Here is a 72,089-nt window from a genome sequence, read left to right on the forward strand (position 1 = left end):
AGATTTCTGCCTCTCTCTCTGCCCCCATCTTCCTCTCCACACATTATACTCTAATTATTTAATGTGGTTTTATTTACGGAATATTCAGCATGTGCAGGAAGACAGTGTTAACAAATATTTAAAGAGGTGGAGGATAGAAGGACATTATAGTTGCTTGATACTCTGCATATCCTGTGTACTGTGGTCATCACAATTGCAAAAAAACCCCACCATCCTGTTAATTTTAAATTTCAGTCTCAGTGGTCATGAGATATCTATGTGAACATGCAAAAATCCAAAGCTGGAAGGCTGCAGAATCTGAAAAATAATCGGCATCACTTTAGCAAGACCTGAAAATCGCTAAATATGTGAACAAGTTTCTCTGAGGATTTTAATTATATTTAAAGAGCAATTCTTCTTTTGCACATGAAAACAAGAATGGTGTCTTCTGTGTCAGTAAATTTGCATCTAGGCTATATTTGCACTCAGTGCCATGGTTTAGTTGAGGTGTGAGAGCATGGGTTGGACTTGTTGATATTGAAGTTCTCTTCCAACCTAGTAATTCTTTGATTATATTTGAAATCAATTATGCATATTTTAAAAATTAAAATAAATTATTTTTGTTTTTTAGAGTTGCTATCATCCCAATACTGATGTAAAAAAACCCATCTATAATTAGATCTTTTACCTTCCCTCTAATGAGTTCACGTCTCCAAAAGTTAATTTTGTATATATTGCAAATACAAAATTTAAGGGCATCTATCTTTTTTTCAGCAGCACATTAACTATGTATCTTTTCAGTTTTATTTGCAGTGACTAGGCATCTTCGTCTTAAAAAATCCCTACTATGGGCAAGACCCATAAACTAACGTGCTCACAGCAAATTATTTTTCCACTACAAGTGCACTTGGGATGAGAATCAGTGTTATTTTTAATCAGGAAGCCAGTCAAAAACCTTCAAGCCACTTCACAGTTTTCAGTATAGTTTAAATGGCTTAAAAAGAATAGGATACAATTGTTGGTGCTGAAAAATGGAAACCTTTGCTCCTGTGGGAACTTAATTAATGAAGATTAAAAAAAAATAAAACAAAACAACAAAACCCTCCTAATTTGACAGCTCTCTGGCAGGCTTTGCAGGGCTGACTATGTAAAAACTCTTTGACCTCGTAAACTCATCAGATTCAAAACACATCTGAGAGACAGGGTAGGTACCAAGCTTCATTCTCACACTTGCTTAAAACCTATCTGTTCAAACTTACATCTCCAAGTACATAGAAACCTTTATTAAAAAAAAAAAATTGAAGTAGATTTTGGCCAAATTAACTTTTTTACTGAATGGTATCCAAAATACCCATTTTGTGTCAGTATCTTTCTGTAACTACATCTATGTAGTTTAGTTTTCATTTAGATGAAATCATCTATGCATGATTTCAGTTCCTTTAAGGCAAGAATTGTTCTCCTATAGACATTTTGACTTAAGGCATGCAGTAGCCTTCCTTAAACCAGGAAAGTAGGATCAACTCCTAAGTACTTTGTAGCTTTACATTTCAGCAGTGAGATGTCAAAGCAGCTTTGCTTGGCACATCGATTAACTCCTGTGTCAGGGAACAACAAGAACAGACCACAAAAGCTTTAGATAAATACAAGAAGAAAGCTGTTTAATGTGTTCAGTGGATATTTATTTACCTGTGTCAGGGTACTACAAGGCAAGACATACACAACTGTTAAGATCAGCAGCTCTGATAGATAAGTAGCGTGTCACTGCATGTCACAGAATCAGAGATGTTTTGGAGAAGGGTGAACACATCTCATTTATTTTGGAGGAGAGTCTAAAACTGAAATGCTGAAATGTCCCAAAAGCATTAATCATCAGCAAAGGTTTAGGATCCAAAGTGCTTCTCATCTAAACTCATTCTTGCTAATTAAGCTAAGAAAGGGGGCAGAATCCATGAGGCAAGCACCTAATGCTCTTGTGGCAAAAGAAAGGAGTTATTAATTTTCTGCTAGTAATACACAAAGGAATATGTTTCTGTGCTCCAAACTATCAAATCAATCATGTACAAAAAGAGGCCAACAATTCTTTTTCTTTGGGATTTATTCTCTTCTGAGGCTGTCATCCAGGCCTTGGCAGGAACTCAGAGTGAACTAGGACAACCCATCACCTCCCAGGGACATAGATGAGAAAAATACCATCCAACTTTCTTTCCAGTATGGCAGCAGATACTGCAGCAGTTCAGTCACACAAATGGCCCATTTGTAAGCTGCTGATCAATATGAGTTAATGGCAATTATGGGAGAGTGTTTCCTCTAAAACCCAGGGGGAGAACAGTCTGTACCTGCAGATGAAAAATATTTATAGTAAGAGCAATAAAAATACATGGGTTTTGTAGGAAGAATGAGTTGCCCTTATACAGATACCTAATTTTCATACACATAAAGAATTTTTGTATACATTTTTTACCATATCAGAAGTTGACACTGTACATGAAACCAAGCAGTGAGGTTGCTGACATTTGCAGAAGACAGTTTTTTTATGTTTGTTCCACATTATATATGTCCTAGAGAAGGTACAGCGTCACCCCTGCATTTCTTGCTTTCAAGTGTTTGAGTCTTTGCAGCAGCTTCTAATGCTGCTTCATGTAAACAATATGTATTCTTAGAATTTATCTGTATGTTTTGCATTCTTGTTCTCTGAGAGAGAACTTGACTGATGGTCATATTGACCAATGGAGTCAGGAGATTGTAGCTTCTTTGGGCCAATCTTGGCTCTCTGTACAAAATGTATATAAGCCTTTGGAGTCAGATAATAAAGAGCCTTCCATGTTTCACCCTGCTACTGCCTGCTGTCCTCTGTGAGGGTCCACACCACGTCGCAACGTGTTGCCCCTCTAAGGGCAGGGGTAACAGTACAGAACAGCACCATTGTGCAGTTTCCTTCAGGTTTCTGCAGAAAATCTCTCTTGCAGCTTCGGAAAGTACTTATTTTACAACATTGCTGTGGCCTTTGCTATTGCAGCTGACGATCTACTGATTAATTTTAAATTAGTAGAATTTTAAAGCAAGAAGTTCTTCTCCTGTTAAACATGGCAGTTAATAATATGGTATGTGATGACAAATATGTAAGGGTAATTTTGGGTGAAAGATAACAACTTTCCCTCTGATGATAAAAATTATTTTTTCTTTGCATTCTAATTGAATAATTTCCAGTGGTATCTTGTGCATAAGAATCCTCCAGTGTTTCTCTGCCCTTGTTTACTAGTTTCTTCAGGAAAAAGACGATCCTGTTTTGCATCTCTGGGAAGTCCCTAACTGTTCCTTATAAACAGTCTGCAAATATTTCACTTACAACACACTTCCCTTTCATTTATTTCCATTTACCATTTGTTGGATATTGGCAGTGCTGGATGTGGGTGTGGGATGTGTTAGCTTCAGACTACTTTCATAAGAGTAGTCTGTCTCTCCCATGACTTCTCAGGTCCAAAAGCAGTTTGCAATATCAAGATACAGTGGAAGCTGAAAGGGTGGGTGTGCATGCATTGGCTTCCTCTAACAAACACTCTGTTGTGCAAGTATAGCAAAAGGTCTCTGGGTTTAAAATTCTTGGCAACCTGTGCAGCTAAATACACACTGAGAACAGCTGTTCAGGAGAGACTGACTAATTGTTGTGGCTGGTGCCTGCAAAGCAGAGGAGAAATGGGATATGGAGATGGGTATGATAACCTGAGCTCTGTGTGGGCAAGTCCCACTCATTTCCAGGTTTTGTTGTGGGGCTGTGTATCCCGGTGAGTGCAAAGATGTGCTGGGTAGTTTTCCATATGTTTCTCTGACACAGTTCTCTTGCACTGACCTTGTGCTCTCCTGTGGGTGCTTTACCTGTAAATATGAGTTAAGAAAATGGGAGTCTAGACACTGAGGTCAAAGGTAGCATGAACAAGAGAGAAAAGTCAGCAGTGAAACTATGACAGGTTGTAGCAGTGGCGATTTGAGTCACAGACATTCAGGTTGTCCAGCCCACAGATTTAGGAAAGACTGTAGATTGTCCTCCCTGCACTGTGCAAAAGTGACAGGTCTCACACAGGGTCAGCACGGGCTTTTGGGCAAAGCTGGAGCAAAGCTTGCAAAGAAGCAAGAGTATGGAGCTGTACCCAGAGTGGTAGCCTCCAAGGATCCTGGAGCCAGGGGCAGCATGAACAGAAGCAAGAGACCAAACACTTCACTTTCCTGCACACTCCCTTTTCCCTCTGCCTCCTTTATCACAGATAAAGGCAAGTGGCTGCTGGCTGCATAGCTTCATTGTGGAAACCAATAGTAGTAAAAGTTGGGGGTGAAAAAAATGTGTTTGTGAAAATACTCCAATTAGTAAATACTTTAGGAAAGTATTTACTAATTTAAAAGATGGATGATCGTATTTCAGGAAATTAGCAGGGGAGTCTACAAGACCTAAAAGCTACTATGATTTCCTTTAATAGTCTTAACATTTTCTCCTTGCTGGCTAAGAATTGCATTAAGAACTATTGCAGAGCTTGTATATTCAGTATACGGTAATTTAAACTAGTATACACTTTCTTTTGAATTTTGTGATGATACACTACAATATTTTGCAGCTACACTAGAAAAAAGGTGCATTTTTTGAACTAATAGGCTACTTCTGCAGTACCAGCAAAATGGAGAAAGATTAAAAGTTGTTAACTCTCAATAGTTACTATGGTTTCATGCGTATGTTCTTTATGGTTATTGTGCAATGTAACACAATTTTATTATTATGCTTGCAGTACACAACATGTAGTCGATATAGCTATCACAAATTCCTCCGTGTTATTCAGGATCAGTGCCTGCAGGCTGACCTGTCAGGATGAACTCTGGGCAAGTCAGCAGTTAAATATCTGGGAACATCTATCCAGTCAGCAGTAGTTCAATCAAATCAGTAGGACTTTTGCCATGTCCTGCTGATTCTTTGGTAATACCCATAGGCTCTGAAAGACATTTCATCAGTTCTGAGAAACCATGAGGCATATCCAACCCAACGGCTCATTCCTCTGCCTGCTGTAGCCCCTTCATTGCTATGTTAATCTAACAAAAAATTGTGTTGAATCTGTTTCCTGGTCACACACAAAGACTTTGAGTTATTTGGCTTCAGCCAGAGTTAATATTATCCTCTTAGGGGCTGTGTGAATTTGGTATGAGTCATAGTTTGCTGACATATGGCATTGGAAAGAAAATCACTAAGCATCTAGCCAGATTTGCTGGTTATCAGGGAAAGTTTGTAAACCTGTGAGCATTGTTTGGAAGTTATCTTCCCATTTTATACTATGTCACTGTAGCTATGTAAAAAGAGATGCATGATGTACACAAAGTACTATGAAATCCTATACCTGCTCTTTGTAAAGATCAGCTGAACAAGTTAAGTTATGAATAGAGAAAAGAATTTTGATATTGTTCAGGAAAAAAACTCAAGAAACTGCATTTCCAGCTACCTTTCATCTATTTTTCATTCAGGGTAAAATGCCTGTCACTGCAACACTGCAATGTAGTGGGAAGCACAAAACATTTTTGAAGCAAAGACATAATTCACAGGACTGTTTTTTATGTGGTGATCAATCCCCCTCAAAATGGAGGATCAGCAGATCTGAGGCAGCAGACATCACTGTGTAGGGTTGATGTGATCCCTTCTGCTGTCATTAAACTCAAGCCTTCTTCTGAATGTCATAAATCCTAAAAAAACAACCAAAGGGAAGAGGTTTTCCCATTTCCAGAGAAGTGAGCTTAGGCTTTCTGTACTTCTATATGAAGTAAGAAGCCTTGCTTTACTTTTTTAGGAATTGTCATTTGTTTTGCCAAATTTTCATTGTCCTATGTGCCCTCCAAGACACTCATGTTCCATGGCCAACACATGTGACTAGGAACTCTCAGTGGAACCACAACAGTGAAGATTAAACAATTAAATTATACTTTCAGTTATAAATAATCCTCATCTTGTCTACCAAGAGTTCTTATGGAAAAAAGAAATACTTGAATTACCTAATCTAGTTTTCCTACTTCGTCTTCTTGTCCTTCAATTTGATTAGAAATAGGTTATAAACTTCTCTTTCCCTTTAGTTTATAGGCTTTTACTTGCAACACTGCATTTTAAAAACAGATCCACATAAATCTTCAATTTCTAGAGTCAAGTGATTTATCCAAGATTCTCAGTTTATGAGTTTGTAGGCTTTGTGACTGTGATGAAAATCAGAGCACATTGACATGTAATTCAAAGCCTAAAGAGATATATAAGTAAAACAAAAGGATTAGAAATGTTTTTCAAGAGCCCTGATCCATGATTAGTGAATAGGCAGTGTTTGGTTGCGATACAACAAAACAATCACATCATAAAAACTGTGGTTGATAAAGCTCCATTTTCCTAAAAGTGTAATGTTTTTTCAAAGTCTTAAATTCTGGGGTTGTTAAATCTAGAAATGTCCTTTGAAATGTAACATTTATTCCTTATGAAGAATCTTCTTTTTTGGAGTTTTCATTGAAACATCTGAAGACAAGAAGAGTTCTTTTATGCATCACGTCTCTAAGAGTCATCAGGGACCCAAGGATGACAGAAAGACATATAGGGACACAAAGATTGTTGGAATAGGTAAGGTTGGACCTAAGAATTCTACTGACACTTTCAAAGTCTCAGGAGAGCAGATAATGAGAGATCCATTTACATTTATTAAAAATATTACTGAATTACTGGTCTTCTAGAGTAGATAGAAAATAGAAACACTTAGTTTTTATATTTCACAGTTCTTCAGTAAGTTCTGAAGTGCTAATCAGAGGTAATAACTTTAGAAGTAATAATGTAAATATTAATCATTTTAATACCTACCAAGAATATTATTTACAGAAGCCTGAAACTAAGTTGTCACAGGCCACAGAAGTTCAGGTAGTAGCAGAAAGACAAATAGTTGTATCACTGAAATAATTAAAAAGCATTTATTTTTATATATGAGTGAGCATGTCAGGTCCTGAGTATTGCCACTGGTCACCCAGGCAAGGAATGCTGGCACTTAGCAGTTCTGCATGGAAGTAATAACAGGGCAAGTCAGAGCAGATGACAGAGAAAAGTGGGGAAAACAGTTACTCAGGGTGTGTGTTAGTCTGTTTCAAATTTTACACTGAAAATGTTCACAGCCTTCAGCATCCATCTTCATCTAATGGATGAAGACTTCATTAACACATACATCATACATACTGCTGCTGCTCATGAAGGATAATAAATGCTGAATATGGCAGGACCTGTTTCCAGTAAAGCAATAAATTGTATTTTTTGTTGATCACTCTATTGCAGACTGGCACCAGGAAGACCAAAAAGACAGAAGCTGGCAGAATAGGATAAAAATTTTATGAGATAAAACCTCTAATTCTTTACTTTCAAGTCCCTCTAACACCTGTATTTGTACATCTTGACCTAGCTTGAGTGGGGACCTTGGACATGGTGACCTCCAGAGGTCCCTTCCAACCTCAACTGTCATCTCAGAGCTTTTTACTTCAGGGACAAGGGTCAGGCACTTCTACCTCCAGTGAAGCCCTTGGAAGAGCTAAGTTGGGGTGCTCCTTCCATTGGCTCACCAGGGCTCCCCCACTGTAGTGTGGGGTGCCTATTTTCTGGGTCTCCATCTTTAGTACACTGGACCCACATGACACATAGACCCCGAGGTTCAAACCCACTTCCAGCACTTCTTGCTCCTCTATTCAGCTGTGTAGGCCTGTGTAGAATCCTTGTTGCCTGCCCTGGGACCAGACATACCACGAGAGCACCAGGGATTTCAGCCATGCCAAACATTGCCCAGATTTTCTGACCACCTCCTGAAGGCACACGCCCTGTGCTAATCCAGCTGGTGTCTGGTGAAGAGCACGGTGCTCTGGGGGCTTGGAGGCTCCAGCTCTCCCCTCATGTCCCCCCAACAGCTCTCCACAGTTTGCCCCAGGCATCTTGCCTGAGGGGGCTTGAAAGCTGAGGAATTGCTGAGGAGATCCATCTGGGTGTCCTCCACAGCTCTCTGGGCTTTTATCTGCTCCTCTTTTCTCAGCACCAGAAAAGCTCCAGCACTTTGCATGTCTCTCTTGGCAGGACATGACATTGGGCACCATTGAGCCAGACCTGCAGGAGCAAAGAACAGCAGCATGAGGCAGGTGCCACAGGCAGGCCTGGAGGAGCCCATCAATGCCCCCTCTCCCTGGAAGATGTCAAGGACTCGGCCTGTGTGCCCTTCTGCCTCCACGGGCTCTGCTCTGCCTGCATCCAGCACTGGGCCAGACAGAGTGCGATGTGCTCGCTCTGCAGGCAGCTGTTCCAGCTGCTCGTGTGCTCGGTGCCAGCAGATGGCCACTCTAAAGAGTACACGGTCCCCTCACATGACCTCTGCCACAGCACCAGGCCCAGAGGGGAGCCCCAGTGCCCAGCTGGAAGCTGCACTGGCAGAGCACATTGGCAGAGTGCTGCAGCCAGCTTGGCGTTTTGCTGGCTCCCGCCCTCAATAAACACTCAAATGCCTTCCAAGAGTTGTTTTTTGTTTTATTTTCAACACCAGAGACCTACCTATTCTAGGCAATGCTTTCCAACACAGTGAGCTGCCCCAGGGTGTGTATTTTGCAAATGGAGAGCAAGCATTAGGAGCAGAAAGGTTGCACTCCTCCCTGCCACCAGTAGACACATATTAGGGCAGAGCACAGTACATAGGTCTGACTAAACTTATCTGGCTCCTTGAATTCCTGGAAGATGTCATCCCCATAACTGTGGGTGCTCTGGGGCCCTCTGCATCCAAAAAGATATAGCATTCCATTGGGTTCTTCACTTCTTAGCTTAGCTCCACTTTGGGGAATGGACTATTCTTGCAATATTTTTATATTGTGTCTAAATAGCTGTGGACACAGAAAGCCATGGAGCTAAAACTGCCACTAAGACAAGAATCAGATTTATTCAGATATTGTAGAAATACTATGGCATTTTAATTCTATCCTTAGAATCACTCTGAAATGAATGTGTAGTCCAAAGCAGCCACAGTACAACCTCTCTTTCTGCCACCACTCACCATAAGTCAGAAGATGACTATAATGCTTTTTACAGCTTGAAGGAATGACCCAAAGCCACATTTAGATTTTGTTGTGACAGACCAGGAGAGACAAAGAGCATGTCTCCAGCATCTTACTGCAACTGGCTCTTTTCTGATGTCGTTTTCTGACACTTGTTTTATAGCTGTTCAGCACTTTTGTTGCCCTCCAGTTCACAGAAAGGCTATTCCCTGTTGCTTGCTCTAAATGCTGTAGGAAAGGGTGAGATGCTGGAGAAAGGCTATTTACAAAGCTCCAGGGGATCTTCTGCTGCCCAGCAGGACATCTACATGGATATGACCCAGCAGCATGGGGCATGGTCACCCAGAGGTGCTTGGGTGCCCCAAGGCATTTGGTCTGTGCAAAGCAGACAAGTGCAATCATCACTTTTTTATTTATTGGAAAAGTTTACCTGGATTTTCATGAGAATAAAAGGGCAGATTTCTGCTGCACAAACTGTCTGCAGGCAAGTCCAAATCCCTACTTCAAATCTGAGGTTGCTGGAGCTGATAGAAGGTCTTGGTACTTTACATCAGGCAGAGGAAAAGCAGTGACATATTTTTTCCTCAGCCTTGGCCCCAAAAATGGGCAAACTATCTTGACTGAAGCTTTTGGAGTACGGGGGAAAATCAACTGATAACAGATGCTCATTGTGTAAAATTTAATTCCAAGTTGTTAAGCAACTGTAAGCACAACTTTTTCAGCTTTTATAGCTGGCGCTATTACTTTGTATTCATCAAACAATAATTGCTAATTCTGTTTGCCTTCTGTTCTCTCTGTATGCTTTTTGTTCTATTCCAATTTCTAACAACACACAATGCCATCAAATTTGAAGTGCAGCAGCTGGAGACAAAGAGAGTGTCGTTAATGGAACGATTTTCATACAAATACCATGCTCAGGAGCTAATTGGGAAGTTCACTTACCTGAAAGATGGAAAACTGCTTGGCAAACAAATGTCTTCACCAGACATATCTCCCTGCTCACAATAGTTTGACTTCCTCATCTGTCACTTACAAGAAGAGATAGACTATACTGAAGAAAAGCATTAAATCAAAGTGACTGAGGTCCATAACTCCTGCTCATGGGCAACCCACAGATCCTTCTCCAGGCTCCTTTTTCACAATACCTCAGAGTCCCCAGGTGCTGCTGGCCTCTGGCACTGCCAGCAATGCTACATGTGAAGGAAGATGGGGAGGAAGAAGAAGCGCTATCGGCCCAGGGCGACTGCCTACTTGGCTGGCTGTGCTTGTGACTTTTGTTGGACCACAGCTGTAAAGGGCTTTTTTGTCCAGTGCTAATACTTCTGAGACACCTGCTGACTCACTTACAGAGCTAATGTTTTACAAAGAGAAGCCAGAGCCTACCAAAATCAGCTTCATGAACAGGAGATATAAATATTGTGACTGGAAAATGCCATGATGCCCTGAGTCCACCCCACGGCTTTTCTGACTAAACTACCTGTCCTACACTGTGGCTGGGCTGCATCTGATACTGGAGAATCTCAGAGAGGTTTTAGAGATAATGATTGGTGTCTGAGAAGGTCTGGACAGCCAGGGAATTACAGACAACTAAAACCAGTTTCCCTGCTGAATAGGAGCTAATCTGTTTACACTTGGCAAGTTTGCATAAAAATGAGTAGCTCCTGTGAAGGTAAATATCATATATGATATTTATATCATATATGATATATGTGTTATATAAGAATACTCTTATATAACACATTTTTCTATGCAAACTCCAGGCACAATTATAGTAAAATTCAAATTTTAACAGAAGCATAAAAAATATGTGCCATATGAACATACAGTTGCATGTGCTCATGCAGTTGCCTCTGTTGAGTAGCAGTGTATGTGGAAATATTTGTAGAATCCATTAAATAGGACAAAAATTAATATATATTTGTTTAGCATTGCACACTATCGTGACACTCTTCCCAGTAATGTATTTGTTATTTGGCTTCTCAGGGCTGCACTGGAAATGCAGCCCCAGGAAATTAAAGATGTGAATTGAAAAGTCAAGAATTAAACCTCATTTAAAAACATAACACAGACGCTCCTACCCAGAATTTCAGTTTCCTTAATACAATCTGCTTTAGTTCTCCTTGGAAATTAAATAAATTAAATTAGGGCCGCTTTAGGATTTTTTTTTTAAATTCTGAATGAGCATATCCAGATAAAAGTGTAAAGAAATTAAACTAATACACCTTAAAAGACTCATTCACATGCATTTTCTTGAGGTTGCTTGAAGCAACCTTACCTGATTCACATGTGGAACTCAGGGAAGATTTTAAAGACTGACACCTACAGCTCCTTTCTTATCATTTATTTTTCTCTGTGTGTTTTTGCCCACAGTCAGCAGATGTTAAATGAGTGCCCATTTCTCAACTCACTGACTTAATTAAAACTGCAATAATTTGCCACTGAGGTACTGATTTTGGGAAAGTGTGATATAAGGCTGGATACCTAGCAGGGAAAATGTTGCTTAATATGTAATATCATGGGGTTTTTTCTTCCCTCAAAGACACAAAAATGAGGTGTTGTTTTATATTCACAGTGTATATATACTCGTGTATATATACACTTGAGTAATTTCACAGGCAAAGAAATGAAGGAACAAAATGCCAAAAAGGTCTCCCCAACAACAGAAGTGTTTTCTAGTTGGTGAATAAAGTAGAGGGAAGCAAAGGCTTAAGAGGGGATGGAGCTTCAGTGTCCAACATGGCAGTGAGCGGCTTAGCCACTGGACTGTCCAGAGAATCATAGGGAGGATTGCTGGAGTCCAGGGCATCCCCTTGGATGACCTGGGATCCGAGGAAAGGAGCTTGAACCCTGGACAGGAGGGTGTGGAGCCAGTCCAGAGGGGTTGGAGACCTTGGCACAGAGCCCAGGAAGACACTGGCTTTGATTTTAGTCCATGGGAGAGGCTTCCAACACTGAGAGAGGAATTACAAACCACAAAAGTGTGAAAACAATAATTTAGCACATCACAAGATGAAAAATTTAGTAGTTTTGGGGTTCTTAGAATAGAGGTAAGTGGAGGGACAAAATGGAGGAATTAGGGTGGTTCCTTGAGTTCCTCTCCTTCTTCCTCTTCCTCCATCTTCTGAGGTGATGATGACAAAAAGTAGTCTGAGACGATTGGGTCAAAGTAGAAATGACCCTTCTAGTATAGGCACTAGGCATTGGTATGAAATTGTAAATAACCAACATGTAGTTATCTGTATAAAAGCAAAGCGACACTCCATCAGCAGTCAGTCGCCTGGTGTCCCAGTCACTGTTCAGATCTTGGCTGGTGTGGAGAAAAATTTTGAGATATCAAATAATAAACAACACGAGAAACCTGAAAACGAGACCTTGAAGACTCCGCTTTTTTCCTTGTGACGCGACTCGGGGCTTTTAGAGGGCCAAGGACTTTTAATCATTTAATCACCTGAATCACCCAAACTGAGAGAGGATGGTGATGTGCCACCCAGAATTTTGTGACAACGTACTAGGGAGCACCTTCTGGGACTTCCTCATACAGTGCTGATGGGAAGCACCAAGCCAATTACCAAGCACACAGACCTCTAGCTTGTTTTCAGGGATCAATATGTGAGAATTTTGCAAAACAGGTCATGTCATGGTGGGTATTTGCAGCTTCTGGGTCACAAGATAAGGAGCTCAGTGTAGAAGGAGGTTTTGCAGGGGGTGACTGTAAGGTAATTTTGTGATTAAGCTTATTCTTGGGTAGCTGATCCTGGTCATACCCCATGCAAGTGAGGACATGCTGGGGAAACACACAGAAAGGGAAAATTGAATAATGAATTTTTAAAAAAATCTACATGCTTTGCATGAATGTTCTTTGAGGTATGGGTTTGTCTTTGACACCACAGCAGGTCAGTTACCCATGTGTCTGTCACCTTTACCATTTTTCTTACCAACTCCTCGGATTATGGAAGAAAATATTTATATTTTGTACTATGAGGCTACAGACTACCATTGTCAATCCTGTTTTTCAATGAGACATCAAAACTCTCTCCTTAACAGCTATTTATCATGAACTGCAGAAAAGAAGTTGAAATTTGTTGTCTGTGAATGTTGAGTGAAAATACCATGTTCACATCAAGCATTCACAAGCTCATTTTTAAACGTTAAAACACACTATATTCAGCATAAAATACAGTTTACATTAGAAACTTCAGTTTTCATTACTTGGAAACAAAAGCGATGGGCCCTGAAATTATGACAGCATAGAGCCGCAGCTATAGGGCCATAAATGAAGTGCTACAGGGAGCACTGGTCTGTGGGATGGTTTCTGAAAACTGATGAACTGCAAAAGTTGATGAGGACAGAGGATGCTATCTTGTTAAAAAGGTCTAATAATTAAAACAGATATGGAAATAACCACTGTGGGTTTGCCTCACACTCTGAGGGTCCAGCCTGGCAGAAAAGTGCCTGTAATTAATTTCAGTGAGACTGCTTCTCGAAGGTGTTTTGTAAACCAAAAGGTTTAATAAAGAAAAAATAACAAAATAACAAACTTTGCAGAAAACAAATAATAAGTTGTGCATAGGCACCTGAGAAACCTCAGACACCCTGCTAACACACCTTGAAAAGCCTAGAGTTCCCTTTTGTGCTCTTTCTTAAATTCTTAATATTTTAGGAGGGATAACCTGGCTTAGAGCCAATAGAGAGGGATAGAGGGTTTGAAGAACAGTGACAAGATCCAATAGATGCTTCTTTCTTGGCCCTCAGCCAACCCTTGTCAGAAGGGTAGGGAACAATCTGGGCTCTTTACCTTAAGGGGTGAGCCTTAAACTTTCCCTGTATGGAAAACACTTGCTGGGTGTGAGAAATGCTTTACTACAAACTACCTTTCTTTGCACTTTCCTTTTTGTTCTAAGGCTTTCAAGCCAAATGTTCTGGCAGTGCAAAGCTGCAATTCTTTGGTGTCTAGGAAGGTGGTGCTAAACTACAAATTATGGAAAAAGCTGAGGGAGCTGCATACCCTGCAGCTAAAGGACTTAGTGATGGTTGTTGCCGTTTCTTAAAATCCAGAAAGATTGCAGAAGGAATGCTGTAGGAAGTAAAAAAAAAAAAAAAAAAAAAAGGAGAAGGTGAATAAGCTTAGGATACTATTATTTATTATCTCCTGATAAGTTCCCAGTCCAGTGTCAGGAAAGCTCAATCCTTCCTGCAGCATCTCTTACTTTTATTATGTGAGAATCAAGATCTGCTTTCAACTTTGTGGCTTTTAGGCTGTTTATAATGTAGAGTGATGTATGTGCACATAGGACTGTGCCTGCTGTTTGCATCATAAGCAAGCTGCATCCAGCTCAGGATAAAATATATTTTATTCTTCATATGCATAAAGAATTTCATTCTGTCCTCAAGTGATGAGTTTTGTTCTGCTATGCATAAAATTCTTCTGTTTGCTGTTTTTAACCTGAGTTTAAAACTGAGCTTCTGCTTCTGGTCACGTTCTTTTTCAAGTCTGAAGATGTTTTCACTAAAACCAGAGATTAATTGCAGTGCAGGCATGTGGGATGTCCAGGAATACCAGGCTTGGGCTACTGGACACTTCCACCCTTCATCATCAGTGCTAATATTCTCAGTTTACTATGAAACTTCCTACATAACAATGGATTTTTTGGAGGAATGGCTTGAGATAAAGGTCAATAGTGTTTGTTTCCCTAATGTTGTGACACGTTATCAAACAATTTCTTTACTCATCATTTTGATAGACAGAAGTGATGAAATCTTCTTCCTGGAAAAATGGTTTCAGGTACTGACTTGAAATGTGTTTAGAAATCAAGGGTTTCTGAAAATTGATCCTTCTGGGGTCCTCAGACTCATTGTTTTCTCCTGCTTACCTGACCAGGCTGTCTGCAGCTTCAGTTCCTTACCTGATTCTCACAACATTTGCAAGAAGTGATTATTATAGCAGAGAAAAAGACAACAATACTCACTCCTGGTCCACAGAAGAGAAGGGTGATAGAATTTATCATACAATCAGTATTTTCTGAGTGCCATCTGTGCTCACTACCTATCTGTGTGACGAAAAAAAAATAAATCTGTATCATTACTAATATGTCCTTATTTCTACTAAGTAAATTATTTCAGTGTGAAAGTGTGATTTGCACATAACCCTGTATGAAGCAGTGGTAATGTACAGGCTGTTCCAAAAATACCCATGTTATTTCTGGTCTTTAAAATCCAGTGACATCTGCATGGAATTGCTTCAGAAAGCATGGCCTGAGGGACATGTGTGGTATGCAGAGGTCTGAAAGACCTGCCTGCAGTTGGTCGCTTAATAAGAGGCCAACCAGCAAACGGCTTCTTATGCCTTAAGAAGAGATGAATTAGAGAAGAATTAGACAAGAACCATTCCTGGGGCTCCAAGGGTGAGGAGAATGTATTTTTAGAAAGCATCAGATGTCTGCCATTTGAAAGCTGGAGACTCCCATGAGCAGGACACCAGCTGGCACAGCAGCAAAACCCTTTATAAAAACCATCACAATCACCTCAACATGGATATGTATGTGCTGGTTGCTCCTGAACTCTGTGACAAGGGACAGCAATGTAACCACATCCAAATGGGCACATAGCAGAGTATTTAATCCTCTCACAGAGCAAGATTGCTCACTGATTACAGCATTACCTGGTAATGTTCACAGAAGTGTGCTAAATGTAAAAACATTGATTTCAGTCCATGGAATCCATATTGTTTTCTTCATGTTTCATTTTTTAAAGCATTAGTTTTCCCTTGATTTTGTGTATGCATTGGTATTTATGTTGAGGTGTACAGTTATTTTAGAGGCATTATGCAGGAACACTGTTTAGGATGCACAGAGCTTGTCCTCTGGGAAAAGGAAGTCCCTATGTCACATCCCTTGTGGGAGCAGTACAGCATGACAGCTATAGCCTGTGGATAAATGGGGCTGACTGTGACATTGATGGTTGCTTTAGGATACTTCCCACACGAAAAATGCATGTTTTTACAAAAGCACAAAAGCCATGTTCACATACTTCCACTTCTAATCCCATCCCAAAGGCTGACAAGCTGACAACTACCAGCAAGGCAGGACAACTTTACTGGCCTTTACCATTATAATGCAGGATGGCTTATCAAGAAGGAATTGCCATCATGATTCACTCAGTACAGAAGAGATTAGAATTGACTGGCTCTAATCTTAGCACAACTCACATCCTTTTGCTTATCTAATTTCTTCATAACTCACCTTGAAGTATTTGCCACTGAGAGATACCTGGAGCTTTTGTAGCTGTCAGTCATCCAACGCTTGGATGGGGTGCGGGATATCGGCTAAAAATGAAGGTGTCAATCGGACCCACCACCCAGAATTCAAGAGTTGTTTGTTCCATTCCTATGAGGATCACAGTGCTCTCAGGACCATCTCTGGAGACCAGCTCTGCAACATGACTTGGTCAGTAATGGGAAGTGTCTGTTTTGGAATGGCCCTAGAAGCTGGTTTATTTTGATGTTACCTGAAAAGCTTTCAAGATGAAGTCAGGAACATAAATATATACATATATGGAGATATGTATTTTTTTAAATCTGTGTAATATATATTATGCAACATATATGCTCTACATTATATATTTATAATGTTTTTATGCATGGGTCTATATATGTATAAGGGCAATGAAGCTGACAAAGGGTCTAGAAAATATCTTACGATGAGAAGTTGAGGGAGATTAGCTTTTATTCTGCTAAATTAAATATAGGTAAAGGAGAGACATGCAGACACACAAGTTAAACACAGTAATTTGAAGGAAAAGAGAAATACATGCAGATGCTGGAAGGAGTCCCCACAAAAAAAGGTGTTAAAAGAGAAATTCAAGGAAAATAAGTGTGAAAAATACAAAAAAGTTAGCACAGCAGGACACTTTGCATAGATGTTTTCAGGGAAAAATAGTTGTAGATTATGAGGCTTTTATGCTCAAGGCAGTTGATAGAAAGCTGCTGTTTTAAATCTTGAGATGTCTCAGTTATTTCTCCCCAACACTATTATCCTAACTCCAGTGTCAGACCCCTGAATGTGGTTCTTTGCAGCCACACAGAGGAGACAAGGGCATCTGTACCTCACCAGGTATCACACCAAAAAGCAACTGGTGGCATTTTGCAAATCTGCACTCCGACACTGGGATTTGTCTCTGTTTTATTAAAACACAGGAAAATGCATGGTCCCAGACAGCATACAAGATAGCAATTCACTTCCAGCTCCTCTACAGAGGTTGTAGCACTAATGAAGCAAATCACATCTCAGGGAATATAGCCATGATTTAGTACGTGTATAACTGTAATAAAATGTTGTTATGGCTGAGATTGTTATGTTTTTAATGGAAAAAAAGAAGAATTAGGATTGAAATTGAAAAACAACCCAGTTCCCATAAAGGGTAAAAATGTGCTTGGATAAAAGGTTAATAGAGTTAATTGTGGGGAGTAATACAAGACAGCAACTCGTGCTAGAGAAGATAATTGTGATTCTGATAAAGGGGAATTGTAATTAAATAGAGGTTGGATAAACACGATTATCCTGAAAAGGTTTCTCAGCACAGTACGGGAAGGTTTTAAGATGTGGAGGCAGACGCCTGTACGTGATCTGGAAGTCGAGACACCACTGCTGCCAGCCCTGCTAAGTGCTCACCACTGCGGCACACTGCCCACGCTGCTGCTCTGGCCAGCAAAAGGCAATAAATTGAGCTCATTTTGAAGTTTAGTTCACCTGCAACACTTAACTGGCAAGTGATGTCCCTGTCTTGCTCACAACCCCCAAGATTTCTCATTTCTGCTGGTCCCCATTTCCACCCCCATCCTGCTGTGGGGGGAGCAGCTCTGGGTGCTGGCCAAGGTTGATCTGCTGCAGGGTGGCTGCGGGCTGGAGCAGGTGAGGGCATCCCTCCCATACTACGCTTTTTCCAGAACTGACAGAATTTTTTTACATGGATATTAAAACGAAATGCAGTAGTTTGATACTGAACCCTGAGAGGCAAACAGAAGCTTTCCACACTGATTTCTTTTACTGAAATGGGTATTTGTGATAAATATTTTTGATTAGCTGAGTTACAAATGTTCTACAATAACCTATATAGAGGAAGGGAATCAAATACAGCATATTTCTCCCAAGAAGAACAAAATTCCAAAAAGCTTTTTTGTTTCCTTTGTTTCCTTTAAATTGCAAAACATTTTCGCTACATTTTCAACTTTTAAGTATATATCATTAAAAAATATAAATAGACTGAATTTGAATACAGGATGGTATTAATTCACATTTTTCTAGAATTCCTATACATTATTTTACAGAACACATACACAATAAAAAACCCTGAGAATTTACTAAGAAAAACTATCAAATACTTCTGCTGTTCAATTATTTATTGTACTGTTTGGAATCACTGTATACCATAACAACATACATTCCCAGATGCCTAAGGAAAATTTCTACTGGAGTTCTATTATTTCCTATTTGGAGCAAGTGAACATCTCTCTAGGGACTCTCTAGGGCCTTTTTTCCCCCTCCCAAAAAAAGAGGGTGAAGATCTTTTTGCTTTCAAATTTTTTGGCTTTGCTTTCAAACTTTTGTTTTTCCAGTGCCAACTGTACCCCAGATCTTCAGACAGACTTCACAACCCCATATGCAGAGACCAGTTGTGAGCCCTGTCACCTTTAAGCTTGACTTCTGTCAGTTTACAAGCTGGAGTGAATCATAAAAGTGGGCTTGGGTTCAAAATGTGTCCTTGATGATTTTTGGGCATAATCTGCAATGTTTGGTTGCTGACAATATACACAGTGGAATAATCCTGTAAGTATTAGGGTGGATAGCATCTGTTGTGATAGTGAATGAGACTGAGAGCAAAGTGAAAGCTGAAAGCAAACTCCCAGCACATTTTCTTTGGCTTTTTATCTCTGCATCTGGCACGTGATACAGTAATTGTCTTACTCACATTCCTGTCTTGTTTGTTTCTTCGCTTGTTAAATGAGTTTGTTGAAGTTTCTTGTATCAGATATGCATTTATTCACAACCATTTCTAAGATCATGACTCCATTGCCTAAATCAGTTGCTGAAACTTGAATTCTGTGCAAGAAATATTTAGGTAACAAGGTTATTTTTAAACTCAGTCATGCACAACAACACCTTTGCTTCCCAATCTACATTCATTTTTTTTTACAAGAGCTTCTGTTTATCAAAGCTTATTGAGTGGTTTTTTTTGTTATTGGTTTTTTGAATTCATTTATTTATTTAATTTTCTTATTTATTTATTTATTTATTTATTTTTTGTTTGCTGCTGTTGTTGCTGTTTGGATTTTTTTTAATATAGATATTTTAAAGTTTCCACTCAGTTCATTTCCTAGAGGGATTTTCTTTTTGTTGCTATACAGCAAGTATACACAGGATCTAGAATCAAACACAGGTCATAGAGATGACACAGTAACATTATTCCCATAAACCACCTCTAAGGATATTGGCTGCCTATGAAGCATATATAGGGTTTGGCATCCACAAAAATGAATGTAGAGATGGGAAACTTAAGACCAAGTTGTACACCTACTTAAAACACATTTTGAATAGTCTGCCACACAGTAGTTTCTGGAAAAACAACCTTTCACTGGTGAGTAACATATTTCCGATTCCTAAAGGAGGGGTTTTAAGAATACTACTTTTATTTATTCTGCAACAATCAAAACTGAACTCTGAAAAATGTGTTTAATTTCTATGAAAACTTAATTTCTTTGGCTCTGACTTGCTAGCAGTGATTTTTTCCCCAATACTTGAGTAACAATAACATGACACATTTACTTCAGAAAGTAACTGGCAGATGCTGTAATTTTGTCTTCCCAAGGGAAAAAGAAGTGAGAGCTTTAAAAAGGAAATAGTGAAATGGTTACTGCTTGTGTTTACTGACAACTGAAGGTGAATCTTTCAGTTATTTTGCTGTCTCCCCAGCCTAACAGCCTCCAGTGAGAGGATGGAACACTGAGCTCTGCCATGGAGAAGGATCTCTGCACGACTTTCTGGTAGTACAATGATCCAGTGAAGCAGGGGCAGCTCCATATGGAAAACTGAGGCTAACACTCTTTGGAATTACCAAAGCGGTGTTCTAAAACATTGTTTAAACTCAGTGAACACAGCTATTCCCCTCCAGTGCAAACTACCACCAGGAAAGATGATACTGCACAAGAGATCAATGTTCAGTATTCCAAATGTCTTGTTCAACTAATCTTCACCTAATTTTGATTACAGTGTCTCCATAGATGCATTTGTATGAAACAGAATTTAAGAAAGCTTTGTAAGCATGGGTGCCAGCCAAGTCCACAAAGAGAACTTCAGCCTCAGGAGAAATATGGAAAGAAGTAATCAGTTCACATAAGACTTCTGTTAGCAAAAAATGTTTGACTTTTATTTCTGCAGACAATCTATATTTCTAAAAAGCTTTAACACTCCTGAAGTTTCAAGAGGCTTAAATAATCTTGCTGGTGATAGGTATCCAGCTAGTAGAAAGTTGACAAACAAAGCTATGAAGTGTTTTTTTTTTTTTTCTTCACTGATGAGATGTTCCTAGAAAAAAGATTACAAAAAGCTTCCTGCAATGAGATTGGAAAGCATTTGAGCCTTGTATTTGTAATTCATTCAAATTAAGAACATTAAGGTCAGATAAAGGTGGATTTCTTCTGCTACTTTTTCTGTCTTAATTTTATCAAGAATATTCTCAGCTTTTTCACAACACAGGAGAAATTATGTCCTTCACAGCTGTGTCCCTCATTCATGAAATATAAAGAAGCATCCTGGTAAATCTCAGCTAGCAAGGTGATGCAGGCAGTAAAAGAAAATAATGTGGAACATTTTACGGATCAAAGATGCCATGATAAACACCACAGGTGTTTATCAGATGTAGATACAGACAAGGTGGCAAAGAGAAGTTTAAATTAAATATTGTGGTTTTCAAAACATTTTGAAGGTGATGTCCAACCCAAATCTCCCCTGACAGAGGTTGAGGCCATGTCCTCTTGTCCTGTCACTAGTTGCCTGGGAGAAAAGGCCAATCCCCACCTTGCTACAACCATGCAGAGCAGCATGGCAAACACCGGAAAGAGCAGATGGTAGTGATGTTCTGCTTGCTGGTAATTTATTTAGAAGACACCAATATTAAAGTGTTTATCTTCAGTTGTTTGCCATGGGTGTGTGTGCCTCCACCATTCCTACCCTTACATGCCTAGATCTCTTTTGCATCACTAACATTCTTACTTTACCTTTTTACTACAAAGGTATCCAAAATGAAAACAGTAGAGTTCTGTCTACAGTTAAACTACCTCTTTCTTTATTGCAGTGGTAGTGGGAAATCCAAGCCAAGGAAGACAAAAAACTCCCCATCCAAACCTAAATCCTTGAAAAACTCAGGTTTTGGGTGTGCAGAAGTATTATCGATCATTAGACTGTTCATTAGGAGGCATTATTTTCCTATGTCAAGAATATCTTCCATGATAGTTCTGCTATATTTCATTGGTTTCACTTTAAATCCCTTATCTGTTATTATCAAAAGTCCTTAGTGGAGGTCCTGAGAGGCTACTTCCCATAACACAGCCCTGAAGCTGTGAGACACAATTGGCAACACCACACAATTCATGTGTAGCCTGGCTACAACATCATTATCCAATGTGAGATAAGGCAGCAGCTTTGACCGTTGGCTATCTGTTGTCTTCTATAACAATGGTTCTTCTTGGATAGGTCTCAACGTCCACAATAATATAGTGAACCTTGAATTTTCCTGTTTCAAGATTCTGCAAAGAAAAAAATTCAGAGTGTTTTTTTCTCTTTGGTAGTTTAAATTCATGACTTGTCAGGTTGTCAGGTGTATCAAGCAATTGTACATACCTCTTTGACTTCCACATGGACCGTTCCCTGTTTCCCTGATTCAATGCCCTCAATATAGAACTTCAAACGCATATGTTTCAGTCCGTCCTTTACGTATTCAATGTGACTAAAAACAGCAACAGAAAACAAAAACCCAACCACCCAGCAAGAATACAGATTATATGCTAGTTAAGACTTCAAATTTAAACTTACTTAGAGGAGTTGCTTACTTATTTTGTAAGAAAGTGTATTCCAGTGGTGTCCTTACTCTACCTTGGGTTCCTTCTCTACTGCTCCTCTCAAGCTTTACTGTCAGTGCCTAAGGACTAGTGGAGTTAGAAGAGCTAATTAGCTGCTGAGGATTAAGAGATGAAATGCTTAAATGTCCTCACCCCAGTCCTCCCCTCAAAACTGAAAAGCAATCCAGTGCTGAAGACTATGGAAATGCCTTGTATTAATTCTAAAAAAACCCAGATTTGAAGCCTGACATCTAGAAAGGGACCTCACATCACCAAGAATTCCAGAGTTATTTTAGGCACCTAAACTAAGTTATCAAACCGAAACACACAGAGCATATTTTTTCAAATTAATTATTAGGTTGGTTAAACCACATCAAAACAAACAGTTTACTATGTGCAAAGTTACTTTGGCAATAATTTTGTTCTGCTGAAATTGTGTAACTTTGGCACTGATATGAGATCTCCAACCTAAATGCTGGTATTCAGACTGGAGTTGGGTTGCGCTCAAGTATTAAATAAATAGCACATCACTTTCAAAGTGACCACTTTGGGAAACTAATGACCCCATTAGAGTTCTGGTTTATGTTTCCTACTGAAAATATTAACTGCTGCTTAGCACCAATCTCTTATTTCCATCAGTCATGCCCAGGTACACACTGTGAAATAAACTTCCAATATAGTTTAAAGTGACATGATGGTAGAGAGAACAAATATGAAAGAAGAGCCTTACTGCAGTAAATTTACATTCAGGGTATTCATACACAAAAAAAACCTGTAGATTTTTGAGACATTTAAGATCATTCTTATACTGCAGATGCAAACTCTACAATCTTACACAGTTCTCATCTCAAAAATTTATTTAAGATACTAGTCATTCAAAATAATGGAAATTAAATACTAGGAAAGCTGATTCATAGTACATTTACTTATTTACAGACAGGTGCTCAAGATGTTTGTGCACGTTGATTTCATTTAGCAGCTTTACTTTAAACATTTTTTCACTGAGTCTGGTGAAGAGATAGAGCTTCAATGATTAAAAGCCACTTTCCTCAGACCTAACAAGGAATCTCAATTTCATGGTTCAACCTCTGTCTGGGCTTATGTGTCTCATCCTATATGAAACCTCATTGAATATATTCCTGCCAAATAACCCAATAAAGGCAAAGCAGGGAGGACTTACGTTTTGTAAGAAATAGTTTTCTTGTTTCTTTTAAAAGGAAAGTAATAAAAAGACACACTCATGAGAGGTTAAGGTGATAGACGTTCTGTTAAATATGCAGTAGAGATGCTGCTTCAAGTACCAAAAAGCATCCTGTGTATCAGCTCAGTATAGTTTCAGACTGTAAACTTCTGTCAGATTACTGCTCTCCTCATGCAAGCCTAGGCCTCTGCACTACTGTTTTCAGGCTCATCCCATTTTCTGGAGAGCTCTATGTTTACCATGATGACCATTGCTTGTTCTGAGGCATTCAGAATTGGCATTTTATATTATATGTACACTGTACTTAGTGATATATGGCACACAAGAGGCACTGCAAAAAAACTTCTATGTTTGATCAAAAGTGACAGGATATGTTACATACAGTTCATCACTCTAGAACTAACTTGTGATCCAAAAATATCTTTGCTGTGCAGAAACTGATGTCTTTATGGGGCAAACACCAAGGGGTATCTGACATGCTGTCGTCTTCCTCTTCTTGTTGCCTCTCCGTAACCTTTGATAGATTCACCAAAAACACCAATTATCTACAAGAGAAAAGAGGTTTGAGCTGTCAGAAGGGATAACATACAAACAGGTATTCCAGTATCAGCTCACGCCTCTGCTGTGAATACACCCTCTTTTAACAAAATGCCCCTGGAGAATCTAACATGTCAAGAATAGGAGTGTTTATGAAAAAAAAAGAGTTTAAGAAAAATGCCTCTGTATTCCAGTCTTTTTTTTACAGTTCTGTATTAAATGCCTAAAATAAATCCTATTGATATCTTCTATTTGTACTGTTCTCTGAGATGAAGATGTGGAAATTGACATTTTGTGTAAAAAGAAAAAAAAAAAAAGCACAAAATATTTGCCTATGTCTCCTCCAAGAGAATGTTTCAAAGTTTAAAATGCAAATGCATTCCCCTTCCTATTATCTAAAAACCACGACTGAATAAGAAATTCAGTAATTTTTTTTTTCAGATCTATAAAATCAGAGTAGATCAACATAGTCTTAAACTTACTTTAAATTTGGTTAGAAGAAGAGAAGTTTTACTGTGCAAGTACTGGAAAGAAGTATTAATTCTACAAACTTGTTCCAAAGCAGTCTTTTTATTGTTACTAGAGCAACGACTTGTCACTTCATTTCTAGGTTACCTTCAAAGGCATCTGCTACAATCTTTTCTGAAGGATGTTTTGTCTGAAGTAGTGTTTTTTAAAATCTAGTTTCACACTGATTTTTTTGTTTACACCTAGCTATGATGACTGTGTGATCCCATGACTGTTCTCTGCCTGTTTTCCTGTTAGCCAAAGGAATGCTAACTGTGCTTCAAATGAAGAATTTCAATTCCTGGGTATCAGTGCAGTGCTTCACAGAATGACAGAACCATAGGGAAGTGTCACAATAGACTAAGAGTGTTGAGAAAAGGCAGCAGGTTAGATCTACACAACTTAGTGGGACTAGTTGCCTCTCTGACATGGAGAATTCAAGTTCTATATTTAGCAGGCACTTAGGTAAGTCCCTAAGAGTTTCTGTATGGTGACACAAGCCCAGGCTCTGAAAGACAGACTGTATTTCCATCAGTTTTTATGCTGTGGCACACTCACTTGGCTTCTAGCAGGCTAGTTCAATGCTTGCACTGACATGTCCTGATGAAGGCTCTGCTCTGGAGCTGACCCACCCCATCCCAGCTAAAAGCACTGGCAGAACTGCTAAAGCACCACACGGGTCTCCAAGTAGCTTGTGAGATTCCTAGTGTGAAGTTTTGACTTGAAGAAAGGCAGTAACTACTGAGAAACACAAACTGATGACTGAAGTTCAAAAACCAACCTCGGGGTGAGATCTGCATTTCTCCAAGGCATCTCCATAGATCTTATTTGGACTAGAAGAAGAGAATAGCTCTTTAAAAATCACATAGAACAAGCCACCTGTAACAGAGACAACAGCAGATGAAATGAAAACTTATGAAACCAGATGGAATTAACGAGAAGTGTCTTCTGATAAAGAATGTAATTTAAAAAAAATAACCTGTAACACCAATTCCAACAAGCACCACAATAAAATAGGTAAAGTCTCTTCCAGCTTCTTTCACTGAAATAAAAAAGATAATAACACATAAGTTGCAGCCTTGGATAACACTTGTATGCCTTTCTTACATAAATGCTCTTCTGTTAGTCTGTAGTTCAAACAACGTTTTACCAGAAGAAAAAATTCCAGTAACAGTTTCCATAATGCCACATTGCTGTAAAACAGGCCAAGGAACATCTCTTACATTGTACAGGTCATGTTTACATGTCAGTGTTAAGCCTTATTACTTTCGGTTTGCCAGATGTTTGCAAGATCCAAAGTAGCAATTACTGCTACTTCTTGGGTACATGAGAGCTAGATTTTTTAGGAACTAATGAGGCATTTAGCACTGCAGTATTCACACTACCACCTAAACGCACAATCACTGCAATCCTTATGCAAAGAAAAGAAGTAAAAATAAAAAAGTGAAAGCTTAAAAGTCACACACACTGAAAATAACCGGTTTTATGAATTAGCAATCAATAGAACAGTAAAAGGGGCAATATTAGCCCCAAAACAATATTTTATTTATTAACAAAACTAACTGCTGTTTGATTAGTTTTTATCTTTCAATTTTGATCTAAAGTACAAGTGTCAGTATATACTTCAAAGTAAGTCATATGAGAGTCTCTCTTTCAAAATATTTGAGTATTTGGAAAGAGACTACTATCTTTTAGTGGCAGTGTGCATTTTAGTGGAGTACAAGTTAAGGAGGAAACGTTAGTAACTATTTCTCCTGCAGTCTTCTAATTAGTTGAAGGCGTTTTTTGTAAATCATTTCAAAGTACTTAAACTTTCTGAGGCTAATTATGCAGTAATCACTTTTCACTGAAGTGAATGAGTGAAGGCAATCCATCACGTGTAGTGACGATTTGGTTGGAGGTGAATTTATCCCAACAGCCCTACAGTCAGGCTGCATGTGATAGGTTTTCCTTCTGAAAAGGAAAATGAGAGTCTGCTACACCTTGTGCCTGATAATTACTTAAATCCACAGATTATTTAGAAGAAATGACATAATTTGTTCTGATTGTGCAACGCATACATAGAAATGTAATAGCTGCTCCAAACAATATGATGCGAAAAGAAACCGGCTCGGTGTGCTGAGATTTTTTTTTTTTTTTTCCTAGATACTTGATGTTTGGAACTACAAAACTTTAGCTGAGCAGCGTACAGCATCCTGCGCCTTACCTTTCTGAGCCGCCGACACCAGCGTCTCCTCGTTCAGTGCCCTTTGCACGGACACATCTTTGCTATCGCCGCCAGGCTTTGCAGCTTTCAGCCCTCCTGCCTGGGTCCCGATTCCCCGACGGGCGGCCCTGAGCAGCAGCGGGGGCTGGTGCCGCCGCCCCAGGCAGGAGCAGGAGCAGGAGCAGGCCCCGGTGCCGGTACCAGTCCCCAGGATCGCCCACCCGCGGGTGGCGAGCAGCCAGCGGCCCAGGCAGCGCCGCCCGAGGGAGGCCCGGGGCAGCATCCCGGGCACGGCTCCGCCGCCTCACAGGGGCACGGCCGGGGCAGGCCCGCCGGATGGAGACTCTGTGCCGCTCGCCACCGCTCTCCCGGGGAACCCTCGGGGAAGTGCCCGGGCGGCCTCCGGCCCCCAGCGGCCGCTGCCCCAGCTCAGGAGCCCACCCGAACCTTTGCCACCGGCCGCTGCTGCCTGCCCCCGCCCCGGCGGAAATGTTTGGGGCGGCGGAGCGGCGGGCCCTGGGAGCGGTAGTTTGAGCGGGCTCCCTCTCCCGCCCGCCGCCGGGAGCGGCTCCCAGCGAGGTCACTACAGCGCCCGCCGTGCCCAGCGCCGCCACCGCCAGGGCCACGGCCCGCCCTCCGCGGGCGGGGACACACCGCCCCTCACAGGGGGGCTGCTGGCGGCGCCTGCCGTGCCCGTCACGCCTTTAAAGCTGTGTTTTCATGCCTGTGTTTTTTCTTGGTCTTGTATGTTATGAATAAAAATGGGCGGAGAAAATATCAATCTCCATAAACGCCTTTATTAATCAGCTCTTATTGATATTTGCCCGAGGGGTTTGGTCGCCATGGAGGAGGAGGGCTTTATCAGCTCTGCTGCATGCAATTCAACAGAGTTGGAGGACCGACCCTCGCTGGGAACAAACCCCAGAGTCCTGTCAGTTCTTTGTTTTCTCCTGTGGTCTCATCTCTGGTTTGGTCTTTTTAACTTACGGCTAGTAAGCAAAACCGGAGAAATTAGCTCTTTTGATTCCTCAGGGTCTACACGGCTGAGTATTAGTTCTTATCCGTTTTAATTTTACTTGGTTTTTATTTGATAAGGGTTTTTTTATGTTAGATTTCATCCCGGGACGCTTCTGGAGTTTTTAATTTGCATGCGGGATCACCGGGGCGGGCACTTGGAGCTCTTTGCGGCCACGTGGTAGTCTTTGCCGCAGCAATGGCGTTTCGGTCTCACGCTGCTTCACAGCGGCGGCAACGTTGTGGGGGTTTGGGCCGGGGCTTGTGCGGTGGGAGGTGGAACGTGGCGGGTGTGGGGTTTTTCTCTTGAAGCGGGGCAGCGGTCCGGCCAGCTTGGGGACGCTTCATCTGGCCAAGGCGGCTGACCGCGTGGCGGCTGCGGGCAGACAGGCGGCCGGGGCTCTTTTCTTCGCTCCGGCACGGGGAGCGGCTGGGGCTTGGGGAAAGGCTGCTCCGCGGCTGCGGGCGGGGGCGGCCGGGGTTTCTTTGCGCTGGACCGGCGGCGCCTGACTGCGGGCGGCTCCGTGGGCTGGACGGCCGGGGAGCATGGCAGCTGCAGGCGGCTCTGCAGACCCTGGGTTTTCTCCCCCGCCGGCTCCCGGCCGCGGACGGGGCTGGAGAGGGGCTTTTCCGCGGCGAACCGGGGTGGGGACGGGACAGCTGGCTCTCTCCTCTCTCCTTGTCGGTGGCAGAGCCGGCCGCTCTGCCGCGGCTCCCTCGCCCCGTTTCCGACCTGGGATGGGGGGGCGCAGCGCCCGAGAGTTTCTCTACGGGAACGGGCTCCCTGTTTTTAAGGTGGTCTGGGAGGAAAGGTGCCACGTGCCACTGAGGTGGCTTTTTACTGTTTTATTTTTATCATTGTACACGCATATGTGTTAAAGAGATGCAGTTGACATTTCCACAGATAGGGCCGGCTAGAGTGATCTGGACAGACTAAATGGGTGGGCCGAGATGGACGGCCCGAGGTTCAACAAGGCCCAGTGTCGGGCCCTGCCCACAACAGGCTGGGGCAGAGGGGCTGGAAAGCTGCTGGGGGAAAAAGATCCGGGGGTGCTGATCTACAGCGGCTGAATATGATAATATGATATCAGTGTGTGCCCAGGTGGCCAAGGAGGCCAGTGGTGACCTGGCCTGTGTCAAAAGCAGTGTTGTGAGCAGGACTGGGAGGTGATTGTCCCACTGTATTGGCACTGTTGAGGCCACACCACTGAGAGTACTGTGTTCGGTTTTGACACCCTCGATTTAAGAAGGACATTGAGTTGCTGGAGTGTGTCCAGAGAAAGGCAGTGGAGCTGGTGAAGAGTCTGGAGCACAAGTCTGAGGAGTGGCCGAGGAAGCTGGGGATGTTTAGCCTGGAGAACAGGAGGCTCAGGGGGACTTGATCACTCTGCACAAATGCCTGAAGGGGGGCTGTGCCAGGTGGGACTCGGCCTGTTCTCCAAGAGGAAATGGCCTCAAGCTGTACTAGGGAGGTCTGGGTTGGATATTAGGAAGAATTTCTTCACAGAAAAGGCGATTAGACATTGGAATGGGCTGCTCAGGGAGGTGGTGGAGCCACCGGGTCTGGAGGTGTTTAAGGAAAGACTGGAATCTGCACTTAGTGCTGTGGTCTAACTGCCGTGGTGGTGTTTGGTCATAAATTGTAAAGTAATCTCAGAGGTATTTTCCAGCCTAATTAATTATGTGATTCTGAGACCCGAGCCCACAGTGCCCGAGAGCTCGGAGCTCGCCGTGGAGCCGGGGCGAGGCTCAGGCACCTCCGCCGTCCCCGTTACCGCCTCCCCCGTGCCCGCCCGGCCCCGCTCCAGCCCCGCCCGCCCTCAGCCAGCGCTCCCGGCCCCGCTCGGCCCCGCCTCGGCCCCGCCCGCCCTCAGCCAGCGCTCCGGGCGCCGCCGTTCCGGCCCACCCCGCCCCAGGGCGTGCCCCGGGGGGTGGTTGCCCTTGTTCCTTCCCTGCCCTCCCCGCGGGCGGTGCGAGGCCGGCGCTGTCCCGTGCTGGAGCGGCCATGGCGACGGGCCGGGGCAGGTAACCGTGGGCTCTGCCGGCCCGGGGCCGCCCGCTCGGCCTTCTTCACCTTTAACGGGGAGGGGGGTTTAATTGTTTTCCCTCAGCTCCCATTGCTCCTCTGAAAAACTTATTTCACGTGTTGCACGGCTCTGGTTTCCAGCTCTCGAGTCTTCGCGGCGAGGGCTGTGGGCATGGTACTCTCCTCTCCTGGCCCAGTGGACGCCTTGCAGTGGAGAACGCTGGTGTTGCCAGGTGCACAGAGGCCTGGGGTTAACACTTTTTTTCCTGCCTGGGGAGCCTAAACTTCTGTGTCCTTCAGCGTGGAGGAGATGCTGTAATGGGTACCCACAAAGTTAGTTTAGTGGCTGCTTTATACGTCCAGGGTGGTTTGGGTTTTGTGATAAATAGGAGGGTTTCGCTGTGGAAGGTGTGATTACCATAATTCTTACAGTACAGGGTAGGCTTTCAAAATTTTAAAGCATCAGTCTTAGAGGCAAAGTTGAGAAAACAGATTTTTCTGCTAACCCATTTCTACAGCCTTAGGTTTCATAGCAGTTTCATTCCCCCTGCTGTTTTTTGGGTGGGTTTTTTTGCCTTTTTTCAACCTGCTAATGGATTGGGGTAATATCCACCCTTTAAAAATTAAATTGAAATAGACAGCTGAAGGAAAAAAAAAAACCCACAACCAACCCATGCCAAAACATCATTGTAATTTTTCTTTTTCCCTGCATACGCTTACAGAGGTGGAGGAGACACGTTTTTTCACTACTTAAAACTTTGTGTACATCATCTGAAATGTTTCTCAGAAGACAATTGTTTGCTGACCATCAAAAAACCAAGGCACATTGCAAGTATTATAGGGTATGAAAATGAAAATACTGGAAAAGTGAGCCCCACAGGTTGAAAGCTAATGAAAAAGCAATTGAAGTTGTGCCTCTTGAGTAAGATCATCTCAGTTCTAGAAGTCTCTAAAGAGGGGGTGTAACAGCTGTCATTGACTTTCATCTTAGGCTTATCTGCCCAAACTGTGTCAATGCAACCTAAAAGCATTTTGTTAATGCTAATTTAAAATCTTAGCACACGCAGTACTTGAAAAGTAATTTATGGATTCGGTTGCTGTTTGTTTCTTCACACCTCGAGAATATTTTTGTTTTGGCGAATACAAAAGTTCAGCAGATTTTTTTTAAAATTGAAGCTTACAAAAACAATAGCTATTACATTAAAGTTTTCAAGGCACCCATGGGCAAAATGTTTCCTCCCTCAGATATTTCTCCCTGGAGTGAAGAAGGGAGAGGTTAGTGGTTAAAATGAGCAAGAAGGACAGTCTGTGCAGTTTATGCTTGTCCAAGGTAGCTTATTTTAAAATCCAGAATCCAGCTTCGTATCTGAATTATTTCTGTGCCTGGAGTTTGTGAAATTGCGTCCCTAGAGAGTATGCCCAAACTCTCTGCTTTCAGCATGGATTTAGGGCAGAATAGCCTGGGATGTGCTGCCCTGGAACATACAGAAGTGATGGCTCTGCTGCTGTTGAACACAACTTGTGTCTCTAAATCCCTTTAACAGCAGTTTGTTACTGCTTCATCATCTAAGTGTTTAGGGCCTCATCATCTAAGTGTTTTTGATAATGATACATTAGTAAAACCCTTTGTTTGATCTCCAGATTGTATTTATTACAAGACTACTTTTTTGTAGTTGTTAATGTAGTTGGTTAGCACCCAAGCTCAAATGTGCATGTCTTTTTGTTAAGCTTGTAACAATTCTTAGTAAAGTGTCTTGGATATTTTTGTTTTGTTTTACATAGCACAGTTGACAATGTAGGCCAGCGCTGTTAATTTATTTTGATTTTTTTTTCTTTAAGCATAAATCAATCTTAAATCAAGAACTTATTAAATGTATATGATAACCATATACTTCAAAATTAGCTATTTCCCCCCCATATGGATTGGTTGCCTAGAAACCCCGAGCTGGTTTGACCAGGTGTTGGAAATCTGCTGGCAATTTAAAGCGTCAGTAATGCAGTGAATGGGGAGCTCTGCTTGTTCAGTGGCATCCGAGGGTATGAAGTGTAAGGATTTGGTTTAAGATTGAAACTCTGTCCCCATCTTTCTCTGTGGATTAATGATAGGATTTGTTTGCAATTACAGCTGATAAAGACCTTTCTATCAGAAAACTTGGAAAAATCTGTGAGCAGTTGGATTGTAAGAATTTGTGTTAGAAATATGCAAAGTTTCTTCCTTTTCTATCCCAACTGTGATGTGGAAATGTTGCCAGAGCAGGTTCTTTCACCATGGTGTGCAAGAGACCAATCCAGACATGGAGTTATTTGATGTATTTACAGTTCTGCACAGTGCTGGGTGGCATTTAGCAAAGGAAGGAATTAGTTCCTTGGCTACAAGCTACATAATTCTCTTATTAATTAATTTTCTATCTTCTGTTGGTTAACAATTCTCTTGCTTCTCATGCTGATTAGTTTGCATGCTCAGTCTTTCTCTTTTTTGAGTCAGTGGTGGCAGTCTCACATTTCTGGAAGCTGTAGCTGATTTCAGCACAATTGCTGAGTTGGCTTTAATAGTTTCTTCCTTATCTTGGGAGTTGTTCCAGGTATCCCTCTGGCCTGTAAATTCTGCATTCTTTGTGTCCACTCTCAGTGGTCATCCTTCTTCCCAAGCTTTGTTAACCTCTCACTACATCTGAAATCTTTGAAGCGTGTCAAGCCATAAACCTTACTAAAGCAATTCTACCGACAAGTAATTTGTCTGTCTAACACCTAGACATCCCTTAGACCTTGTTAGCTGCTCTCTGTTTCATGGGTTAAATCTCCTTTCTTTTTTGTTTATGCTTGAAAGGATACAAATTCTTTTTGAACCTCAGCAGTTTCTGAGGAAGTTTCAACGTATTGTTTTTATCTGGTATCTTTTAATCCCTTAGCAAAGTTGAGTGGCTCAAAAATGTCTCTGGAGTAATGTTGTGAAACAGAAGAATAATCAGTGAGTTTGACTTGCTGCAGGGGCCTCAGTGGAGCTTGGCTGTAGTGGCCACAGGGGTGCAGCTGTCTAAGGGTAATAAACCTCTACCGGATTCAAACTGATTTGGGGGAGCAGCAACACTATTATTGCCTTTGCCTGCTGTGAGAGATCAATCACAGGGTTGACAGCTGTGAGTTTAAATCTGAATCTTCCTGATGCCAGGTATTTTAACTTGGGTGTAATTGTTCAAATCATAATGATTGCCACGTGGTGTATTCCCTGCATCCTGCCTTGGTTGAAGTGTTGTGTCTAGGTGTGCACAATATGCGTATTTCTTCATTTTGTGAATATGTGTTAACAGCTTTTCCTTCTTACAAGTAGGTTAAGGACCTTTGCTGCCAGGCCTGGGGAATGTTCTGAAACTGTAAATGCTGGCATTGAAAGTCTGTATTTGACACCTCCCAGAAAACTGAAACGAAACATGAGCTTTGAGAGGTGAGTATGTCTGTGAGTAAGTCACCCTGTAAACTGCCTTTTGACTGCTTGCAGTAATTGTATTCATATCTTGGAGATTTCTATGTCAAATATTCTGAGTTGAAAAGATTTTCTTTCCTGGCCTGCTTTGGGATCCTGTGTTCACCTTCTAATGTTTTCTGGCATGGTTCTCCTTTGTGTTATTTGCTAGGTTCATAAGGATTATGTAGGTTTTCCAAGCCATGTGAAGCCTTCAGCAACTTCTTTGGAAGTCATGGGCAGTGTTGTTCCTTGAGAATAAAAATTGTTATTTTATTACTTCAATAAAAGCCAGATTGGAATTAAACTTCATGTGTTTCTCTTGGTTATTGGTTGTCATCAAGTGTATCTTAGTGTATGGAGAGGCTGAGAATGGTGGATTGGGATAAAAGGAGGGAGGAATTACTGGCTGCTGCATATTTACTGCAAGGTAAATGTTTCTCTTCCTGTTTGGCAGTGAAAGAGTAGTTTCAATATAATTATGAGTTGTTTTCTTTTTGAAAATTAGTTACATTTTTACAAAAAATATTCTAAGACTATGTTACCTGAAAAAGCAATTAGTTTTATACATTTGATCACTACTGTGTAGTGATTTCTCTGTTTTGCATTGGATGGCCAGTTCAGCACCTCTATGCTGTCTGACTGGTGTGATAGTGAGAGAAAAAAGAAAAAAAAATCAGCTTCCTTCAAAAGAGAAAGAATACAGCTGTAAAAACTGCTGTTGAAAATTCTGGATCAAGTATATTATTTTAGCTAATTTGCAGCTTTTTAAGGTATCACTTCTAAATTGTCTCTGGAATGAGTGCACTAATTGCTTTGGACTTAGAGTTTATGAGTTATTTCACATAATAACAGTGCAAGTTTTTGCATGTTATTTCTATGTCAATGTAACTAAGATTGTGAGTTTAATACAAACATTGAGGTATTGGCATTGTTGTGCTACCCTTTAAAGCTCTCTGCTTCTGAAACAGTGTCATAAATCAACAAGTGTTGCAAATAACCCCGTAGTAAAAGGACAAGAGGCACAGATGGGGTGTTGACTTTCACAGCACCTTTTATTTTCAGCAGTGATTTTGATGTGGCCATACTCAATGCTCAAAAAAATTAAGAGTATAAAATGCGTGTATTTTAAACTCTGCAGCTATGAGCTACTGCTCAAATTGTATGAGGTTCATGTCTGCTAATGCAAAAATCACTTTGGCTCAATCCCAGGGTATGTTCTGCTTGTCATGCCTAGACTGGCTCCTGCATTTCAGGCAGCCTTCCAGATGCAGAGACATTGGCATTTTCAGGATATCACTTGGCTCTTACTTTGAAGTTCACATCTTTCTGCTGACATAAATGAAAACTGCACAAGACCCCTGAGCACGTACAGTTTGGAGATGATGATGAGGTAGAGCATGATCTTGCTGTTAGACTAGGACATTTCTGTCCTGGTGCGTTCTCAGGCCAGACGCGGCAGTCAAAAGGGAGAGTGAATGTATCTGCAGTTTTGCAAATGCTGGTGATTGTGGAATAAACGTTAAAATCATGGTACAAGCAGTAAGGAACTGAAGCTAAATGAGATAGTTTCATATCAAACATAGTTAAAGTTAACAAAGTCTAATAAAACCTCAAACTTACAACTTTTTGTGTAATCGTGCTGTGCCACTGGAATAAGTTGTGATGAATTATTTTAGGCAAATGCCACATACCAAAGAGTGAAGTTACAGCCCAAACTCCACAATTTAACTCTTTGTTTCATCTGTTTACAACCTGCTGCTTTCCACCTCTTCTGTTTTTGTCTGGTTTGAAATTAAAATTCTCTGCCATTGTAATTTCTGGAGTTTGCAGGCAAGTCTAACAGAATTCCTCTTTCTCTTCTTTTCTAGCATGCCATCAGAAATGCTGCTGAAGATATTTTCCTATTTAGATGCTGTGTCCCTACTGTCTCTTGGTTGTGTGAATAGACGCTTCTATGAGTTGGCCAATGACAAGTAAGGAAGAGAGAAGGTCTCAGTTTGTGCCCTAGTTGTGTTTACCTGAATTATGAGTCTTTCCAGTTCAGTTTCTCTGATGCCAGAGCACCTCTGGGCAGTTACTCTGCTGAAATTGCCCTGCACAGCGTACAGTACATGTTGCATGCAATTCTAGCTGTGCAGGGCCTGTTGTTTATTGGGGGTTATGAGGCAAAAACTAAATCCAGTGCTTTGAAATGTTGGTGTTAGCACTTTTTTAATTTTAAAATTTCTATATATTTATTTGTATTCACATGGACCTGCAGAAACTTTTCGGTTCAGGTGATCCTTAATGGTGTGTTGCCAGTAGCTTTATGGAATTGTAGCTTTGACAATTTTGAAGTCCTGCATACTTTATTCTTTCATTAGATTTTTGAAGAGGAATTGATTCAATCAAATGATCCACTAGTGGTTTTTATCTGTTGCTCTGTTTGTGACTCTTTGGTGACGTCTAAATGAGAACAAAAGAGACAAAGATAAATACCGACACGTTTTTTTAATAAGGATTGCTTATACAGAGTTCATAAATTGCTCCAACCAATATCATGATAATTTTGTGAAAGGGTAAAGAGGAGACACTTGGGTTGGTGTGTGATAACTAGGATCTGGGCATCCTTTTCTTTGTAGGATTCTACTGCATTAGTGTTGTTTGAATGAGAAAATGTCTTCCTCTATAGGAAGTTGCTGTACCAGGTATGAGTCTATTTCTCCCTTATTTACTAAAAATTGTGTGGTGAATTAGTTGGTTTACCTTGGCATTAATACCTTTAGAACTGATGAGTTTAAAGGGAAGATCTGTAATCCAGATTTAGGTTTTGAGGGTAGATAAAAATTGCATAGTTGACACAAATTACCAATCTTGGTATGTGTTTTCCACTTCAGGATGGTGAAGCAGGATAAAATCACTGTGGCTGTCCAGGGGAAGATGATTCATCTGTCTCCATCTCGACAATGTCTGTTTCCATTTTCTAATCTCAATAGAGATTAGTGTGCGTGCACAAATGAGACTTTGGAAAGAGTTAGTTTCCCTTATCTAGGAGCCTGACTGGTTCAGGGGGGACCAGGTAATTTCTTCCTGATGGATTTTCCTGGACCTTCTCAAGACCCTGAATCTTGCAGTGAATGAACAGAAGTTTTAATGGGAGTCACTGCATATTTCTGTGACAAATCTGACTGTGGTTTTTAGGATATTTCTGGTGTCCTGGATGTACAGGGAGCTGTCCTTGTTGCAACAGGACCATCAGTCTTTCATTGTGCTATGTCTGTGCTGCCTAATGCAGTGGTTTGTCTTTGGGCTGTTCACTTGAACAGTTCTTGGCACTGATGTCTCTCCAGTGTAACTATTGAGGACAAGGAAATGTTTATGACCCTCCCTTTCTGTACCCTCCTTGTCACAGCATGGGATATTCCAGCCTTCCTACCATGCAGTGTGGGAAGTTCATGGGTATGGTCTGCCTGTGAAGGCCTGAGGATTCTGATCACCAGCAGAACGTGCTTGTGTGAGAGGAAGTGAGAGCACAGGGCAAAGTCTTTGCCACTGTGGTCAAGTGATGACTGATGATGATGTGTCTGATTCTGGCATCTGAGTTAGCAGTAGAAGATTTGTTTGGTTTGTTGTAGTCATGTTCAGTAAGAGACCTTGAGATGAGTATTAACAATTTGAGGCAAGAAGGGCAGGGCATGTATTCTGCTGTGAAAGAGGCAAACTTGTGCTTCCCTGTTGGATGACTTTTTGATTTATCTGCCCTGACTTCTTCAGAAGTTGAGGATGAAGGGGAAGTGATACCTTCCTAAACACTTGTGATTCCAAGTCCTCCTTCATCTTCTTCTCTGTCTCCCTGCCCTAGCTGAATTTTTGAGTTTCTTGAACTAATTTCTTTGCTTGCCCAACACTGTTTTGGGAAAGGAAGATGCAATATGTTTCTGAGAGTGAGGATGAACATGGTAGGTATTTGTCCTTAGTCTATCTTCAGTCAACTAAATTGCCTGAGCCTGCAACTTCAAAATGCAGGAAATGCCTAGTACTAAGCCCTGTCTTTTCAGCATCATACAGTAAGATGCAGAGTATCTCTCTCCATCAAAGGATATCTTTTTTTGGGAAGGAGTTTCTAGTTATCAGGAAAGTTTTATAGGAGGTTATTTTACTGGGTGTTTTAGGCTGGTGAAGACCAATTGGATGATACACAGCTCAAATTCCCCATGTGATGTTATGTTAAGGACATCTCTCCTTTTTTCATGACTGGACAGTTCTAAACTGCTTTGGAGTTAAAAAAAGAACTTTCCCCCTCCATCAGAAATGTTTTTATACTGTCTGGTAACTTGGCTACCCTTTATGGTCTTAAAGTAGAAGGATTTTAAAACTTTGTTTCAGTTATTGGGGATTGTTCTTTATGTTACCCTTCCCACTCTGCTTTTGGTGAATGGAAGGTTGAAAACTCATGTTGACTGTGAACCCACCTTTACCAGTTATGGTAACTTATTGGTCTGTGTGTTTTAGACACTTTTGTCTTAAAAAATGGCAGTGGGGAATTCTGTCTATATCTGCAGAGCAGCAGGCTGGAAGGTTTTTGCGAAATTCCTGGGTCTGCTTGCATCAATAACCAGAGCTGGCTCTCAATATGTGGGGAGTTATTCTCAGTAGCTAATGAATTGAGAATGCTTTTGATGGGTAGGAGGCAGTGTGGAATGGATCTAGTCCTTGAATACTTTAAGGAGAAGGGAAGATGCCATACCATACATGCTAGTGTAAGTTTGCCTGAGGATAAGTGAGAACTGGTAGCCTTGCTGATAAATGGTAGAAAATGTCTCAACTATTTGTTGCCCTCACTAGTAATTTTCTTCAGTGCAGTTATGTACACTGTGTGTCTAGCATTTCAAAATTAGAAAACTTATTGGCAACCTATATTCACAGATTATTGATTGAATTTTTGTAGGTTCCTGGACTCAATGTTCTGTGAATTGTCCTAGAGATACTGGGGTGTGCTAGAGATACTGGGGTGTGAGGGGCTGAAATGTGAACTAATAGTTTTCCTGGCATGAAAGAGATGAACCCATCGTTACAGTCACATATTTCTTTGACTTCAGAAAGTCATGTCTTCTCTGGGCTTTTCCAAAGAGAGTGCAGAAAGGATTGAAATTACATTAGTACCACCAAACAAAGGTGATTCTAATTGTCCTCCTCAGCTGAACTGAGAAACTTGAAGTCTACAGATGGTCTTTGTTGAATAGGAGATATTAAACCACTTTTTCCACTAGCTGATTTTCTATGAGGAGGACACATCATTGTTTTAGGGTGGAATTTTCAAAAATTTCTGCTTAACCTTTATCAGTTTTCACTTACTTGCTGACTGACTGTGCTGTCACAGAGCTTCATCCTGGATCCCATATTTTTGAGAAGACAGACAAGACTGGTTTTTTGCTAACACTATGCTCAGTGGTAGCTGAGATGTGCATGTAAAAATGAAGTGACTATTCTTGAAATTTACTCCTCTTTATTCTATTTTTATTTTCAGTGGAATTTGGCTGAAACTTTATTCCAATTATTTGCAACCAAAATGGAAAATGAAGTCTAAACAAACAGAAGCTGTTTCTTTGGGCCGTGCTGCTCTACATGATAAAAAGCCTGGGTACTGGAAGAAAGAATACATCTTCGAACAAACGTGTGCCTTCAAGACTAGAGTAATGCGACTCGTTAAATTTCTAGATCCTTACACAGGTCTTCCATGTAAAAACACAGAAGCTATGAAGTAAGCAATGCCTTGTCACAAAGATTTACTTCAGAACAATGTACAAAACATTAATGGCTTGGAGTAGTATAGAATTAGAGCTATAAAATGTATATCATAATGGAATGATACAATGATAATCTATAAATGACTGAAACTGAGTCGCAGTTAGTAGAAATGTAAAAATTCTGTTGAAAGCATAGTTTAAATTTTATCACTTTGAGAATTTGTTTTTAAACACTCCTCTCCCCTCTCAATTCCTAAATAACAGAGTCTCTGGCTTGAGTTGGATAATTGTTCTAAAGGACAAAAATGGAAAAGAACATGTAGTAGAGAATCCAAAACTATCATTTAAGGACACATCTGTTACCATACTTTGGTATGGTACAGACTGGCCATGCTTGGACATCCTGTCAACCCTAAAACTGTTTGGAGTTACACCATTGCTTCCTGACCAAAACAGACCTCCCAGCAAGAATGGGTGAGTTTTAATATAGGATTTTTGAGGATTTTTTGGGTGTAACTGATTGATAATATGTCTGTAGGACCTATCTGACATTTGTTTGATTCAATAAGTTAACCCTTCATTTGAAAGCCTCCCCGCAGTAGTTCTTTCTATGTTCTTCTCTTTGGTAGAGCTTTTTAGAGAGGAATAGTAGAAATAGTATAATCCAGCAAGCTATGGCATTAATTCATAGGTTAATTGGCATGTGATATGCAGGCTGATAGGTCCTGACTTGGAAAGCTGAATCTAAGCCCTAGAGCATGAAAGAAAAATGTAAATCTAGAAGACTTTATTGTGAGAAATTTAGCTTGGAAGAGTTAATCAGTATTTATGTGGCTACAGTCAGGTATTCTATGTTGTTAAAATTTATTTTCTGTCTGGTAGGTGTGTATATGAATTTAGGGAACTTGATGTTTAACTATGTGTGCAGTCTTCAGTACATGCATATGAAGTCACACAGTCCACAGCATGTCTCTTGTTTTTTAATTTACATGTGTACAGTGGTTTTTGTCATTATATTCTAAAAAATAAATGAAAAGTGTTTATTTGAGGTATTTGGTTGCTGTCAAGGAGTTTTGCCCACATCTGGGCCTGTGTGTATAGTAGGTACAGAGTCAGCTGCCTGCTTCTTACACAAAGCCCCTGGCCATAGAGCTCTGAAAAGAGGGAATTGGTCACCTACAAAACATCTGGTTCTTCAACCATAAGCAGAGTATATACTTATAAAACAAATAAATCAAGAGAAGCCTTTTGTATAAAGTTAACTGAACAAGTCTTGCAGTCAAATTATGTGGGAAATGTAGTTGTTTTACCGAGATGATGATTCATATGTAGAAAATAAAAAAGCTTGCAGGCAGTTGATGTGTTTATTTCACAGAGTTACAAGTTTTAGAAATTGTGACTAGAGATGAAGTCAGTGGTTTCACCAATTTCAGTATGTCATTGTTTAGACTATAAGGCAGTAGTGCAGGGACAGGCCTGATTGACTTAAAGATGGAAAAGGTTGATGTTGATCAAGAAGAAATGTTTTACTGTAAGGGTGGTGTGACACTGGAATGGGTTGTCCAGGGAGGTTGTGGATGCCCCATCCCAGACAGTGTTCAGTGTTTGATTGTAGGTGGTATTACAGTGATACTATGTGGAAGTCTAGGAACTGTTTTGAATATAGTAAGAGCCTGAGTCTGAAAAGGATTTGAGGAAGACTTCTTCATTCTGAGTAGGTAATGCAAACTCTTACTTACTGCCCTTTTTTAAAATGCATCATTAGTTAATAAGAGTGTTCATGAACTTATATTTAAGATTTTTTTGGAGCTAATGGCTTTAATTATAGGTAAAATATAGAAAAAAAATCTAAAAAAGGAAAGCTTCCTGTAGCACATACTTTTAATTTATTATATGTACAGTTTGATACTTTCCTTTGAATTTTGCTTCTCAGTGATTTCATCTAGTATCAATAGAGTATGAAAAACAAGTTATAAAGTAATTCCGTATCTTGAAAAATTGGGCAAGTACGTAAGTTCTTTTTTTAAGCATGTTTTAGAAGATCGTAGTGTTTTTTATTTCTTTTCTTGTTAGGGGTTGAGATCCTGCTAGTACACTGTGGTTGTTCAAATGTATGGTTTATGATTCTGCATGGCAAATGCTTTCAAAACCATTTTCATCATGTGCTGCTGGTCAGACTTTACAGTTAAAAATGAAATTAAACTGAACTTTTACATGAATAAGGAGACACAGCCTTTTTACTTCATTCTGTATGTTCTTTTCAAAGACCTCGTCGATTTTCCTTGATTGCTGAATACCCTCTTGGCAACCTGACTGAAAGTAGTGTCGCAGTTGGTGCTGATGAGCTTGTCCAGCTCTTCAGTCTGAGTCCAGGACTGTTAGTAGGAATTTGGAAGGTAAGATAACATTTTGTTTCTGTATTTTATTATGATTTGAATGAAAAAAAAAAAAAAAAAAGGCTTGTAGTTTGGGTTTGAGGAGGGCTTTTTTTTTTAATCTTCCTTTTTTTTCCCCTTTGGATTTTGAAAGATCTTGTCTAAACTAGTAACCACAAAACACATGTAGGGACAGTAAGTGGAAGATTTATTGTATCCTGAAGAGCTGTCACAGGAGTATATATACTTTTTTAAAAAATCCACTTCTAATTAAGAGATCAGTTATCTATCATTCCATATTAGATGCTGTGTTCAATTTTATTTATTTTACAGTCTTCACATGCCCAAGTTTGATATGCTCGAATAATTTTAAATGGAATGATTTGAGAAAAGAAGTGCTTCTTCCTCTGATTCATGCCATTACCTGCCCATGCCACTCAAAGTGATGAGTTCCCACATAGCAACTTAATTTTAATCTACATCACCAGGTAGCTGTATCCTGCTCCAGCAGCAGGAATGCTGTAAATGGTGCCCTTTTGGGGGTATTAAATTCTTGGTATTAAGAGTCTAGGTTAAGCAGTTAGCCTCTGTCGGGTAAGTGTAGACATGAATGTCTTTAGAGGGCAGTGCCGAACATCTGAAGTCGACTTCAGAAGGAATCTGCATCTTTGCATGGGATGCACTGGCACCTCTGTGTCTGCCTGTGGCTATGTAGGTCTGGGTGCTATGGAGGCCTGTTTCAGGTGTTCTGCTCTTGGTCTGAATTGAGAGGTGGTAGCCCTTTTTTCCTCCCCTCAGCCATGCTCTTGATGTAGACTTAGGTTATTTGGAACTTTCCTAAGGGAGGCTGTGAGCAGTTCCTCAAAGTTGTGTCTAATCTCCAGCTGCAAACATGCTGCCTCAAATGTACACAATCGCCAGAGGCAATGTTTAAAAGTGCAGAAGGACTATTTCTTTCACTCCTACTTAAAGGTAAGAGTGAAAATCCATTTCCTGGAAAACTTGAAAACCTGACTGGCATAAACCCATTATTGGTTGTTTCAGTCTGTGAAAATCTCTGCTAAGTGAACAGCCATTTCTCTCTTATCTTCAGACGTTTTGTAGATGGGTGCCCCTGTATTGTTGGCTCTCTGGTCTTGCTCATGCATTGGCCCCATCCATGCTCAGAAAGAGAGATCTTTCAGCACCTGGAAATGGTTCAGTCATAACCAAGTTTCACATCATTGTTAAGAATCGAGTGCCTCACTCCAGTATATTTTCCCTGCTTGCTTTTCTGAACAGCAGTTCTTATTCTCTGTGTAGGCAGAGTAATATGAGGTAGTTAAGTGTCAGTGGGTGTAATAATTGTAAATGCCACACGTCTTGTTTTTTGCACATATCTGCATAACAGAAACCAAGGGCAGGTTACGTGGGCCTTCTGGTATTTGGACAGAGAAAGACTGAGAAATTATGAGATTGATAGATCTCCCTAGTTAAATCTTTTATAGCTGTAATTTTGCACTTTGAAAATACAGGAGCAGTTAAAAAGCCAAAAGTTTGAATAGAGGATGTCATTTTCTGGTAACCTAGAGAGATGAAAACAGTAGTTGCCCACATTTCAGGAGAGTAATAGACTTCTGGCAGGGAATTATTTTCCTATTGACTTCTGTGTTTGGAAATGCAGGATTTAAAAAAATGCATTTAAAGAAAAAAAAAAACTTGATATCCTAGTATTGTGTTCTTGAAGTAAATATATACCTCTGTCTCTAGTTTTCGCATTGATGTTTTCTCTGTATAGACATCTGTAGAAGGTTATGTTTTTAATGTTTTCCTAGGACTAAATAGTCTGGTGAAGACATGTTTTTTACTTTGAAATTCACAGTTTCTATTGAATAATTCTGTATTCCTCACTGATGTTAGCCCTCTTTGGAAATAGTTCTTTACATGGGAAAATAATCTTGATGTTTCAGCAGTTGGGAGTAAGTGCAGTTTGATTTTGTTTAGGTATCTTTTTAAAAGTGGTTATTAGAAGCTAGGGGCAATTCTTGGAGCTCTCATAATTTTTGCCTAGACATAGGTAGTTTCCCTCTCTTTCCCTGTAATACAGAAATTCTGTAATCTTTTATATATATTCTGTACTCTTGTGAAAAAACAGTAAAGGTTTTAGGAGTCCAAGTATTAAAGCAAGCCATTACTAACATTATTACAGTAACTGGCAGAGTAATAAGCGGCAGCATTTATCTATGAATTTTAATGCTCAGAAAGACCTTGTGAAAAAAAGAATTTCCAGATAAAAATACATATACTTTAATTAACTTTTCAGGAGAAAAATGAAATTGCTTTTGTTATGGCGAATCTTCATTATAATCAACTTCTTGAGAGAAGCATTTTGGGTTCTGCTACTGTGTAAGTTTGGTTTTCCTTTGTGGGAAGTAAAGATAACCTTTTGAATAAAGCTTTGAGTTTTACAATTAAAATTGCCTGCTGGTAAGATGCTTATGTTTAGGCAGTAATTAACTATTCTTGTGTAATATAAACAACAGTTACAGTAAATACAAAAATGTAGAAGCATTTTCATACTAAAATATTGCCATCATTATGCTATTGTGGAGATAATTTAGTTAAAAAAGTGTACTAGTACTGGCTGTATTGAGAAAGTTAGAAATACACTGCCCATACTTTCTCCCTTTTCATAAGCAGTCTTTTTATTTCCTCTTCCTATCTGAAACAGTGATAGAAAAGAGGGAGACATTTCAGGAAGTAGAGAAGTAATCTTTGGCTGTGTAAGAGGGGAGAAAAATTCTGGTAAACTGGTGAGGTGCTTGCAATTATCTTTTAGTCCTATTCAGAGAGTAGCAGGGTTTCCTATTAAGTGTTTGTATATGTGTATATTGCAGTGTATAATGTAATACCTGTTTATACATTATAAACTGTTTAAAAATACAATTTTTTTTTTTTTTTTTAGCTTTAGAACAGTATTTGGGGAATTTATTTGCCACTCCGCTTTCTAGTCAGATACTTTTGTATCTACCAGTAGTCTTAAATGCCCACTATAACTCAGTGTGGCTCTTCTCTCACAGAATGTAAGATTTAACACCTTCTCTCTTAGTACCAGATTGGATCCTGTGTAGAAGTTGCTCAGTTGCCTCTGGCATGTGGTCACTTCAGGTCATTTATGTGCAGTAGTTATTTAGTTAGGCACAGGCAAAATAATTTCAATATTTGCTATTTCAGAGAAGTCTCTAGAGCTAGTGGGCTTTTAGATTTGTAGTTAAGCTGATGCTTTTTTCTTTGTTGAAGACAAATCCGTGTTTTGAAGTTTAACAGATGTACCTTTTAAAGTTGACTGCCATATTTTCTCCCTTTGGCTGGGCTGAACAGCTGATCAGCAGTTTTAGACACTGTATTAGTTTAAAAGAAGTGTGATGAACTAGAGATGTTTGATTTCAAAACTGTCTTAAGATGACAGTCTCAGTGTAGGGCTGTATGTTACATCTCTATTAAGTCATGTTCCCCCTTGCTAAATTCTATTATTTTTCTTTTTTTCAAGTCAATATACTCCTCCACCTAATCAACCTTTACTGGATGATATTGACTCAGAGTATGGACTGCATGACTACAGCCTGCATCTTGACCTTCATGGCAGAACCTGCATGTACCTGTGTGGATCATTCAAGCGCCTCTTCTGCAGAAAACGTAAAGTTGACAGAACAATGATGTTTGTTTTAGAAATGATCCCTGTCTTTCCTTCTTGTATCCAGTTTCTCTCTTTTAAGGGGTGAAACTGAAATGGAATTTTAAGAGTAAGATGTCTGTTAGTTGTGTGGTTTCTTTATATCTGCATGGTGCTTTGTGTGGCATCCTAAGGCTGCTCTGTAAGAAGTCTGCCCATTGTTACATTTTTATAGTGTCAGGCCTGGGACTGAATTCTTCAGATTGTCAGGGTCTTTTCTTTTAGTTCTCTGCTGCATTAATAATGCGGTGGCATAGCTCTTGGTGCAGGCTGATGTTTCTTTCAGTTGTATTTTATAAAGGAGAGACAGTTTGTCCTCGTACAATTTGGAAGCTTATTTCTGTAGAATTCTCCTTGAGTATACTTTGGATGCACAGACAGATTGAAAATATAGATAAATTTGTAGAAGTTACTGTGAACTTTAAGATCTATAGGGTTTTTTTGGTGAGCTTGAGGTTGCCTGTTCTGGCATCTCGTCATTGTGTAGTAAACAATTTCAATCATTTTTTTTAACTGCTGCTTCATTCTGTTTTCAGCACTTCTTTCCATGAGACGTGATTGACCATCCCTGTTATTCTCATACAGCCCAAATTCATAATTGTACTGAGGTTTTGAAAAATACATGTGTGATCTCTCTTTTGACATAACTTCAGCATAAATTCCTACAGCTACATAGCTGTCTTTCTGTAAGCAGAGACAGATTAAAATATTAAAATTAGACATTGTCATGAATTTAATTTAGAATTAAGTACTGTAAATTAATTATTGCTCCCAAATAATTTTTTTTTGTATCGGCAGTAATTTTTTTTATCCACACTCCTGAGCAGTGCGGATTGCAGAACATGTTGTTTTTCGGTCAGTAGAGGGCACTGTTGTCAGACGTGAGCGCTTTTACCGGGCTACAGAATTTCCCCGTGATTTGGTTTGGTTTTTCTCGTTGGTGTTTGGTGATTCCAAGAGCTGTCATTTAGATGGCAGCCTTGTGCAGTGTGGAGTGTAGTAGTCCTTGAACCTGAAATATACCTGAAATACATTTTTCAGATTCCAGAAAAGTTGCAAGCTTAAACTAAATGAATAATTCTACGGCTAAAACTTCAGTGAAAGTCTATGCATGTAGCAAGAAATCTTACCTGAAGTGTTGTGTAGTACAAGAATCCTCTTTATATTATCAGAAAAAACCCCAAAACTTCTCAAAATTGGCAAGAGGATTGAGTTTTTGGAATTGTGTTGGTTGTTCTGGTTTAGCTGAATGTCATATTTTGTTTTCTAAAATGAAAATGTTATGCTCCTAGCAATACAGTTGCACAAGAAAAAGTATTATGTGGCATACTTCCTTTCTTGATACCACTTTCTTGCTGCTTAGAAGCTACTTCCACAAAAGATTAAGCTGATAAGCTGATCTTTATGCAAATTTTAGGAAATGTCCCTGAGCTACAGTTGTGATGCCATCTCACTTTGCAAGTTACAGAATCTGTTTTATGCTCACAAGTGTTTTCTGAATTACTGGTTTTGTGACCTTCAGCAGTGTGACAGCCACCAGATTCTGGTCTCACAGGACATCAGGCAGCTGAAGCCATGGTTCTGCAGACAATAAGCTCATTTGTCAACTTGTCCCTTCCATGTGCTCACACAATAATTCCTTGTGGAAAATGCTTGACTTCCTCCTGAAATGGTGTAGTGATGCAGCATATGGTTGTCTGCTGTCACATTTTTCATTCTAAGTTGTTGTTCATTTTTCTCATTTTGGTGAACATGGTGTTGCTGAATGTAGTGGCCAGGTTTGTCCAGACTGGTTGTGTTTGCTGGTTTGTGTTCTGGTTTTAGGCTCCCTTCTAATAATATTCTTTGTCCCTTCCTCTGGGAGGACTCTGAAGCATGGAAGTCTGCAATGTTCTTGTCTTGCTATTTTTGAAAGTTCTCTACTGAGTCCAGTTTTATTTTAAATTATAGACATGCCCATGGCAATTTCTACAACTTGAGGCACAGATCAGTTGTCAGCTATTATACTGTTCTTTTACTTATTTATTGGTTTTCATTAGGGAGCTCTAGGCCTTCCTAGGTTACCAGAGAATGCCCATTTGTATTTTGCAGAATAACTGATTTATTTGTTCAATATTAATATTTATCTGCTTTTTGTTAGTGTCTATTAGTATTGAGCTTCATTTTGCTACTCTGTTTGCAATTCTTTTTGCAGAATTCTTAATATTAAATTAAAAAAGTTATGTCACACTTCATTGAACCAAGTAGATGGAGTGTATATGGCTTCAGATTTTTTTTTCTGTTATTAATACTTACATTACAGTAATTAGCTGGTTTGCCACTGTTTGGGCTGGGGTTTAGCATTTTGTTTTATTCTCCTTTTCATGTAAACAGAATTGGCAATATGGTCTCACTGGCAGATAGTGTAGGGTGAATATGCTAAATACTTTGTAACTGAATTGAAAATATTTAGAAAACTTTCCTTGTTTTCAGGAAGGTATGACAGGCTTTTCTCCCAGAAGACTCCCAGAAGCTATGAATCCAGCTTCTTAATAAATACTTTTGAAGTGTATTTTTACCTAGGTTTTCAACTTTTTAAGCACAGCTTTGTACCCACATGGTAGTTTAAGCTTTGACTTTTCAATGTCATTTCTTGTTGATGTAAACTGATGTGATGTGCTTGCAAAATGTGAGAGTTGATTTTTGTGTATTTAGAGAGCTTTTAAGATTTGTTTGTAAAATTTCATATCAGGCTTTTGAAATGTTTTGCTTGACCTTGAAGATTGATTTGCAAGTTTAAATAACCGTTTCAGTGTCTTAAGGCTGGTTGTTGGCACCAGAATTAGTGTTAAGCACAGCTTTTCCTCTGAAAATACCAATCAAATGACAATTTGCAACAAAGGCTTGGTTAGCAAAACAAACTTCCTTGGCTTTTAGCTAAAATAAGTACTCCGGAACTATTGGTCTATTTGTTTCTTTCCCCTGAAGTTTGTCTACATGATATATGTTCTTTATTACCTTTACTTGGAAATATTTGTTCCCTATAACTTACTCTGCTGCTTTGCTGCTATGCGTGTCTTGCATAAACCAAGGACTAGAGATGTTATAAGGGGACAATGAAACAAAGTCTGGATCAGGCTGAAGAAAGCCCTGTCCAATTTGCTTTCTCTGTGTTTCTCTTCATATGTTTAACATAGCTTGTTCTGTCCTTTAATTTCATTTTCTTATGTGACTGGGGTGAGGAAGGGAAGACTTCAGTACTTAGCCTGCAGTTTTGCTGGCACTGCCTGCTGGATGCAGCCATTTAACTCACAGCCAGCCTTTCTGATGTTGCTTCTTCTGTCTGTGGCCTCATGCTGCTACTTCAGCTTGATCGAAGGAGAATCACAGGCAAAACACTTCCTTTTTCACTCTGTCACTTCCATCTTAAACCTCTGCAAGCCCCTTAGCTTGTTACCTTACCATCCAGGACCTGCTACTGGATCCTGACAGGCATTATATTCCTGGGAATTCCTTCTCGCCCTTCTCATTTGTCTCCTGCAAGTCCTAGATATTTTCTTTTTTGTACTGAGGTCTCTAGTGCTTTTGTTTTGCTCTTTTGAGAGAGAATCTCTTGTTCAAGGAAACTTGTCTAAGGGATGTCCTACCAAGAAATCTGCTTGTGTCATGTGATGCTTTTATTTTCACTTTTCTTTGTAGTCAGATTGTGTTCATTATAATGTTCCCAAACTTATAATTAGAATGTTGGAGTCCCTGGTTCCTCCTCTGATAGCAAAGGGAAAAAAAAAAAAAAAGTCAATCTCTTCTGAGAGAAGAGATACCAAAGAAATATGGATATACGTAGTAGTAAAAAAATCACAAATCATAGTAGTTCTGCCAAAAAAACCCCAAGAACCAGGAGTTTTGGAAAGCTACTTTAAAAAAAGTTAAATTCATAATTTAAAAACTTGATTCAAATCAAATCATAATGCATGTCAATTTAAATGATGCAATATCCTTTCTAAGGAGAAATTGTTACCTGTATACCCTTTTTATTGGGTTGAGTTTCCAGTTAGAGATGGAAGTGTTGAATATGAAATTTACTCCTTGCATCCTTGTGTAAGTTCTTTAGGTGCCATTCCTATTTTTATGCTAAAAAATACAAAAGAATTTTTAGCTGCTATTTCTGCTGTGGATCACAGAATCAAACTTCGAACTGCAACTTAATTCCTCTATGAAGTGCTTGATATTTAGCTGTTGGTGTATGGCAGGGTTTCTTATTGGTGAGTGAGATGAAAAAGACATGAAAAGGAGAACATTTACAGCGTACTTGGACTGAATTTGATTTATACTGCTGTAATGTTGTATATTGTTTATATTTTCAGGTGACATTGAAAATGGATACCTGAGGCTCAGAGTTGTAAACTTGAAGGATAATAGGAAGCACTTTCCTATTACTGGGACACTTGGCATATGCTGGGAAACAGATGTGTTTAAAGGCAATGTAAAGGTCAGAAATATTTTTTTGTTTGTGGAAATGCTTATCTCAAAACAGAATTATGTTTGTGCATCTTAAATATGCTAATTTTAAAACAATTTTTTGATACGTAGAAGGTGTCTGTTACTAGACAAAGACCTGTGTTCCAATATTTTAAAAAATAAGTGAATTTTGAGGAAAAACATTTTCTGCTTTCTCTCATAGTGTGTGGATTGCATGCTAGACTCATTCATGTAATGTGTGTTATCACTCCAGTGCTTTCCACTCAGCAAAGATGCTGTGGCTGACCAGCCTTGCTTGTAAATGCTGGACAAAAAAAAAAAAAAGAAAAAATACTGCAGATGTACTTTTTGTGAGGGCTTTTTTTGGGTTTGATGTGAGGGTGGGTTGGTTTTTTTGTTTTGTTTTGTGGTTTTTTGTTTGTTTTGGGTTGGTTGGTTGGTTGGGGTTTGTTTGTGAGCAATAAGCCTTGAACCTCTGGGGAAATACTCTGCAGTTCTGTGGTGTGTATGCAGTGAAAGTTAGGAACTGCTGGGGAATGTTAAAATGCCAGTGGCCACAGGGAGAAACTACAGACCACATCCACACAGTCAGCACCTAGCTCCAGTCAGGTACATCAGTCAGCTGGATTAACTTTTTATTTTTTTAGAGGAATGCTCACACATTCTGTTGGATAAAATTCCTGAAAGAGTTACTTCAAACAAAGCTTCAGATTATTTCTGTACCTTTTGCAATAGTGGTGAAGGCACATATTTTTAAATGTACTTTATCGGCGTGAATGTTTCAGAAGTTGTAAAAATTCTGATGAATGTAGTTTAAGCACTACTGAAAAATCACTTAGTTCAACACTTGATTTCAAATTTGGCACGTCTTTTGAAAAGACCCTCAAAATTAATAAAACTGCTGTTTCTGCCAATCATGTATAGATGTGGAATGAAATATTGTTTGATAAGGTGAGACTTTTTTACTGAGGCATGTGTTGACAAAACAAGGGACAATATTTTTAAACTGAAAGAGGGTAGATTTAAATTGGACATTGACAAAAAAAGGCAAAAAAATTCTTTCGCCCATGATGAGCATGGTGAGGCAGGGGAGTTGGAATTAGATGACTTATGTAAGTCCCTTCTAACCCAAATCATTCTGTGATTTTAACCCGAGTCTAATCTGTGATTCAGCTGCTTGGCAGGATTTTTTTTTTCCATGAAAATACTCCTGAGTAGTATATAAGAATTTAGGAAGTTATCTGACAGAGGAAACAGCTGTGGCTGTAGTCTTTAGTTTTTCAGTTTTAGTCTCCCTCCTATGTGCATACGGCATAAATTATATTGAGTGTTTGTTTCTACGACAAAATAAAGAATACAATTTTTTTAAATGCCTCATTTTGGGGTGACAGATAGAATTTGTCAGCATATAGCCATGGGTTGAATTCACTGTGGTCTTTACCATAAGTGTCTAAAATTCTTAAAATGTGTGGAGGCCGAATAACATCAGCCACAGAAGTAGGACATTCCACTACTTGGAATTTATTTGAATTTTGTTTAATACTCTTAAGGAAAACCAAAAAACCCAAAAGCTTTCTTGGCACTTCTGGGTTTTTTAGTAAAAAATTTAATTGCTGAAGTACAGATAGTTGGAAATTGTCATGGCTTAGGAATGGTATTCTCCAATTTAATGTTCTCACTGTAACCACTCCAAATCACACTCTCTACTGGCTCTCTCCCCTTCCTCTGCCCTGTGCTGAGCTGGAGGGGAGAACTGGAGGCACAAAGGTAAAGGTCAAGGTTGAGATAAGAGCAGTTTACTGGAAACAGCAATGGGAGAAGAAAATGGAGAGTAGCAGCAACAAAATTAATAATAAGAAGGTACAAGAGAGGCGAGTGATTAACATGCAAACATGCATGTGAAGGGAGGAACTCAACCTGACCATGCCACAATAGCCTGACTGAGAAGAAAACCTTTTCCTTGCTCCTGGAAATGAGATGAGGTGGTATAGAACAATGTCACTGTGTTAGCCATGCTACCTCCTGGCTGCTGCAAAAATTAACCTGATCCTGACTAGAACCAGGAAGGAAATGCATGGAAACCTCACCATCCCACCACCCAACACCATCCCACTTTACATTTTGTAATTGGCCTTATATATGCAAGTTGTCAGACCAGAAAATTGTAATTCTTTCTGGTTTCCAGTGATTCTGTAGCTCATATAAGTTTATGATACCATCATTATCAGGTTTGGTTTGAATTTTGTATTTTCAGCATAGTCTGCATTAAAAGGCTTAGGGAAACTGTGTGTATCATACTGCCTCATGTTTGTGCCATCTGCCCTTATGTTGTTTGATTGAAGTAAAGTAATAGTGAAAGCAATGTTAGAGCAACAGAAACACAACTATGTAGTACAGAGAAATAAAGCATTCCAAATGAATTTTTTTGGCATGGAATATGTTGGTTTTGGTTTATTTCTGCTTTTGGACCACAGATACAACATAATTAAGATAATTTGATTCATTTAGTGATTCAGAACTCAAGAGAATAAGGAACAGCTGATACTAACCATGACAGACAACTCCTGTGCTTCTAAGGGATATGGGAAACTATCAGTTTGCAAAGACAAAAGAATTGGCATTAACATTTTTAAATTATCTAGTTGTGTAATCTTGTAAAGAAATATTTTCAAGAATTTGTAAGAGGAGGAATTACATCAGGATTATTACTATTACCTTTTTGGGAACTGAAGCTGTGAGCCTTTCAAAAAGTACTGTATACAGCTGGCTTGGAAGGGTAATTTTGTGTGCTCTGCCTTGAGTGGTCCCTGAGTATCTTTGCAAACATTGCTACATTCACACAAGTTTAGCAACTGACATTAAGCTTAGGTTGCTTACTCATATTGAAGGGACTATAATCATTTGAATGGTAAAGTAACTAATAATTGAGAAAAACAGATGTTAAGGGCTGAAAAATGTTCAAGAAATAATGTCTGATTTGGTTTGGCAGTGGTACCTTCTGTACTGCAGTGTTTCATGTCTGTGGGTTGCAATTTTGATTTCTGTAGAAAACCTCTAAGTAAGTATTTCTTGCAATAGGTCAGTGAACCATTATCAATTTTATTTTGAGGTTTTAACCTTTGTACAAAACCCTCTGAACCCTTTATATTTCTTCTAACATCAGGGACAGATCTACTTACTGGGCCATGGGGAAATAATCTCTTCTGCTTGTGTTTGTAGGACTGCTTTGTGATGGATCTGACTCTCTTGGATGAAACTGGAAAGCCCTTCTGGTGTTTTAGTGCTCCAGTCCACATGGGATTGTCTACCAAGTCATCTGGCCTTTATGACTACATGGGTCATATTTATACTGCAGACTATGCAGATTCAGAGGGTAAAGTCTGTGTTGAGTTTGTGTGGTTGGAAGAAACCAAGGAATATATTGTGGTCAGTTTGGTGCTTTATGTAAGCACCAAAAAGGTAAATAGCTGGTATGGAACAAATTACTGACTTAATTAGGTCACTAATTTCCTTGCTTTAAAAACCAAACAAACAACCCTCCCACAATAAAAAAAAACACAAACTGATATTTAAGATTGACACCAACGAGCAAGACTGCAAATTTTCCAGTAATAAGCGCAATTGCCTAAATTTTTTTAATAGGCAACTGAGGGATCAAAGAGACATATTGATTTATGTGAGAGGCTTTCTTCTCTGTTGAACATTAGTATGTTTCTCGCTGGCTATATTTAAATTATTTTTAGGAAGATTTTTCTTTATAGACACATGTTACTGTCATTAAGGAATTGCTTCTTTTGAGAGCCATACGGTGGAGATGCCTTACCTTACATAAGCTGCACTGGTTTTGAGAACGTTGACTTTTAATGCTTAGTAATAAAACAGCATGTGTGCTGTTTGCTCCAGGTTTGTTGGAGTATTACTGGTAAATTACAGGCTTTGTTAAATGCTTTTTCCAGAAAAACGTCACTTAAATATATTTTAGTAAAAGATTGAAAGGGTAGATGGGAAGTCAGGTTTGAAAAATATGTCAGTCAAGGCATTTGTTAAGGAAGTAATGTGTAAAACCTATTTATGACGTTTCTTTAAATTCCTGTTTGTTCTGTTTTCCCATGTTCTAACCTTGTCTGATTTGAGCCTAGATACTTGCCTCACATATTGGCCTATGAGTAAGTGTCCCAATTATAAGCTAACCTCAGCTGGTGTCTGTTCATACTGAATTTATGTAACATCCAGTTGTTTTGGAAACAATGTATATCTGATAGTTTATCTAACAATATGAATACAATTGAAAATTGAATATATGTGCCTGGTCTTTCCAGTTCCTTGGAGTAAGTTTAGGATCAAATTTTCTACTTCCTGTATTTAAAAAACAAAAAAAAAAAAAAAAAAACCACAAAAAAAAAAAAAAAAAAAAACCAAAAAAAACCAAACAAACAAACAAACAAACAAAAAAAAAAAAAAAAAAAAAAAAAAAAAAAAAAAAAAAAAACCACCAAAAAAAACCCGCCAAAACAAAAAAAAAAATTACACGATACTGAGAGTCCAATGTCATTACCTGTCAGGGACAATTACATAGCTGACTGCTCTGACTTTATTATGGTAATGATTTCCTTAAAAATAAATACTCTTTATTTGTTTACATACGTTAATTGGTTTGTACAATGTTTATATGTAAGCATGTCTTCCATGCTACAGAGGTAGATAGATGTTACAGCCACAGAGTTGTATGTTAATTTGACTTTCAAAGGCAATAAGCTGAGGCTGTTACCGTTCTAGTTCACCTTGTTAACTTTACCCAAAGAGACAGTGGAAATGTTTCTACCTTTGGTCGTTAGCCAGAACAAGAATGATCAGCTGCATTTTGTCGTCTTTCTTACTGGATGCTTCTCGGGGTTTCAATCCGGTTGTTTCCTCACCCGAGATTCCAAGGCTGGCTGGTGGTTCGTGTGGGCACGAAGGGAGTGATTTTCCCTCTTGACCTCTGAAGGATTTAGGGTCTGCTGTCTGACTCTGTGTCTCTGTGTTCTGTGCTGAGCTCGGTGCTCGGTGTTCGGCGCGAGAATGATGAGGAGTCTCAAGGTCTTGCTTTTCTGGTTTCTCGCGTTGTTTATTAGTTCTTATCTTACAATTCTCTGTGTCCGGCCATGGTGTTCACAGCAGCTCGGACACAAGGCGACTCCCCTGTGTCCGGCCATGGTGTTCTCAGCAGCTCGGACACGAGGTGACTCCCCCCTGTGATGGGAGGTCGCTACCTCTTATACAGATAACTACGTACCCATTGTTTACAATTCTATGCCAATGTCTATCACCTATACTAACACGGTCATTTCTACTTTGATCCAATCCACTGAAACTATTTTGTGCCCACGTCACTGCAGAAGATGGATGCCAAGGGAGAAGAAGAAGAACCCAGGGCACCGCCCTAAAATCACCATCTTGTCCCTTTGCATCTACATTCTAAAAATCCATAACTACAAAATCTTCTGCACAGTGATAACTACACTACTCTCAGTAACACCTTTGTGACTTGCAATTCTTCTCTCTGTTGGATGTTTTTCTCATGGACCAAAATCAAAGCCTGTGTCTTCCTGGGCTCTGTGCCAGGCAAATCCCCCTGCACAGACCCCAGACCCTCTTTTTTGGGTCCCAGGCCTCTCTACCGAGGTCTGTGACTTCCCAGGGTGCCCAGAGGGATGCCCTGGACTCCAACATCTCCCCCCTTTGTTTTCACCAAAAAACACCTCTTTGGCTGCTTTGCCATATGCATTAAAGCAAACACAACTTGATCATGAGAAGAATTACAAGTCTCAATAAAATACATACAATTTTTTTCAAAATTTTCTTCCACAACCGTGAAAGGTTGAAGAAATCAAACATGCCATTCATCCGTGATCTGGTTTCTTCTCTGAGTTTGTTCACTCCATTTCCCAACCGCTCTGTGCTCTCGTGAATTGATTCTGAACCATCTGACAAATTCATGCAATACAGAAGGAAAAGAAAACGCAAGATATAAGTCCTTGCACGCAGAATGAAAGATGTCTGCAGTCTTGACACTGGTTCACATCTGCATGCTCTCTCCTCTACTCTTGAAGCCGTCAGAGCTTCTGCGCTTGACATGATTTCCACACTCTTTGCAGAAATTCACTTGTGTTCTGTATCTGCAGAAACAAAAGCTACTTCTTTGCCATAGGTTAGTTAAAACTGTACTTTGATGGAAAATGCACAACTCTTGTTAAAACCTGAAATCCATCAGGAAAAGTTTCACATGCAACATCTGTGCTTGTTGATGAACACATCTCTCCTCTAGTTAAAGCCAAAGTGTGGCCAAAACCCTGGCCTTATCTAGAGTGATATCCTTTAATACATTTTTGGAACAAAGCTCTTAACAACAACAATTATGAAATGCTTAAACAACTAAAGAACATAAAGGAGAATTTTGAAATGTATCATGATACAATTAACAATACTTATTACTTAAAACTTATTATCTTAAACTTATCTTATTTTACCAACTTATCTTACTTATTACCTTATTATTTTAACTTTTTTCTTATCTTAACTTTCACTTACTTAACTTAAAACTTAACTTATCTTAAAACTTATTCTCTTAACTTATTTATCTTAAAACTTATTTAGCTTAATATAAAATACATTTAAAATTTACATACAATAAAACTTTAAATTTATAAAATATAAATCTATCACTTAAACTTTATCAATCCTTATCTTAAATTCAACTTTACTTACTTAACAAATCTTAAAACCACATAGAAATCCCTTCTAATGTCAATACAATACTAAAACACAAATCAACTTGGATCCAAATACATCAACACTATAATCAAAAATCCTTTTCCATGTCATGACAATAAGTCTTTTGCTCCTGATCATGCAGCTGCTTTGCAAACATCCAATGATTTCCAGATCTCTGCTTCTGAATTCACAAAACCTGTAACTTTAATTGAATTCTTATTTTGCCTGAATGCAGCCCCTCCTAACCCCGAGGGTTACTGCCTTCCCCGGCATCCCTCCCTCTCCTGGATGAGGAGTGGAGACTTTAAAACTCTAAGAAAAGGGTAAACCCAGCATGTAGCCGAAGGATAAATGAAGAAAGGGTGTGTGCAGTGGATTCAAGGGAAACTTGGCTACCTTTTGCTGAAAGGAAAACTTGAGGGAACTGGACTGTCAATGTCAAAGTGCCGCTTGTGGGCGGGGTCAGGCTCTGCAGCACTCGCTCTGAGGGGGTGGCGCCTTGGAGAAACTCTCCGCCCTGGCCACGCCTCCTCCCTGCTTGCTCTGCCTTTGCCTGCCCCGGTCCTGCCTGCGCTGGCACCACCTGCCTCGGCACTGCCTGTGCCGCCCCGGCGCTGCCCGCGTCTCGCTCTCTGTCGGGGTTTGTCCCGCCTGGAGCGATCCCACTGCTCCAGCTGCATCCCACTCGCTCTCTGCCTGCCGCAAGGCCTTCTGGGATTTGTAGTTTCTAGCTTTGCACTTGCGCCGTCCATCTTGGCTCTGTCACTGCGCATGCACCAACCGCAAGGCTTTCTGGGGTTTGTAGTTTCCAACTCTGTACTTTCTCTGCCTGTTCCGGCTCCTCACTCGCGCTCCGCGACACAGGCCCTGCTCCGCCCGCGCCGCCCCCGCAGCCCGCGCTGTCCCGACACGGGGCACTCCCCGGCCGCCCCCAGTCGCGATCGCTTTCGCGCGCACACGCCGCAGTGTTATCTCTCACCACTGACGCGATCTGGGCTTGTTTTCCCTGTTTTCCTGGTGTCTCCTCCACTCCCCCTTCCCCCCTCTCTCTGTCTGTCCCTGCGCTGAAGGGGAAAGGGCAGTGGAAAACTTTCAGGCTGTGTCTGAACGCGCTGTGTCTGAGGGGGGCTGCAAAGACTACTGGATGCACTTTGTCTCACCTCTCCCTCCCCCACTGCTGCGGCAAGTGTCCCGTGCTCACGGAACACGCCTCGAAAACAAGCATGTCCTTATCTCGGGATGGATTAGAAGTTTTGACTTTCCCGAGACGAATTTCTGGGACTGAATTCCTGAGGACTGTGGCGAACCCAGGGAAAGTTGATGACTTTTCTGTGCTAAACTCAAGGAGACCTGCTGACTCTCCTGTCTCGAGGGTTTTTTTACCTCCCTGCGGTAATCCTGAGGGTGCTGGTATCTCTCCTTTCCTATTAAAACTCAGAGGAGGCTGATGGCTCTCCCCTTCCCCACCTCCTGTAAGAGGTGTATGAGACCCGTCTGCTGATAACAGACGACAGGACCTGCCTGGCTGCCGGCCAGCAAAAGAACCCGCTGCTCGCTGCTGGCCACAGACAAACCCGGTGCTGGCTGCAGGCCAGCTGGTAAAGTGTTTCTTCCTCCCTCCCCGCTACACTGCTGCTGCACGGAGAAGGTTTTTCCCTTATTTTTCCCGGGAGAGGGTCTCCTCCCGTGTTCTAAATTTAACTGTTCTTACCAAAATCGAAGAATGCAGTGCAGGTGTTCTCAAATTCAGTTCGGAGGTTTCCTGATCACCGACCTGCAGATTTCAGGAGACGAGTCCTGGGCCCTTGGAACTCGTCGGTCCGAGGTGAATTTGCAATCAGCTGCCGTCTCTGGTTAGAGATTTCTTCCCCTGTCTTCTCAGCTTGTCTTCTTTCCTTCAGAGGTCTTGCTGTGTCCACTGGAAAGCACCGATTCTGCCCACACCGGTGTCCATTCGTGCCCGTTCGTGCCCATCCATGTGCCCACTCGTGTGCCCACCCAGGGACGCCAATTCTCGGGGTTTTAATTCGGTTGTTTCCTCACCCGAGATTCCAAGGCTGGCTGGTGGTTCGTGTGGGCACGAAGGGAGTGATTTTCCCTCTGGACCTCTGAAGGATTTAGGGTTTGCTGTCTGACTCTGTGTCTCTGTGTTCTGTGCTGAGCTCGGTGCTCGGTGTTTGGCGCGCGAGAATGATGAGGAGTCTCAAGGTCTTGCTTTTCTGGTTTCTCGCGTTGTTTATTAGTTCTTATCTTACAATTCTCTGTGTCCGGCCAAGATGTTCACAGCAGCCTGGACACGAGGTGACTCCCCTTCCCCTGTGTCCTGCCATGATGTCCACTGCAGCTCGGACACAAGGCGACTCCCCCCGTGATGGGAGGTCGCTACCTCTTATACAGATAACTACGTACCCATTGTTTACAATTCTATGCCAATGTCTATCACCTATACTAACACGGTCATTTCTACTTTGATCCAATCCACTGAAACTATTTTGTGCCCACGTCACTGCAGAAGATGGATGCCAAGGGAGAAGAAGAAGAACCCAGGGCACTGCCCTAAAATCACCATCTTGTCCCTTTGCATCTACATTCTAAAAATCCATAACTACAAAATCTTCTGCACAGTGATAACTACACTACTCTCAGTAACACCTTTGTGACTTGCAATTCTTCTCTGTGTTAGATGTTTTTCTCATGGACCAAAATCAAAGACTGTGTCTTCCTGGGCTCTGTGCCAGGCAAATCTCCCTGCACAGACCCCAGACCCTCTTTTTTGGGTCCCAGGCCTCTCTACCGAGGTCTGTGACTTCCCAGGGCGCCCAGAGGGATACCCTGGACTCCAACAGTTAACTAAACCAGCTCAGTTTTCTTTCCTACAGATTAAGAACCTAGGTATTTTCTTCTATCAGGTTCTTGGGCTCCTTTCTTTGCTGCAATGTATTACTCAGCCAAAGGATATCACAGGTATTATTCAAGTAATACCAAAGCTAACAATTCCTCTCCTGCTGTCCCCAAAAGGAGTGTTTCTTAAAGGTTGGCAGACAACCAGTGAAGCAAGTTTATCTTTTGTCCTTTACTCTTACTTCATATTAAAAACTATCCCAACATCTCTGTTTTCCCGTCAAACACTGGTATTACTGTTGCTTTCCTCTTACCAAAAGTGGAAGGAAAAAATTAAAAAATATGTTTTCTATTTATTTGGAAGGTATTCACTCTGTCCTTTCTTCTCTTTACTGAAGGACCCTGGTGAGATTTTTGAGGATCTGAACCAACAAAAGCTCTAACACTTATCAATTGACAAGATTCTTGTTCCACCTTTTTAAGGAGCAGGCTGACTGAGATGACCACAGGTAATAAGGCCAGCAACATCTGCTAAGAGAAAAGACTGCCCAGTTCCATCCTTAGTCAGCTCCTTCAGGGAAGACTTCTAGCAGGAACAGTAGGGCTAAAGAGGACTAAAGAATTCTACTAGAAAGGACAACTGGGAAAGAAAATTAGATTTGGGAAAATGAGTTCTAGAAATAGGCACAGGGAAAATCCAAACTGATATTCTTGGAATCACTTAATAAGGGCGTGAACTTATATCACTTAATGTACTGACCCAAGACTTGTGAATAATCATTGTTCTCATGCTAATAGGATGCATGATAATGTGTCTGCCACTTGGAGCTACCTCTTAAATGGCCCTGGAACCGGTAATAACTGCACGAATTTGTATCTGAAGCAATTTAGTTATTTTTATATTGTAGTGCTCCACAAAATATGTTTTATGCAACTAAGCAAAAGCTGTTTGGGTCTAGTCACTTATTTGGAAATCCAACCCTCTGCCTCCATCTGATGACAGTGGCTTTTATCTTCTCGGATATTTACATACCAATTACATTGCATAATTAATTGTGACATGTTGTAGGTCCTTCAATAAATGTTACACTATAGCTACTCAACTGATTTTTTATTTAGGGTTTATTCAGCATGCAACATTTCATAGACTGTAGCTCCACATGGGATTGTCATGGACTATACAAATCCTTTTTATGTAGAATACTGGAATGTTTTTCAACACCTCTGCCAGAAGCAAAACCTACCAAGTCAATTTATGAATGTGGGTGTGACAGTATCATTTGTACCCCTCATTGGATACATACACATGATATAGAGCTTAGATGCATTTTGAAACTCTGGTTTTAGGCCAGGAATGAAACATTTTATAAATCTCCATCAATATTTAGATGTCAAGAGAAAAACATGGCTTGCTGAAAAACAAAAAGCAAACAGAAAGAACTGCAGTTGATTTCCCTACTCTTTTTCCATCTCGCAGAGCTCTACACGAGCTTCAGCTAGTTTTCCTTCCAGGTCTCGCAGTCGACATTTCAGTTTGCAGGCCAAATCTTTCAGCTGTAGCTCTCCTCCATCTGGATCCTACCAGGAAATGAAGTCACACTGCTTGAATGTTCTACCTTATAGATTCTCTCAGCAAAATACTATAGCATTATGGGCAGATGTATTTCTAAATATTTCATCAACTACCATTTCTAAAGAAACTGAGAACAAAAACAATTGCACTCTCTCTGAGACATAAGAAATACTTTTCAAGCACAGCAAACAAAGACTCAGTTATATAAAGAAATAGATTCACTTATTTTATACCTCATGGTAGAAATTATGGAAGGTCTGCATATGCAGATTTACTGCCTGAGTCATCAGAACAAAGCACTTTGCAGATGTATTGCACAGTTGGTTTTTTCCAGTTAGTCAACTTCTGATTGACTACATCACCAACTCAAATAAACTTTTTGAGAATTCATGTACACAAAACAACAGAAAAAGTTATTAGAACACAGGAGACAAGTATTATCATTCCAGAAAGCACACTACTTACTATACATGCAGCTGCCTTTTACAACCCATAGAATGGCCTACTAGAACTGGAATTAAATAAGTAACTGAGCAACAGGGTTTTCTTTAAATTTTGAATGTCACGTGCAATGACAAATCTGTAATTGGTATGCCTGGTGTACTGTCATTTAATTACATTGTTATTTTGTGTTTTGGGGACGTTTTGGCAGAACCCTTCTACTGCATTATACTAGACTCTGACTCTTAAAGGATATCACTTTTTATTCATCTTATTTTAATTGTGAAAGGTTTTGACAGAGCAGGTGTAAAAATGAGAAACCAAAGAACCTGGAGACATCACTCTCAAATCTCAGGATCTTGAAGATCCTCCCCTAGCCTGAATTAGCCAACTCTCTTATTTTTTTCAAAGCAGAAAGCCACAACAGATCTGTCTTTTCTGCCAAACTGTTAGTATTACAACCCCTTCAGTAAACACCAAATACATACGAACTCCAAATATCATGGCAGCAGCACGATGGTATTACAACACACATGAACACTTCTCTTTTTTTAACACTCCAGGAAATAATATAGTGTTAAGATAATCTTAGAGGTTTTTTTCTTTAAAAAAGAAAATAAAAGGAGCTCACAAATTAATGCATAGAGTTTATGCACACCTTCAGTTTACACATGTATTTCCACAGTGTTATTTTTTCTAAAAGACATATGGCACAAATATCTCATAAACATTTTAAAAATGGCATTTTTATGATGTCTCTGCAAATGTAAATGTAAATGTAAATATCAAATCTTTACCTAGGAGAGGAAAGCAGTATAATAACACAGACTTCTTCTTATACAAAGCAAATTCCTCCACAAGCAACTAAGGATATATTTCATTAAGTAAAATCTGAGAGAGAGGCTAATATTAACAGAAAGTCATTAAAGATCTTCTGCTGGTATCAGTTCATGTAGTTCTATTCCCTTAAAATAAGTTTCTTACACACCTGACCTCCTGAAGCAGAACAGCATACTTTTGGCAGGAGACAGCTTTTTACTGCTGGACAGTCTTCTAAAAAAACACACACATTAAGAAATGGTGAGAACACTTACAGAAAGAGCCAGAGTTGGAAAAAATGCCATATGTGAAACATGTTCGTAATAAGACAAGGCACTGATTTACCTTCTTGAGATGTTTCATTGAGAATTGAGAAGAGCTGCTTTTGAATCGCAGTGTTGAGTTCTAATAATTTACAGCATTGGGTCAGATTTTCACCACTGGAAATCAACTGTAAATGAATGTGCATTTGCCGCCGTGCGCTTGCCCTGTGTGGCTAGCCCGGAGCGCACGTAGCAGTACACCTGATATTTGTGGTCCTCCACCTAGGCCAACGACCTGAGCTGCAGCCACGAAGCCGGTGATAAATGAGAGAAGGACTCTCCGGGAGCTTGGGGTCAGAGAAGTTTATTCCTGCCCGGGCACTCCAGGGAGAGCCCCGAGCAAACAAATGCACCGGCTTAAATACAACACAGAGTGGGTGTGGGGAAAGCGCAGAACAACCAATGAGCAGGAACCAGGGAGTGGCAAGGGTGAGGGGTGATCCAACCAGGAGTGACCAGGGAAAAGGCGGGAAGGGACCCAGCCAATCCCTAGGCCCAGGCCTCAGGGAGATTGGCATGGGGGGTGAGGGTGATGGACAGGGCCTGTGGCGGGAAGGACGGGCCAATCAGGGACTGTCTCCAGGGAGGGTAGGCAGAGGGTTATATAACTTAAGTGGTAAACAACAAGATGGAGTCAGGGGAACAGGGCCCAGGGAAGCCATTTTGGGTACATAAAACTGGGGTACACTAAACTGAAATGTACATAAAACACAGACAAATGTACATAAAACTTTACAAACCCCAACATCTCCCCCTTTTACTTTAACTAAAGAAAGAGCGAAAGCTCTTGACAGTCTTTAGAGAACCGTTTCTTCGTCAAAAGGCGCCGACCGGAACTCATCTAGCTGGCGAAGGGCGTCCTCCAGCTCTTGGAGTTCGATTTTCACCTGGGGGCTCTCTTCTAGGTGGTTTATTGTGGGAGAGGTGTTGTCTGAAATTAACCTTAGAAGCATCTTTTTAATGACTGCAAAAGCAACCGAAACAATAACTAAAACAAAAACAATGGTCAAACAGGTTTGAATCACGGAACCAGACCAAGAGGACGAAGGGACCCCCCATTTGTCCAGTAGGTTCCCTAGCCAGCCTCCAGTCTCTTTTTTGATCTCTCCGACCATATCTCGGATTTTAACGATGGACTTGTGTATGTCCTCCGCCCTGCTCGAGAGGTTGAAGCAACACAACCCCTCGAACTCTTCGCAAGTGTGTTGATGAAGCAGCAGGAGATAATCAATGGCCGCCCTGTTTTGCAGGGTGGCCTGCCTCGTTATTTTCTCCTCTGCAAGGAGGTCCGATAGCGCGTTAGACGTCAAATTCGCTTGTTTTGCCACCCAACACTCCAATTCGGCCAATTCCCCCATGTTTTTTGCAATTGAAACCCAGGGCAGAAAAATCGTGACGGCCGTAGCCTTGGCCCTGGACCAATGCAATATCTCCGATTCACAATCAGGGTGGAGGTTTGCCAGGCCTCTCTTTTTGATTGATGCATGCTGAGTAGAATTTTTCTTGATCCAATGAATAATTTGAGTTTTGTTGGGGGTAAACAGCCCTAACTGCCCGAGTGTACATGGGCCTCCGTACACAAGAGAGGGGATGCCGCTGTAAGCCCTATCTCCACAAATCAAAAACGTTTTCAGGGGAAGTGCAAGGGGTTGGGTGCTGGAGATTGTTGCTACGTGGGCCAGGGCAGAGCACCACCGACTGGCCCAGTAGTTATCTGATACCTGCTTGATTTCGCGATAGTGCTTTCGGACGTTGGCCGCGGGCTGGAAGGAAAAGTGGATGCAAAAGGTTGCAGGGGAAGACCCCAGGAGATCCAGCTCCTGGGGTTCTTGGGTAACGACAGGGAGGTGGGAGGTCCACTCCTTCCAGAGCGCCAAGGGATTTTTGATTAGATGGGAATCGTGGCCTATTTCCTTCCAATGATTAACCTGGATGGGCTTACGATTATAACTTGCTCTGAACCGCAAGAGTTGAGGGGGGAACTCACTCTCTACGGACGGGATCCCCACGAGGCACGATGACAGGGGATCTCCTGCTGAGGCGGAGGACAGACAGATATGGTCCTGCTTTAGAGACTTGGCCAAGGTCCTCCATACGTTTGCCTTGGGCTGGGGGACCATCCAGGTGGTCGCTGGTCCCGCGAGGCTGGCTAGGAGCATCATCCAGATGGCAATGATGATGCTTGGGGGCAATCCTCTAGCGAAGGATTGGGTGGTCTGGTCCGCGGCTTCCCTGGGGGGAGAACTAAGAACACATACTTTAAGTCAATTAAAGAGCCACTCCAGGGTTCCTGGTTCGGGATCATTGACAGAAACTGAAAAAGGGAAGGAGTCTTCCTCCTCTCCCTCGGGGGGAAACATCCAGTGGGGCAAGGTAACTGCAGCTGTAATTTCTGCCCCTCTTGCCGGATCGTCTTTCTGTTTACTGCCCTCGGTACCGGACCTCTTCCTCCTTCTCCAGGAGGCAACTGTCACTTGAGCCGGCCTGGAACCCTCCTTGGAAACCTTGGGGACATAAGGTCTCACATTGCGGGATGGAACCCACCGAAGTCCGGTGTCAGTGGAGACGCAGGCGTACCCGCGTCCCCAGGTAATTAAATCGTGAGGTCCTAATGTTCTCAAGGTTTCTGGATCCCTGACGAGGACTTTTGGCCTTTCGTGGGGCGCTAACTGTGCACTCCCACGAAAGTGCCTCGTCACTGGCGGGTTCATGGTCTCGAAGGAACAGTTTAGAAAATTGATTGTAAAGAGGGCCCGGGACAACCTGATAGATGGAGGTTCGTTTCTTAGGATGCTAGACTGCTGGCTAAGGACCCTCTTGATGTTTTGATGGGTCCTTTCCACAATTGCTTGGCCCGTTGGGGAATAAGGGATGCCAGTCTTGTGACTTATTCCCCACTGCTGTAGGAAGATACAGAACTCCCTGGACGTGTACGCTGGGCCGTTATCAGTCTTTAGAGACTTGGGGATGCCCATGAAGGAGAAAGCGTGTATCAGATGCCGAATGGCATCCGCCGATTTCTCCCCTGTGTGGGCAGAGGCGTACACGGCTCCCGAAAAGGTGTCCACCGTGACGTGCACAAACTTCTGCCTCCCGAAGGGGGCATAGTGTGTGACGTCACTTGGCCACACCTCACAACTCGACAACCCTCGGGGGTTAACCCCCGTGGCCATCGAAGGGACTGAATTTCGGTGGCAAGTGGGACAAGAGGCCACAATCGCCTTGGCCTGGTCACGGGTAAGGTGGAACTCCCGGACCAAGCCCGGGGCGTTCTGGTGATGGAGTTGGTGGCTGAGCTTTGCCTGCTCAAAGGTGTTAGGCAATGGAATCACCTCCACAGGGGCAGCAAGGGCATCTGCCCTTCTGTTTCCCTCGGCGATGACTCCTGGCAGGTCCGTGTGTGATCTGATGTGCATCACATAAAATGGCTGCTTTCGGTGGGAGATCAGTTTTACAAGTTTCGAAAGCAGCTCGAACAGGGCAAGGTTGTCCACCTCTTGCAGTATGGAGTTCTCCGCTCTGGATACTACCCCAGCTACGTATGCCGAATCTGTTACAATGTTAATAGGTTCAGAGAACCTCTCAAACGCCCTGACGACTGCGGCCAACTCAGCAACTTGAGGCGATCCCTTCACCTCCGCAACATCTGACTCCCACTGCTGAGTTTCTGGATTCCTCCAAGTCATGACTGACTTGTGAGTCCTCCCGGACGCGTCAGTGAAAACTGTCAAGGCATCGAGGGGTTTTTTACTCTGAATTGATTTTAATTCCAATTGGAATGTAGAATCCGAATTAAAAATTTTGTGGGCAGGCCGAGTTATTGAAATTTGCCCAGAGTAACTGTCCAGCGCGAATTGGAGTGACTCATTCTCCATAAGAAGGTGTTCCAACATTGCCTTTGTAATTTGGCCCGATGATAGCCTAATTGGCATGTGAATGCACTCGAAATCACAGCCGGCTAGGTCCCGAATTCGGAGCCTAGCCTTCCGGATAAGGTCAGCCATCAACTCCTGTGGCCTTGTCATCCGTTTGGACCGGTGATGGCCTAGGAAGACCCACTCGATGACGAGGAGCGGGTCGTTGCCATCACGGTCCCTCTTAGGGAGTTTCTGGATGACATTGTCCCACTGAAATATCAGTCCCTGGAGGTGGGGCAGCCTTCCGAAGATTGCGAATCGGAAGGGCAGGTCAGGTCTGCACCTGTGGGCCTGCCTGGTGGACATTACCTCCTGGACCTTTTCCAGAGCCTGTTCCGCCTCTGGGGTAAGGGACCTAGGGGAACTGAGTCCCTCTTCTCCCCCTTTCAGTAAACTGAAAAGGGGGGCCAGGTCCTCCGTAGAGAGACCCAGCCAAGGCCTCACCCAATTTAACGTCCCACACAGCTGTTGGACATCCGCCAATGTCTCAATTTTGGTTCTTATTTCCAATTGCTGCGGCACAATGGTCCGCTGACTGATGACGAGTCCCAGGTACCTCCAGGGGGGCATCTTCTGAATCTTATTTTCCTGTAACTCGAACCCTGCAGCAGCCAGTGAAGCCACTGTAAGGTCAAGCACGTGGGCCAGCAGGTCGTCGGTGGGAGCGCACACCAAGACGTCATCCATGTAATGATGAATGACGGCTTGGTGCGTGGCTGCACGCACAGGAGCGAGCAAGGAAGAGACGTACCACTGGCAAATAACTGGAGAGTTCTTCATTCCTTGGGGTAAAACCCGCCAGTGATACCTCTTCCTCGGGGCTTCTCGGTTAGTGGTAGGAACCGAGAAGGCAAATCGTGGGGCATCGTCCGGATGCAGCGGAATTTGAAAGAAACAATCTTTTATATCTATGACGGCCAATTTCCAATTTTGGGGGAGCATGGTCGGGGAAGGCATCCCTGGTTGAAGTGACCCCATATCTTCAATCACTTCATTAATTTTTCTGAGGTCGTGGAGGAGCCGCCATCTGGTCTTGTCTGATTTTTGAATGACAAAGACCGGGGAGTTCCACGGAGAGGTGGACTCCACTATGTGGCCTTTGGCCAGCTGCTCTCCCACGAGCTCGTTGAGCGCCTTTAATTTCTGTTGAGACAGTGGCCATTGCTCTACCCAGACTGGTTCGTTAGACAGCCAATTCAGCTTCAAGGTAGGGCGCTCGTCGATGGCCACTGTGTTAACCTTGGGGGGGTCTGGAAAGCCAATTGTGACCCCCCACTGCTGCATGAGGTCTCTACCCCACAGGGGTGTCTCGTAGTTCAAAACAAACGGGCGCAGTGAAGCCAATTGCCCGTTTGGCCCCTCAATTTGGACCACGTCCTTCGATTGTTTCGCCAATTGAAGCCCGCCTACACCCGAGACGTGCTTTCCCACGGATTGCAGTTCCCAATGTGACGGCCACAAACTCTCCGGTATGACCGTCACATCCGCCCCCGTGTCCCAGACCCCTTTGATGTTTGTACTGTCCCCACCCACACTGATCCTGCATGTGTCTGTTGGTTTGCTGCGCGTGATCTTCCTTACCGAAAGGATGCTCATTTCTTCATCTTCGGTGCAGCTCATCCCCGTTGTCTCATTTTCGTCCCCTATTTCCTGGCAGATGGCGAGAAGGGGTTCTGGGATGAGCTGCGCGATAACTTGGCCTTTCGGTAGGAATGTGGGTGGGTGGTCTGTGTGCAGCCACAATTCGAACCTCCTGGGGTCGGTGGTGATGACCCCGGGGGCTATGTGTATGTCAGGTGGTGTATGTTTACAGTCTCCCACCACGGCAAATTTGCATCCTATTTCGTCCCAGGAGCCCCTGTCCTTCGAGACCACGACTGTGTGCCAATCGCGATCCCGCAAGTGAAGAGGCTGCGCCAACTTGAGCCTAAAGGGCTCATACCTTGAGTCGGTCGTCAGGGTTCCCTCGGGTTCCCGGACGAAGGTCTTAGTTTCCGGCTCAGCGTCCTGGAGAGGAGCTCTTTCGGTCTCAGCAAGTTGAAGTGTCATGTCCGGTATTTCAGTCATTGTAGGTGTCTCGGTCATGCAGGGCACAACCATCCTTCTGTGGAGGGCAGAAACAGAAAGATCATTATTTTCATGAACGTCACCCTTCCCGGCAGTGTTGCCCTCCCTGTTGGTATCCGCACGCCGGGGGGCGCCGCGCTCCTCATCTAGTTTTTTGAGGAGGGATGTCCCCCCTTCCCACCTCCCCCCTTTTTCAAAAATGTTTGGAACTGTGCCCTTTGGGGGCATTGGCTAGACCAATGCCCTTTCTGGCCGCACAGAAAGCACGGGCGATTGTCCGGTGGTTTCTTAGATGTTCTTGGCGTCTTGGGCGTTTTTTGTTCTTCCTTCTGCGAGACTGCGGCGACTCGGGGACCAGACGGCCTCTTCTGTAGGGTCCGTGGTTTTCCAGCGGCGACTCTAGCACTGACGGCCTTGAGCATCTCATCTAGGGTGGGCTGCTCCCCAGGTAACTTCGGGATCCTGAGGATGGCCTCGCGACACTCCTCGTTAGCATTCTTGAATGCCATCTCCTCGAGGAGGTCTTCCCTCGCACCCACCCTATTGACCTTTTGCTCAATAGCCGCCGTCAGCCGCTCGACAAAAGCCACAAACGGTTCCGCCGGACCCTGGAAAATCTCACTATAGGATGTTAGAGGTCCCGTGGGCCGCATCTCACAGAAGGCTTGCACCGCTTTTTCCTTGATTACCGTCAGCACCCCCTCTGGTATGTTTTCTGCCTGATCGGAAGCAGATTTCCAATCACCCTCCCCCATCAGGTGTTCTAAGGTGATGGGGTCCCCACCGTTATCCGTGGCAGTTATCGGATCTCTTAACAAGCTAGGGAGTGCTCGTCCTAGCAGGTCTTTCCAAGTGCCCTGCCAGAGCTTGTACTCTGTTTTATTATTGAGGCACCGGAAGAGCTGCTTAAGATCCCAAGGGACGACCACATGCCCCGCAAGTGTTGACTCCAACATGCCCTGGAAGTACGGACTCTCTCGTCCGTACTCCTTCAGGGTTTTCATGAGATCCTTGATAGCCGCCTGCGGAAACGGTCTCCAAGTGGCTGCCCCACCCCGGCCGCGATAGGTGACAGGGGCGACCATGGGAAGACCACTTGGTTCGGGGCTTCCGGTTTCCAGGCCCTCCCCCTCTGGGCTCCAACCGTGGGAACCGGAAGGGTAGGCGTGGGAACCGGAAGAGGGGCGGGACCAGTCGGTGGGCGGTGCTGAGGGAAGGGGCGTGTTTTCTGTGGGCGGAGAGTGGGCGGAGTAGGAAGGTGGGGAAATGGGAGGAGAAAGGGGAGGAAACTCTTTGTGGGAAAGGGGAGGAGTATCTAAAAAGGGGTTGGTGTTCCTAGATGACGTCCTGAGGGTGGGGGGACGAGGGTGGGAGGGGAAAAACGAAGAGAGGGACGACGAGCGGGCAAGGCGCCCGCCGCCATTTTGTGGAGAGGGGTTCAGGGCGCCATTTTGGACACCAGGGGAATCCGGCTCTGCAAAGGAAAATCTAACACGAGGCTTAGGGGACATCTGGGGTAGGAAAGATGTCGTTACCGGCGGGGTACACCGGCTCCGAGAGTCCTGAGCCGTCTGGCCGGGACAGCCCAGGCGGGGGGATTTGCCGTCCCTCAAGGGGCCGGGGCTAGAGGACCCCTTGAGGATTCCTGGCCGGGGAGAGGGAGGACGGGCAGGGGGATTAGGACGGGAAGAACATAAACTTGTCAACGAACCCCGGGAGCTCCCTTTCTGCATTCCCTCTAAACTATTACATGCAGCTCGTAGCTGTCGAACCCAATAAAGGAATTTAAGTGCATTTTTGTCGCCCGACTTGGCCAGATTAGCAAATTTGACGAACACTGCAGCCCAAAACACGGCAGTGTCCACGGATCGGGCAACTGTCTTAGGGAAATGCAGGAAGAGAAATCTTACAAACTTATTTAAATCTCCCTTAGAAAACCTGAAATTTGTAGCAACCAACAAACTCTTAACTTTACAACGCACTTCTCTCTGTGGCGCGCTCAGCCGTGCACCCATGGCTATCCGATATCAATTGCGCCCACACCACAACCAACAAGCCTCAAAACACAAGACAACTCAAAAACCAACACCGTCCGCACTAAAAACCGGCAAGGCCACGAACCTCTGAACCGGGGCGGGATCAACGAAAGACCAAAGCCACCAAGGCCACAACACAAACAACGAAAATCACAAAACTTAACTGAAAAGCGAAGAGCCCTTGGAAACCAAAACCCGAGAAAAGCGAGAGAAAGGACCCAAAACGCGGCAGGCTCCCTCCCCACTCCCCCAGGGGCTGCGCAGCCTAGGAATCTCGGGTGTCACCCCGAGACTCCCTCCCCCTATTGCGGAAAGGACCACCTCCCCCCGGGTGGCGGTATCCCCTTTCCTTCCCACGGGTAAGCTTCCTCCCGAAACCTCCTCCCCCCTGGGAGCGAAGGGCTTTTGGGGATACTTACCCGTCCAAGGGTCTTCGGAAAAAGGCTTGAGGGTAGACCGGCCTCGAAGAAGACTCCCGGGTGCAGGGAGCTGCCTTCTTCACCCTTTCGGAGCGCTCAGCCTAAGCTGCTGCTCTACGAAAGGTGCGCAGACTGCGAAACAGCCTGGAACTGTAATCCGCAACGAACCCGATGGTTCGCTTGTCGCTTCCTGCGCCGCTGCAGGAATCAGGCGCTGACACTGAGGGGCCCCACGTTGGGCGCCACCCCTGCCGCCGTGCGCTTGCCCTGTGTGGCTAGCCCGGAGCGCACGTAGCAGTACACCTGATATTTGTGGTCCTCCACCTAGGCCAACGACCTGAGCTGCAGCCACGAAGCCGGTGATAAATGAGAGAAGGACTCTCCGGGAGCTTGGGGTCAGAGAAGTTTATTCCTGCCCGGGCACTCCAGGGAGAGCCCCGAGCAAACAAATGCACCGGCTTAAATACAACACAGAGTGGGTGTGGGGAAAGCGCAGAACAACCAATGAGCAGGAACCAGGGAGTGGCAAGGGTGAGGGGTGATCCAACCAGGAGTGACCAGGGAAAAGGCGGGAAGGGACCCAGCCAATCCCTAGGCCCAGGCCTCAGGGAGATTGGCATGGGGGGTGAGGGTGATGGACAGGGCCTGTGGCGGGAAGGACGGGCCAATCAGGGACTGTCTCCAGGGAGGGTAGGCAGAGGGTTATATAACTTAAGTGGTAAACAACAAGATGGAGTCAGGGGAACAGGGCCCAGGGAAGCCATTTTGGGTACATAAAACTGGGGTACACTAAACTGAAATGTACATAAAACACAGACAAATGTACATAAAACTTTACAAACCCCAACATGCATTACTACATCTGTGTGGGCTTTCTTACTTAAAGCTACAATCACGACGTTTTCCCCCCTGTAATTACATCTTTCCAACCTTTCCTTACTGAATGCATTAGAATACTCATTTTTTAAGGTTCACATTTTTAATAGGCAAATGAACAATGCATCAGGACTTCTATCACTCAGATAATTCACTACTTGAGAAAACATACTCCTTTTCAATTATAAAGATGCTGCAACCACAAGTATCTCTAAAAGAAGAATCATAGAAATTATGAATCTGGGTTAAAATCTTTCAACAGTTATTAAAATAATAATCTAGCAGATTGTCGGATTAAAAGAAAAAAAACAAAATCTGGTTTTCCATATTAGCTGAAATAACACATACAAGGAAAAGGCTCTTATCTTGCTTTGTCAGCAGTCACATGAAGTCTCCACGCAATTTCACCTGATTTTTAAGAGTTACAAACTGAAACATACACTACTGAAGGAGCAAAACCCAGAACTATGCCTAGGAAACAACAAAACTACATCACGTTCAGCAAATGCAGTTTTGAAAATTTTGCAATTTAAACTACACCTGCCAGAAGAATACACACTTTTTTACTTCCTTCCTTAATCTTTATCTGTAACCTGTGTATCACCTTCCACATAGATCACTCTCTAGGTCTTCAGGTTTTAATGACTCC

General features: G+C 41.9%; 2 protein-coding genes across 2 annotated transcripts; one reads left to right on the forward strand and one right to left on the reverse strand.

Moving 5' to 3' along the window:
- Positions 1-20,433: 20,433 nt before the first annotated feature.
- Positions 20,434-29,622, reverse strand: LOC310923629 (mitochondrial import inner membrane translocase subunit Tim21-like; the record flags this gene model as incomplete). Its single annotated transcript, XM_083885553.1, has 8 exons — positions 20,434-21,838; positions 21,933-22,038; positions 23,823-23,896; positions 25,177-25,274; positions 25,375-25,437; positions 26,602-26,904; positions 28,189-28,382; positions 29,522-29,622. The coding sequence occupies 8 exons, from the start codon at positions 29,620-29,622 to the stop codon at positions 21,746-21,748; spliced, it is 1,032 nt and encodes a 343-aa protein (XP_083741679.1). The 3' UTR covers positions 20,434-21,745.
- On the forward strand, positions 29,582-53,948 carry LOC310923628 (F-box only protein 15-like). The gene is made up of 10 exons (XM_083885552.1): positions 29,582-29,640; positions 32,970-33,083; positions 34,973-35,077; positions 38,611-38,844; positions 39,095-39,304; positions 41,097-41,226; positions 43,508-43,590; positions 44,735-44,880; positions 49,261-49,385; positions 52,595-53,948. The coding sequence occupies exons 1-10, from the start codon at positions 29,621-29,623 to the stop codon at positions 52,862-52,864; spliced, it is 1,437 nt and encodes a 478-aa protein (XP_083741678.1). The 5' UTR covers positions 29,582-29,620; the 3' UTR covers positions 52,865-53,948.
- Positions 53,949-72,089: the final 18,141 nt, after the last annotated feature.

This window comes from Zosterops lateralis (genome assembly GCF_965231275.1).
Source record: "Zosterops lateralis genome assembly, contig: HAP1_HAP1_SCAFFOLD_152, whole genome shotgun sequence".
Taxonomy (NCBI): Eukaryota; Metazoa; Chordata; class Aves; order Passeriformes; family Zosteropidae; genus Zosterops; species Zosterops lateralis.

Excerpts from the sequence above, each read along its gene's own strand:
- LOC310923628 (XM_083885552.1), top strand. The coding sequence starts at position 29,621 with ATGGCGACGGGCCGGGGCAG. Across the intron at positions 29,641-32,969 it reads ATGGCGACGGGCCGGGGCAG|GTTAAGGACCTTTGCTGCCA; the intron begins GTAACCGTGGGC and ends TCTTACAAGTAG. Across the intron at positions 41,227-43,507 it reads TGTTAGTAGGAATTTGGAAG|GAGAAAAATGAAATTGCTTT; the intron begins GTAAGATAACAT and ends TTAACTTTTCAG.